The sequence below is a fragment of the Cannabis sativa genome, chromosome 3 (genome assembly GCF_029168945.1).
Source record: "Cannabis sativa cultivar Pink pepper isolate KNU-18-1 chromosome 3, ASM2916894v1, whole genome shotgun sequence".
NCBI classification, from domain to species: domain Eukaryota; kingdom Viridiplantae; phylum Streptophyta; class Magnoliopsida; order Rosales; family Cannabaceae; genus Cannabis; species Cannabis sativa.
The window spans coordinates 53,412,469-53,484,557 of NC_083603.1; the positions used below are offsets into that span (position 1 = coordinate 53,412,469).

Below are 72,089 nucleotides of genomic sequence, written 5' to 3' on the forward strand. Positions count from 1 at the left end.
AAAAAAAAATCTTAAAAATCAAAATCTCAAACTCTATTTAAAAAAAAAAATACATTACCTAATTAAAAAAAATTAAACATACATGTCTTGCACTTAACATCATCTAATTGAACCTAATTAAAAAAAAAAACTAATTATACGTGCATTTCACGTAACATCAATCTAGTATATATATATATACACATAAACATACAAAAAAGGTGTTATTTCAAGAAAATGCGAGCATAAGAAGACAATGGTACCAAATAGGAAGAAAGAGAGAGATTCTTATTACTTGACTTTTTTTTTTTTGAAAAAGAAGTGTTCATATATATATATATTTAAAAATCAAACAGTTAGGCCATAAGATCTCTACAGTGAATATGATCTGTGAGCTAGCTTCGCTCAACAAAATCTGAAACATCATGAACTAATGTCCATTGAGCCACATTATAGGCTGTGGTGTTAAAGGTACAAGCAATCTTATAACAGTTACAAGAAATAAAAGAGTAGTTACTCAAAATAGTACAATGATAGATAGTGTTAGCTCTTAACGCAGATTTTTGTTAACCAAAATTAAATAGTCTTTCAGTAATAAATATTTTACAGAAATTAATAAATAATAAATGATTAGATAACACCAGATATTTTTACGTAGTTTTGTAGTTAAAATCTACATACTCCACGAGTCCTTCTTACTAGGGATATTTATTGAGTATAGAATACAATATTAGAATTTGAATAATAGTATTTTCTCTCTCAATTTCGCCGTTGTTTTCCCATAAAATCTGCCCCTATTTATAGGAGTATAGGTTGGTAGTTATCTCTTTGGGATTGATTTAAATATGAGTGTTCTGAAACGTGGACAATTCCCACATTTCATTTACATTATATGTAGGATAATACTAAGAAACTATCCAACCGTTCTTTAGTTTTATCTTTTAGATAGTTATTGCTGACGTGGAAGGTTATTTCTTCTCTGATTTGAGTTATCTTCTTTGTCCATCTTAATAAAAAAAATATGCTAAGTGTTGGGAAGGTTCCCATCTCGCTTTGTCCTCTTTATGACATTTATAATGTGAGGCGATCTTCTCGATGTATGAAATGCGAGGCATCTTATGTTGATATACTCACTCTGCTTGGATGGATGATTTATCCTTTCTTGTCAGTTTATTCGAAGGCATATATATGTCTCGTTATTCTAAGATTAATAGTTACTATTCTTGTCTCGTAATTGACAATAAAGTCAATGTATTTTGAATATTATCTATTTAACCTTTATTTAATAAATAAGTTATTTAATATGCACTTAATGATATCGCTCTCTCATTCAAAATTGTTTTGTCTTCCCTCTGTTGGATACGTGTCAACCTCTGAAGTGCAGACAAATTTCGGGTATAACATTAGCTATCTCCCATCTAGAAGATTATCCTTTAAAGTTATAACAGTTATTTTAGAGTCACTCTCTACTATTATGAACAACTAATTCTTATATGCATTAGTGATACTCAAAACAATTGTTTAATATTAAAGCTAAGAAAATGTTGCAAGAAAATTATGATCAAATGTTTGAGCAAGGAGAATATACTCTCTAATTCTCTATAAAAAAATGTAAAAGAATGAGGTCATATTGGAAGATGAGGCCATAACGGCTACTGCAACAGAATGCACCAAGTGTCACTGTTGTCCTAATGTAATCAATACACAATTAAATTTATTAGGATATTTTTCTCATTCTGTTATTCTTTTTTTAATACGTGTCAAGGTCTTAGAGGCCATTCTTTAATTCTGTACACGCCTAAATGGCTATATAAAGAAATACAATGCATCAACTACATTTAAGTTGAATATTCCTAAAAACCTATTTCTCCTATTTTCCTCACTTGGTGTTAGAGCTACAAAAGGCCAACGCTTCCATGTCTACAGGAAACGATCAGACTCCACCAACTACCTCTACTACTCAGAGCGATGCACAATCAACAACAACCAAACAAAGTTCTTCCTCTGCTTCAAGCAGTCATCCAACACTTTTTCTCCCTTTAGAAGCACACTCAACCAGCCTTTCATTGTGAAGCTAGATGGAAACAACTTCACGCTCTGGCAAGCCATGGTGTCTACCATTATTCGTGGCCACCTCCTTGATAGATTCCTAAACAGAACCAAGCTATGTCCATCGGAGTTCATATTGTTATCCCAAATTTTTCACTCTGACGTGGCATCACGAGAATGGTGACACGTGGAGTCCACTTGGAGCATCTGCTCGGGAAGATAGATCGAGCAGGATGCCTCGCTGGCACATCCAGAATAAGATATTCAGCGATCCGTACAGAGCACTCAACACTTAGCGAATTCAGCCTTCGCATCATGAGTCATCAGCTCAATCCCTATAACTCAGGGATCAACTTACGTGGATACGACATCCACACGATCCCACTATCAGTGTATTCAGCCTTAATCCCACGATCCTTGCATTCAGCATTGATCACACGATCTTTCTGTTTATGCGCATTGTAACAAGAGAGGAAAATCTTCCTCCTCAAGTTTCCTAGCCCTATAAATAGTGAGACATGTTCACTGGGCAAAGGGACCGAGAGATTAAAAGTCGATACGCAGCTAAGCTAAGACTATATTATTATCTAAGAATTATATATTTATAGATACTGTTGTAAAAGCTATAAGAAAAGGAATCTTCTTCCTTGTTCTTGAGTCAATACAAATAACGAGGATTAGGCTATTACCGAACTGCTCGGGGCTGAACCTCTATAAAATTCATGTGTCTTACTATTGCTTTATTATATATTTGATACTACATATCGTTTATCGCTTATAAAATAGACTCATTTTCGTTGGCTAAAAGCGAAGTCAACACATACCAGTAGCCATTTCAACAAATGATGGTACACCCTCCTTTGAACTTTACCCTAATCCAAATTACGAAGTCTAGATAATCAACGACCAGCTTCTCATGGGTTGGCTTTACGGATAAAAGCCATTGCATTCGAAGTAATGGGATGTACCTCTGCCTGCAATCTCTGGTGTGCTCTTGAGACACTCTATGGAGCATACTCAAAAGCAAAAATTGAAGATACTCGAACTTGGTTACAGATAACTCACAAGGAGAATATGACCATGTCCGCCTATCATCGACAGATGCGCACTTGGGTAGATACCCTCGCCATAGTAGGTGGTCCTTATCCCGAGTCACACTTACTAACTAATGTTTTGAATGGTCTTGGTCAAAAACACCTCACTATTGTGGTTCAAATCGAGCCTAGTGGTGCCTCGGTTGGAGCTTCAAGATGACTTGCTTAGTTTCGATAGTCGGCTTGAGCGTCTAAGCACTCACAACTCCAACACCAAACTACTCAAAGATGTTGTTGCTCTTTCAGCAAACCTTGCAGACAAGGCCTCACCACAACCAAACCATCCAAAAAGGCAGTCAAATTCTGTTGGGAATTATTTTACCAGGATCTTAGATCTACTCACAAGTATGTTTATTAACATCCTAAATATGAACTTTCTAAAACGATAAAATAAACACATATAAAGTTAAGAAAACCTTACATTGATGCAGCGGAATAAATGTCTCCTTCCACTCAGATCTCTAACCCTTGATTCCTTTTACGTAGCGAGTATAATCAAGATCCGAGCCCGAATCTCCTTCTTCTTCAAGCTTTGATCCTTCACGGTCTTCCAATCTATGATTGAGTTGCGCTTCTTTGTGTGTGGGCACTTACTCTTTCACTAGGGTCACGAAAAAGATGAAGGAAAAGAGGGAGAGAGGTTTCGGCCAAGGTAGAGAGTGAGGAAGGCTCAGTTTTCTGAAGAGAGAAATTTCTGTCAGAAAGGCTTATTGAAAACTTGTGTTTTGACTGAGCCATCACTTTCTATTTATAGGCAACTTACTAGGTTTAAGTTTAGAATTATTTGGCATTAAAATAATAAAAATAATAATTTGAAAAAGCCTTATAAGTGGCCGGCCATAGGTGTTGTAATGGGCCCCACTTAATTTTGCAATTTTATCAAATTTTATCTCTATTTTCTCAAAAATGCCAATTTTCCAATTCTAACCTTTTAAATGCCAAAACTAATTATTTAATAATTAAAATACATTATTAAATAATATTTTCATTTAATTTAATTATTAATTAGACATATAAAGTCTATTAATAAATAAATAAACCTAGAAAACTCTTTTCCTTACAATTTCACCCCTGCTTAGTGAAAATTCATAAAATTAGACATAGTCTAACTTTAGAATTATAATTGATCAATCACGAATCAATTAATGAGTCTTACAAGCAGAATGTTCTCAACTAGAATGGGGACTATGGATCTATATGCTGAGCTTCCAATAAGTGAACCAAATTTACCAAGTAAATTCCTACTTATTAATTCTTCGTTGAATCCACTCTTAGAACTTAGAATTGCACTCTCAGACTTATATAGAGCATATTGTATGTTTCACGATACCAATATACTATCTCATTTAACCATTGTTATAATCTTATTGTGATTTAAAGATCCTCTATATAGATGATTTACATCGAGATGGGATTTCTTTACCGTTCTCACCCCTCAATGTATTTTGCCCCTTAAAACACTTAGCTACCTGTAAATGGTGTTTAGTGATCTAATAATTAGTCAGTTAAACAAGAGCTCATCCATTTACTTCTATTTGCTAAGCTCGAAGGGAATCATCACTTAACTTCTATACACCAGTAGAAGCTACAGATTCCATATTTATGTTCAGCACTCCCACTCAATCATACTATCATGTTCCCAAAATATACGTATCACCCTGACCCAAAAGTAGGCTTAACTAATAAATCAAAGAACATGAATAGCACTCCTGAGTTGAGCCCAAGCATATCAGGATTTAGATTCTTTTCAATCTTAAGATCAACTACTGATATTGACTTGGAAAGATATGTATAACGGTAAGTTTGTAATATCTTAACTTAGTTGCAATATCGGTCCAGTCCAATGTATACTCCATACATTCGAAACTAGTATACTTTACTAATGTCCTGGAAAGAACATAACACTTACTCCAAGTGTAAGTACACATCATCGCTGATTATCACATTAGTGTAAATCCAATAACAACCGATGAAACAGGGACCAAAACTTTTGATTCATATGATCACAATCACATTCCACCGTGTTGACGATACCGTAATTGTGAATAAACATATGATCCGGATTTAACCGATTTTGTGTGTATGAATGTAATAAACATATTAAACATATTAAACCATTAGCATGTAAAATTCATGCAAACATCAATCACTTCAAATTTCTTATATTGATAACTAATCAGATTGTAAAGAGTTTTATTTAGGGCATAAAACCTAACAAACTCCCACTTGCACTAATATAAAACAAACTTGCGCAAATAGGTCAATCTGATGTCTTGATCTTCGCATCAAGTGTTGTATATTTGAATCCACCTAAACTTCTGGAAACTAGTTCATAAATACTCTTATGAAACATCCTTTACTATATGCTTTACTCATCAAGGGATACCGAAATCTTTCTTGTTTTAAAAGTACATCCGAATTAACAGAGGACATATCTCTCATATTTTAAAATATGTAATTGAGATAATACAGTGTAGAATTTTCTTCAGTGATATAACTTTCTGGTATTTTCGAATAGACCAAGTTATAGTTCTTCTCTGGTAGAGCTTGAATTATTATACAATAATTCCTCCACCCCCAAAGTAAGCACCATCTTAAGAATTTCGAAATTAGATGGTGTGATACAAAGACAACTGATACACAGTTCCTTAATATCTGACATATAGATCACTTTCATAAATCCTTCTTGAATATCTTCTAATGTTCCCTATTTGATTACATCTCGTATAGCTCCCACTCAATAGCGGATGTCCTGGTTAAATAATACTTTTAACCTCTCGATTGTTTAGAGAGTTACCTAGTTGTGACTTTTGTATTAGTACGAAACTTTAAGTCAAGACTAAGTCATCAACTTAGCAGACTAGTATTTGAAGTGAAAAATACATGCCAGAGATTAAAGTAATCAAAATTAAGATACCATAAAATTTTATGAGGATTAAGAATTCTTGGTTCAAGTCATTCGAATGGACTGAACTAGAGTTCTTTATCTTATTCTCATAATTCTGATAAGCTATATCTATCCATGTGAATGGATAGATTTTCTTTTCAGTAGTGTTCTTAAGTACCTATCACAATTATCAACCTAATGAAGATGGGTATAGAACTTTAAAATTCTCCCACTCAATTAAGGTAGTGTGAAACTTTAACAAAGAACTTTCAAAGGTATCATGCTTTTACTTACAACAGTAAAAACGAAATGGAACATACAATCAAGATCAAGAATTTATATTGACAATAGCTGACTCATTATATTACTTCTATGTTTAAACAAGATATGTGTTTCATAGGGAATTGTGGAATAGACTCCACCCCTAAGAATATACATATAGGGTACTATGGAAAATCTCCACCCCTAAGTATATAGAGATTATGATCCACCCCTAAAGGTTGTAAAGATCATGATTCTCTGTGTGATAGAGTTTATGTGGAGTTGAATACTATCCAGAGTTCATTAGATATAAAAGATCGTTGAACTGCATAGTTTTCTTAACTTTTCTCCACCCCTATCAGATCATAAGATCCTTTTATTAAACAAATTCTTAATAATTGTATGAGAATTAACAATTATTGATAAACATAGAAATAATTTCTAGTGTTTATATAATATAACTCTATGAAGAGTTGTATATATTATAGAATTTGCATCAATAATAAAAACACTTACACATACAAACATACAAATATAATGTGGTAATAATTGATGAAGATAAATTAAATGAAGCTCAATCTCATAATTTGCAATAGGGAATTTCGAAAAAAACTTTATTAATAATAAAAAAAATGTATTGCAACAATATGAGAGAAACAGGGATAAATATCCCTAACTAAAATTTGAAATCCAAATTGTCTTTAAACTAAAACAATTAATTCAAATTGAAGAGCTTCATCTTCATCTGGACGATTTTACCCTTTGGTCCAGCTTTCTGATCGAACTCAATTGAGTTCAAGTAGCTTGGCCAATAAGAAGAAGAAAACAAATAAACAAAGTTAGTCCAGAATCATAAATCCAATTGGATAACAATTCACTAAACTTTTAAAGTTTATTAATGGAAATACCTTGTTTCTTTGCAAGAAGTTTAGGACATTGGGGTTTCCAATGACCTTTCTCATTGCAATAGAAACACTTTCCTTTTAGTGTAGCATCACCAGAAGGAACAGCCTTTTTATTGGCTTTTGTTCGCTTCTTGGTGTTCTTCCACTTCTTCTTCGATTTGGGCTTTGAAGCAGAGGCAACATTTGCTTCAGGTTTTATCGTCCCATTACCATGACCAGGATGAGGTTTACTCCCTTTCTTCTTGGGTCCTCCAATCAAATTTTCATAAGTTTGAAGGTTATTGACTAATTCATGAAAGTCAATTTCCTTCTTATTCATGACATAATTTGATGTGTATGGTAGAAATGCTGGAGTCAGGCTGTTCAAGATAAGACTTACTTGAGTAGCACTGTCCATTTCAGCACCATGATCCTGGGCTTCTTGGAAATAACTGGACATGAGGAGAACATGATCACGCACGTTTTGATGAGGTTCCATCCGTGCGTTAATGTACTTCTTAGTCGCGTCAAAGCGTGACTGAAGTGATGCCTTACCGAATAGCTCATTTAACTTCGTCATAACTTCAGCAGCCTTCTCAGTTTTAGAAAACCGAGTTTTGAGGGTGTCAACCATGCTAGAAAGCATAAAGTATAGAGCTTTGTCATTTGCCTTCTGCCAACGCTCATACTTTTCTTTCACAGCTTTGGATGCATTATCCCCAGGCACTTCAGGTGACGGCTCAGTTAAAACAAACAAGGCACTTTCTCCTATGAGAGCAATATTAATGTTCTCATTCCATTTATTAAAGTTAGATCCATTCAGCTTATTTTCAGTCAACAGTGATAACATGGGATTCATTTTGACAAACAGGATACTACAAAATAATAGAAATCAACAAATAGAAATTAATAATGGTTTAACATACAAAATCAATTCAGAAATTATAAGCACATAGCAAGTAGGAATGATATGAGAAAATACTTAAAAAATTCAATCCTAAATAATTTCCAAGGTTTTCAACAAACTGATATCAGTGTCCCGTTTAGGCGAGAGTCAAAGCTACCATCCATTGAATAGAGTTGTCAGCTCATCTAAAATGTTAAACATTCTAGCAACCTTTTATTCAATCAAGATCAGAATCCAGCGTTGTCCCGTTTAGGCGAGAGTCAAGGCTATTCTATCTCATGAGCTTCTACCATTGTTTCGCAATTTGCAAGTCAAATATGGTCGCCACCATTAGGGTGATCTATACCATATAAAACACTTACAAACCACTTATCATGCGAGATTAAACGGTGCGAAATTGCTAATGAACGTTCCTCCATTAGGGAGGATTACTCACTAAAACAAATGCGGTGTAAAACCCACAATGGAGATCGAATATCTTAATAATAATAAAGCTCATTGTTTAAAATGTATTTTCTTATTATTCTAATAAATAAATCTCATTAATTTCTATTTAAGAATTAAAATTCAAAAATAAGAATTTAATATAATATTTATAAAATTATACTAGATGGTGATTGAAATAAAATTAATTATTTCCATCTTAGTAATAATCTTAAATATAAATATTAAGGAAATTAATTTAAGATGAATTAAATAAATAGTTAGCAACTTAAAAATTTCCTTTGAGAATATATTTATTGGGTTCGAAAATTAAGTATTAAAAAAAAAACTATACAATTTTCGAAAAATAATAAAAATAGAAAAGAAATACTTCAAGCAAAAATATCACCTATCTAGATATTCTTTTGACTAGTTAATTCAATTTCTAATAATATATATATATTTTAAATTCACTTATTTTAAATTAATCTATTAAATGAAAAAATCATTGACTTGAGTTGGTCCAAGAATTAATTAAAATAATTAATTAATTTACAACTCAATCTATTTTTCAAAAAAAAATTCGAAAATATTGCATAATTAAAATGCAATTTTCGAAATTGATTAATAAAATAAAGAAAAATATATATTTTGAAAATTATTTAAATTTAAGTTGAAAAATTAAATTTCAACCTAAAATTAATTTTCTATTTAATTAAGTGTCATGAAAAATCAATAAATATTTAAGTATCATGATGAAAATCAACTTAGATATTTAGATTTTTCAACTTAATTAATTGTATTAAATTCAAGAAATAAATAATTAAGTGTAGAGAAGCCTTAATTATTAATATCTATTTAATACTAGGAAAAATATACTTAATAAAATTGTACCAAAATTAATTATTTAAATAATTAATTTCACAAAAGTATAATATTTTCCTATAAGTATTAGAAATAATAAGTAGTCTAGAAATTACTATCTAGAAAATATCTTATTTGACTAAGTATCTTTTCAAAATTTGAAAAATATCTAATTTAAGTTATATAGAAAAAATCTAAAACTTAAATAATTTCAAATCTAGATTTAATTAAATATCACAAATTAAGTTGTAACCACTTAATTTGAAGATATCTTTTAAAGTTAATATTTGAAAAGATATTAACCAAAAAATATCTAACATATTCCATTTCAAGTTAATATTTGAAAAGATATTAACTTAAAAAATATCTTAAGAATCTTTAATAACTAATGCCTAAGATTCCTCAACTTGATTTAAAATTTAAATCAAATATTCAAATTTAAGTTAGATAAGAAAAATCAGTTGATACAACTAATTTATAACTTAAATAGGAATATTTAATTAAATAAGCTCCAGAAAGAATCTTAGTTAGTTAAAATTCTATATTTAATTAAATACAAGAAAAATACAAATAGTTTGTCTAGAATTAATATCTAAAACTAAAAGTGTTTTTCTTAAAATTAACTTTAAAATATTAAAATGAAAATAAATTTTCATATATTTTAAAAGTTAATTATGTTGCTAATTCAATTTTATTAGGTCAAACTAATATAATTAACCTAGTACAGTTATTCAAATCAGGCAAATGGGCCTTCACAATTGGGGTAGTTCATGTGAGGGGGTGCTGGGTTCAGTATGTCGTACCCACTTCTATGGCACCCAACTCTCACACAAGGCCCAAAAGAGAGGAATTTAACCTTAAAATGAATAACTGTTATTAATTGAATAGGTCCAAAAACTAAATGGACCTAAATAAAATCTATCATGGTGTGACATTTTATTTAGCAACAACCTATATGTATCTATATTAAAACAAAATAAACATATAGGCTCACACAGGCACACTTTGGATGGATCCTATCATGTTGCTAGGTCATACACAGATGAAAGAAGATTGTAAAATTTACCTGTTACAAATTATTAACTTGACCAAGGGAGCCATCAGATCATCAGATCTGGCAAAAAGTAACCATGGCTATTTGCAATCAAGTAATAATAGGTTTTTAAAACTTACATACAAGCTAAAAACACATACTCCTGCAACAAGGTTAGTTGGATAGTTGGAAGTAGGATTTATTTAATTTTAAATAAATAATTTCGAAAAAAAATAAATAATTAAAAAAAATATTTTAATTAATTTCGAAAAATAAAAAAAAAATTAATTAACTTCGAAAACAAAATAAATTTAAAATTTTGAAATTATTTTTTTTTTAAAAAAAAAATAAATATTTAAAATTAAACCTACTATTTGAAAAATTAGGTTTCAACCAACCTAAATATCATTTCAAAATTTGCTAACTACTTTTAAAAATTAAATGTTATTTTAAAAATAAAAATTAAATAAAAATTAGAAAAGATAAATAAAATATCTTTTCAGATTTTAAATTTAATTTAAATAAATAAAATAACAAAATTTAAAAAATTAGCAAAATATCTTATATCTATTTAAAATTACATGATTATAAATATCTTATTTTAAATTTAAATAAGGTCAAAATATCTAAAAAGATTTAAAAAATCTTAATAGATAAGATATTTTTAAAATATCTTAAAAGATAGGATATTTTTAAATATCTTAAAAGATATTATAAATATCTTTAAAAGATATTATAAATATCTTAAAAGATAAGATATTTTTAAATATCTTAAAAGATATTATAAATATCTTAAAAGATATTTTAAATATCTAAAAAAAATCTGACCTTAAATTTAAAAAAAAATATAATCAAATTTAAAAATAAGATAGATTTTTAAGCAAAAAGATAAATACTAGTTCTATACAAATTCAAATTACACTAATATCTTGAATTAAATTAAAAAAAAATTAAATTAATTCAAAATGATAATTAGAATTGAATTAGGAATAGTAATAGTATATATATAAAACCATACAAAAATTGGAAGTTAATTCCATGAAAAAGTATGAAAAATTGAAGAAAATTGAAAAAATTCGAAACTGTACGGACCCCGATTTTGTCAAATCTTCAAAAAATCATAACTAATTCAAATAAAATCCAAATTGAGTTCTGTAAAAGGCTAACTTGCTTAATTTTTTCCATACTATCCAATAAAAATAATTCCAGAACCGAAATAACAATTATTTTTCACGAAAATTTTATAATCATCAATCAATCATCAAATAACACTCAATACAACATGATACCATCCAAAGAACATACAAACAATCGTTTTAAAGTCCAAATTACATGCAAGTAAATCAATTACCATGGCTCTGAGGCCAGTTGTTGGGAATTATTTTACCAGGATCTTAGATCTACTCACTAAGTATGTTTATTAACATCCTAAATATGAACTTTCTAAAACGATAAAATAAACACATATAAAGTTAAGAAAACCTTACATTGATGCAGCGGAATAAATGTCTCCTTCCACTCAGATCTCTAACCCTTGATTCCTTTCTGTAGCAGAGTATAATCAAGATCTGAGCCCGAATCTCCTTCTTCTTCAAGCTTTGATCCTTCACAGTCTTCCAATCTATGATTGAGTTGCGCTTCTTGTGTGTGGGCACTTACTCTTTCACTAGGGTCACGAAAAAGATGAAGGAAAAGAGGGAGAGAGGTTTCGGCCAAGGTAGAGAGTGAGGAAGGCTCAGTTTTTTGAAGAGAGAAATTTCTGTCAGAAAGGCTTATTGAAAACTTGTGTTTTGACTGAGCCATCACTTTCTATTTATAGGCAACTTACTAGGTTTAAGTTTAGAATTATTTGGCATTAAAATAATAAAAATAATAATTTGAAAAAGCCTTATAAGTAGCCGGCCATAGGTGTTGTAATGGGCCCCACTTAATTTTGCAATTTTATCAAATTTTATCTCTATTTTCTCAAAAATGCCAATTTTCCAATTCTAACCTTTTAAATGCCAAAACTAATTATTTAATAATTAAAATACATTATTAAATAATATTGTCATTTAATTTAATTATTAATTAGACATATAAAGTCTATTAATAAATAAATAAACCTAGAAAACTCTTTTCCTTACAATTTCACCCCTGCTTAGTGAAAATTCATAAAATTAGACATAGTCTAACTTTAGAATTATAATTGATCAATCACGAATCAATTAATGAGTCTTACAAGCAGAATGTTCTCAACTAGAATGGGGACCATGGATCTATATGCTGAGCTTCCAATAAGTGAACCAAATTTACCAAGTAAATTCCTACTTATTAATTCTTCGTTGAATCCACTCTTAGAACTTAGAATTGCACTCTCAGACTTATATAGAGCATATTGTATGTTTCACGATACCAATATACTATCTCATTTAACCATTGTTATAATCTTATTGTGATTTAAAGATCCTCTATATAGATGATTTACATCGAGATGGGATTTCTTTACCGTTCTCACCCCTCAATGTATTTTGCCCCTTAAAACACTTAGCTACCTGTAAATGGTGTTTAGTGATCTAATAATTAGTCAGTTAAACAAGAGCTCATCCATTTACTTCTATTTGCTAAGCTCGAAGGGAATCATCACTTAACTTCTATACACCAGTAGAAGCTATAGATTCCATATATATGTTCAGCACTCCCACTCAATCATACTATCATGTTCCCAAAATATACGTATCACCCTGACCCAAAAGTAGGCTTAACTAATAAATCAAAGAACATGAATAGCACTCCTGAGTTGAGCCCAAGCATATCAGGATTTAGATTCTTTTCAATCTTAAGATCAACTACTGATATTGACTTGGAAAGATATGTATAACGGTAAGTTTGTAATATCTTAACTTAGTTGCAATATCGGTCCAGTCCAATGTATACTCCATACATTCGAAACTAGTATACTTTACTAATGTCCTGGAAAGAACATAACACTTACTCCAAGTGTAAGTACACATCATCGCTGATTATCACATTAGTGTAAATCCAATAACACTGATGAAACAGGGACCAAAACTTTTGATTCATATGATCACAATCACATTCCACTGTGTTGACGATACTATAATTGTGAATAAACATATGATCTGGATTTAACTGATTTTGTGTGTATGAATGTAATAAACATATTAAACATATTAAACCATTAGCATGTAAAATTCATGCAAACATCAATCACTTCAAATTTCTTATATTGATAACTAATCAGATTGTAAAGAGTTTTATTTAGGGCATAAAACCTAACAAATTCTTCTTCAAATGCTCACCGAGTAGGGCAAGGAGGCTATCGTGGAGGTGGTAACAGATCTTGTGGGAAAGGAGGAAGATCTTCTAACAAAAATGGTCGCCTCACATGCTAGGTTTATGGGAAATATGGTCATTTAGTTGTTGTCTGCTATAATCATTACGATGAAACATTCATGGAAAGTGACCCTCGTAACAAACCACCTTCACAACCTCAATACGGATGTGGCCACCCAAGTGCCTTTCTCACAACATTAGAAGTCATTGATCATGAGATCTGGTTAACAGATAGTGGAGCCAACAACCACCTCACTACAGATTCTAACCAGCTGACTAAACACACTCCATATGGTGGTAAGGAAAGATTGATAATAGGATATGGTAACTCACTATTTATTGCTCATAATGGCTCTTTGTCTTAGCCCCCCCCCCCCTCTCTCTCTCTCTCAAACCTCTGATTCTAAAGGAGTTGTTACATGTACCTGATATAGCAAAAAACTTAATTAGTGTGTCTAAACTCACGGCTAATAATAATGTGCTAATGGAGTTTCATTCTAATTTTTTCTATGTGAAGGAAAAGACCACAGGGAAAGTGCCACTCCATGTTCCATTTGGTTTTAGTACGAATACTGGATTTGATATCCACGAGGGATAAAAAGCTTCTCGTATGAAGTTGGTTTATAACTAATCAACCTCTTCTTTGATATTTTCCAAGATGATTAGGATCAATATTGAGGTGATGGCAAATCACATTCAGGTTTATCCCGACCATATCTAAATGGCTCCAAGCAAACTGATCTTGGTTTGCCTTCAAAAAGGTAATTAGTTGATATTTTAGTTCTCCCCCCAAACTTTTCTCGATATTAACACACTTAATGGGATTATTAGGGTCTAAATTCACCTCTTCCAACTCCTCAATTGGCTTGAGTTGGTTATTATCATCATGGATCTTAGGATCCAGATCTTTAATTTCCTTTTCATTCTCTTCTGTCAAAATCACCATCAGCTGATGATTAGCCCTTCTATTTTTGAGTTCCACCATATATCATTCTCGAGCTAATAGTTGGTCGCCTCTAAGAGTTCCTATTCCAGGGTGAGTGGGGAATTTAGGGACAAATACTTAATCGAGCTTATTGCCCCCAATCCTATTAACGATGGACGATCCATCAACACATTGTAAACAGAGGGAATGTCGACGACTAAGAATTCTTGCATTTGAGTCGCGGACAATGGTGGTTCCCACATGGTTAAAGGAAGTTAAATTATGCCTAAACTTGTGACGCTGTCGCCTGTGAACCCACACAAGTTTATCATACAAGGTCTTAATTTTGCTTTCTCTAGTCCCATCTTCTTTAATGTCTCCTTATAAAGAATGTTGAGAGATCTTTCATTATTTACGAGAACCCTCTTTATCCTCTTATTCGCGAGCTGCACTGTTATCACCAGAGGGTCTGCATGTGGGTATCATACATGTAAAGCGTCTTCATCAAAAAAAAAAAAATAACGGGTGGTTCTTTTGATTTTTCCCTTTTCAGAGGTTCTAGAGAAAATGTTGATGCCTCATTCTTAACATCGTTAATATATCTCTTTTGTGCACTATTACTATTTCCTGCGAGGTGTGGCCCTCCAGAAATAACTAAGATATCATCACCCTCTACAGGGGGAGGTTGTGTCCTTGGGTTATTAGGGTTATTGGGCTGGTTATGTTCATTTCCTTGTGTCCTCACATACTGCCTGAAATATCGTCACGAGATTAGGCTTTTGATTTCATCTTTTAACTGATGGCACTCTTCAGTTGTATGCCCAATGTCTTTGTAGAAACCACAATACTTATTGGGATCTTGCTTATTCCTCGCGTGTCTCATTGGGTCTGATTTGCGAAATGCGGCCCAATTTTCATTAGCGAGGTAAATATTCTAGCGAGTCTCATTTAATATAGTATATACTGAATAAATAAGAACATACTTTTTATGTTTCTTTTGCTTTTTCTTATCCTTGGATGAGTCTCTTGACTCGTCCTTCCTCTTGGTATTCTAACCTTTTGGGGTTTCCATTTTAGTGGTCACAGTGCTCACTGTTGTTGTACTAGTGCTGGGTTTATCTCCCGAGCCTGACTTTAACAGCTTGATTTCATTTTGTGCCTCTTCTTTTTGCACAAAACTCTGCACTCTTTCATTCAATTTGTTTATATTTCTTATAGGACGTACTTGCAAATCATCCCATAACTCTCCCCCTGCGATTGCCAAGTTAGTTGTAATTCCAGCCTGAAGGGATGTTAATTAAATATTGTCATTCAAATTTTTGACTTTGGCTACAACTGTAGTAAAACGAATTAAGTACGCCTTAAGGGATTCTCCTTGTTGTTACTTAACATTAGTCAATGAAGATTATTTTGGACGATCTCTCGTAGCTTGAAACTATTTTTTGAAATCTTTTGATAATTGCTTCCAAGAAGTTATGGAATGGTTGGTAAACTTGTCAAACCAACTACTTGCTGCCCTTGTTAATGAAGTCGGAAACAATATGCATCACAAGTTGTTTGAAACGTTACTTGCTCGTATTATGGTGTTAAAAATTTTCAAATGGGCGACAAGATCAGTGGTACCATGACCATCATATTGCAAGACGTGTGAATTTGTAAATCCTTAAGAAAATTGTGAGTTCAGGATACTAGGGTGGAATGGTTTCATTTTTTCATCTGAGTTATACCCTAGTAGTTTTCCATACTCTCCATCCTGGTATTTTTTGAACTAGTCTTCCAATTGTATTACTCGCAACTGAATGGGATCCATAGGCTATTGATTTGCATTTTGATTAAGTTGGTTACGCAAATCGAGTGCATTACGATTTAAATGTTCACGTAGGTCTGGCTACCTTCGATTTAATCGTTCACAGAGGTCAGGTTCATGACGTCTCTGGTCGTAATTACTCACGGATCTAGTCCCTGAGTAACTTTCAAATTTGTAACCACGCGAGTTACTCATACTTTCTTGATCTATAAAATAATATTGTGACCTATTCCTGTCTCACATTTGTCTATGAGTCCCAGTTGACCTACTGTGCCCGTGAGATCTTGACTCCCCTGTACTTGAACTAGCTTCACGTGACTCGTGTCGCATTGGCATTCTTCTCTGGAAGAGATTCGATACACAACCACTACTTAGGTATGTATGTGTATTTTCTATGTCTGTGCGAGAAGGCCTTTGTGGATGCCTCGGGGGTTGACCTGACCCAGGTTGATTTATAGGATTTTTCACATCATGCCGAGGGATTTCCTAGTTCCCTATTCGTGACTGCCTTGCATTTACATTCATGCGAGATGATTATGATATATCAGGTTGTTCATTTCTCTAGTTTGTAAATCCATGGAAAGTTCCTAAACTATCATGTCAATGCTCTTAATTTCTTGTGTTGCTTGCATTTGGTTGGTTCTCTCTACCCATTGGGATATCCCTTGTATTCACATGTTGTTCTTCCTGTGTATTTGTGGGATTCCCTTGAACATTTTTTTGCCTCCTAGTCCTGGAACCTCAGGGTCTTCCCCGTGGTCGCCTTACAGATGGATCAGGTTGAGTTTGAGGAGTATTTTCCTGTGCAACCCTGGCTGCCGCAACCTCTCGTTCCAACTCAGCATTTCTTCGATATGATTCAGCCAGGCATTGTCGAAATTGCTTATTTTCTAATCCCACTAGTGGGACATATCTGGTGGGATCATAGGCATCTTCACTTCGCCTCTATGGGATCTGTTCACCAGTTGGATTGAAGTTTCCATCGTTTCTCTCAGTACAATGGGTTTCAATTGTGTTGGTTCTTTGTGATCCCCGAGGTTCTTTTCCAGGGGGATAGGTAGTCTCCTCTGGATAATTTTCTTCGTTTCAAGGGGTATTATTCGCCATAGATATAAGTTTGTAATTGTGTTTAGAAGGAGGGTATTTTTTGAGTTTTTTATTACAAAGACTCTCAATGAAAGCACCAAACTGTTAATGCAGATTTTTGTTAACCAAATATATGAACCTTTTACGTAATAAATAACTATATAGTTAATGATAACAATAAATGAACGCCAGATATTTTTACATAGTTTTGTAGTTAAAATTTACATACTCCACGAGCCCATCTTATTATGAATGGTAATCTGGATATAGAGTACAAATTCTCTCTATCAATCTAATAGATAGTTTTTTCCCTCAAATTTGTCGTTCCTTTTACTCTAGATTCTGCCATTATTTATAGGTGTATAGGGTGACAACTATTTTCTTTGGGATTTATTCATTCATAACTGCTCATGAAATGTGGACATTCCTCACGTTTTATTTTTATGCACATGGGATAATATTTATAACTACCCAACTGCTCTTTTGTCTTTATCCTGAAACGGTTATATTGATTATGCAGGTTGTTTCTTGCTAAGTATGAGTTGTCCTTCTTTATTGTCTTTGTAGGAAAAAATGCTAAGTATAGCTATGTTATATTATTTGATATAATATAATATAGATTAAAATATTTAAATGTGAGAAATTATATATTAATAAGAGATTAATATATATTATGTGTTGGAGGTTATATTATATCATATATAGTATAATAATACACATAAAATTGTAACATATGATGAGTTACAAATCTGAAAATAGATTGTAACTTAAGGATCACAATTGATAAATATGTAATTATGTGAGTTGTTACATATAGGAGTTATGGAATTAATGAGATAAGTTTCTAGCTGTTAGAAATTGTTACAATACTCAATTATATCATTTAAATGGGTATTGGGACATTGGGAAAAGATTTAACTCGGAGAGGAGTTACATTTTGAGTTCTCTGGGAACAGTTGTTTAATAGTTATTTTTATGTTGTTTTATGGTTGTTTTCGAACATCTAGAACCAGATTTTTGAAAATGTTCATAAACGTATATAAATTAATTGAGCATGTTTCCAGCTCTCTTGTCCAACGTTTTTATCCCATTAAACACAAATTAAAGTGTTGGTAACAACCATGTGATGAAAGGATTTGATTTTCAAATGTGATCCTCAAAACACTATAAATAGAGGTCTTGAGTTTACTTTGGAGAGAAGAAGTTTCTATCAAGAGAGCACATTGCTAGAAACACTATAGGCTTGATAAATCCAGAAAGCTATTTCCATTCTTTTCTTTTCCCTAAGTGCTTGTGGTAGGGGAGAAATAAGCTTTTGGACAAAGGTGTAAGACATTGTTCAAGTTTTGTGATTCCCCTATTATACACTTGTGGTGTATATGGTGTTGAGATTTCTCTCACATCTCTTTTATATATATAATATATATATATATTGTGTTTATGTGTAGCTTATTGCTTTGAGTTGTAATTCTTCTCCTCATCTCTATATTCTCTATTTTATGTGTATATTTTGTTTAGAGTTGTAACATTATTTAATCCGTGATTTTGTCCTTTGTATTATTTGTCATTGAGTTGTAATCATGTTGGTTTGATATTTCTATTGGAGCACAACAATTTTCCAACAGTCAAAAGCTTATCCTTTCTTACCTTGCTTCAGTGAAAGGTGAGAAATCAACATGTGATAATACAAGGGTAAGAATTGTGATATTTTGTGATTTACTATTTTTTATATAGTATAATATATATTAACATATTTTTCTATATTGAGATATAGATTGAGATATATGTATATACATATATGAGTTATATATGTATGGGTGTATATGTCATATTATCATAGTGATATATAATATGATATTTAAATATATTACATGTTAATATGTATATATATATGTGAGATATACATAATATATAACATGTATATGAATTATATATATTATATATGTTGAGCATATGATAATATATATTTATAATGAGAATATTTATGTATGTGATACATATATAATATATATTATCTGGAGATGATATATATTATGATGAGTATATGTTATGTATGAGATGATAGTAACATACATAATATATTACTTAGCATAAAACTTGGGAGATAATTTTATGCATGAGAGTTATATATATTATTGGTATATATAATAATATAAAGAGTTTTGGAATTAATTTTCCATTAGTGATTTTATCTCATTTTATGAGATGAGAAAGTGATGAACTATGAGAGTTACTCTTTTTTGGGTTTATCTTGCCAAAGAGTAAATAGATCAAAGTGGATCGAAACTTGTAAAATGAGTCATAATTGGAAGAACAATTTTAGACTCAAATCAAAGTGAATCATGGTGGATTCAAAAATTGTGAAAAGATAACAAAATTGGAGAAGCAATTTTTAATCTTAAATAATCAAAGTAGTGAACAAAATTGATGAGAATTTTATCAACTTTGGTATAATTTTGGGCTAATCTCAATAAGGAGATAACCTTAAAATTATGAGTAAAAATAATCACATTATTTTTAAATGGTGATGTGAGTTTGATATTTTAGTTTTGTTGAGAAAACTAATGTCAAATGATATTTTTCAAAGTGACCTTAAAGAGTCATTTTAAGAGGAAAATACACAAAAAGTGATATTTTATATACACTTTATGGTGGAAATGTGAGGTGAGCCACAAACTTAATCAAATGTGATGAGACATTGTTGATTAGTTATTTGATTTGGAATTCAAATTCTAAATCAATTTTGGCTATGTGCATATCCGAAAGTTTTGACATATTTTGGTGTCAAAATTTTATTGAAAATAATTTCAAGAAGGAAATTAAAGAGAAATTATAGAGACGAAGAAGTCTTCTATATTTTAAAATCAAGATATTATCTTGATAGTGAATGTGAGAAAATGTGGGGGTGATATATCCAATATTTATCAAGTAATTTGGTAAAAGAATGGATGATATGTGAAATTTAGGCATGCTGGGTGCCTAAGACTTGAATATAACTTAGACATGTTTGGTGTCTAAAGTTAGTGTATATATTTTGATATGCTTGGTATCAAAATTATTGAGAATTTGAGTTGTGTGAAAATTAATCTTTTATGATCGAGTTTTCAAAGCTTAAGGAGAAAAATGGCCATGTAACAATGGACACTAATTTTGGCTAGCAAGATTCGCTTGGAATCGAAAATGTGTGGTTATAACAAAACGCTTAATCTCTGTACTGTTGGAAATTTATTTTACCAGGATCTTAGATCTACTCACAAGTATGTTTATTAACACCCTAAATATGAACTTTCTAAAACGATGAAATAAACACATATAAAGTTTAGGAAACCTTACATTGGGTGCAGCACAATAATATGACTCCTTCCGTTCAGATATCTAGCCCTTGATTCCTTTCTGTAGCAGAGCATTATCAATATCTGAACCTGGATCTCTTTCTCTGAATCTTAGATCCTGAAACTCCTTCTTGCTGAAAGTCTTTCTTCACGATCTTCCTCACTTTGATTGAGGTATCACTTGTTGTGTGTGGGCACTACTCTTACACTAAGAATTTCGAAATTCAAGAGGGAAGAAAGAGAGAGGGAGTGGTCGGCCAGATAGGGAGAGAGAAGGCTCAAGTTTTTCTCTGAAGGAAAAATAAAAAAATTAAGTGTAAATTTCCTGAAGCCTTCACTATCTATTTATAGCATTCCACTAGGGTTAGGTTTGAATTATTTGGCATTAAAATAATGAAAATATCAGCTTAAAAATTCAAACCAAGTGGCCGGCCATGTAGAGTAATGGGCCTTACTTGAATTTTACAGTTTTCTCAATTCTGCATCTAATTTTCTCAAAAACGCCAATTTTCTAATTCAACCATTTAAATGCCAATTCTAACTATTTAATAACTATAAATAATTATTAAATAATATTGTCATTTATCATATTTATTAATTGAACCATACAAAATATCATAATTAACAAATATGCCCCTATAAACTCTTTCTTTACAATTTTGCCCTTACTTAGTGAAAAATTCACAAATAGACATAGTCTAAATTGAGAATTATAATTGATTAATCAAAACTAATTATATGAGTCTTACAAGCAATATTATCTCAACTAGTGCGGGGACCATGGGTCTATATAACCGAGCTTCCAATAAGTAGATCAAGAATTTATTACTAAAATTCACTAACTTATTAATTCTTCGTTGAATCCACGCATAGAACTTAGAATTGCACTCTCAGTATATAGAATGCTCTATATGTTCCACCATATAGACACATCATTAGTTATCCATTGTTATAATCCTAATATGATCAATGATCCTCTATATGAATGATCTACACTGTAAAGGGATTAGATTACCGTAACACCCTACTATGTATTTTATCCTTAAAACACTTGACCCCGTATAAATGATATTTCAGCTTATGTGAAATGAGTACTCCCCCATTTATGTTCGTTTGGTCAAGCTCAAAGGAGATCATCCTTTGCTTACTATTCGCCAGATAGAAGCTATGGATTCCATGTTTATGCTAGCGCTCCCACTCTATTGCACTACCGTGTTCCCAAATTGTACGTATCACCCTGACCTAAAAGTAGGCTTAACTAACAAATCAAAGAACACGAATAGCCTTTCAAGATTGAGCCTAATCATAACAGGATTAAGAACATTTGATCTAGGATCAACTAGGCGATGTTGACTTGAATAGATATTACGGTAAGTTTAATAAATCTAAGTCAAAGTTCAATATCGGTCCCTTCCGATGCATACTCCATGCATCCAACCTGAGCTTTACTTTAACCAATGCTCTGGAAAGAACATAGCATTTCTCCAAATGCAAGTAAACTCTTGTTGTAGATTATCATATCAGTAAAACCATGTGTCTGATAAATCTAGGAAACTTTATTCACATAGTCATGTTTACTTTCCAATGTGTTGACAGCACAATGAACAGGATCAAGTATGTGAAAAGGGTTTCAGACGAATTCATACATTATGTACATATAATCATGAAATAAATCATGTGAACCATGCAACATTAAATGTTATTTCTGATCTATATTAATAAGTAAATCTGATTATATTGAAATGAGTTTTATTTAGGGCATAAAATCCAACATGTACAAGATTAAAGCATGAAATTTCGAGGGATGGGACCTAAACTCCCTTGGAGTTTTACTCATTGATGGTAACCTATCTTAACACTAGTGAAAATCTAGTCTTAAGTTCAATAGGTAATAACAAGTCAATATAGTGAAAATAGTAGTACTCAACTTGTCCCATCTATGAAAGAGTACTAGTGGTAAAATTTGGAGGGTTATCGAAAAGTTTTTTAATGGAATGATGTGTCTAAAGAGAAGTTGTGAGACACTAATGTCCACCTATATGGACAAGAGGTGGTGCCGCCTCTTATGAGAATTGGGAGTTATTCTCTAGAGAGTCCATGAAATGGATGTTGCACATGGCCATTAACGGTGCACAAGCGAGATCTAATGAGGTCTCAAGTGAACTCTAGCAAAGATGTGTGTGTTATCACCGGTTTGTGTTAAAGGAATAGTGGTTCAATGCTACGGCAACCAAAATTTCAACAAACTTTGTGGTAACTACACTAAGGTAAAATTCAAGTCGAAAAACATTTTACTTTATGCATCTAAGCAAGATCTCCATAAAAGTGTTTGATTTATTCAATGAAAGTGGGGGATATATGTAATATTTGATTGATTAAATAATGTTACAATGGTGTGTCACAAATTTTAATCTAGTGGGAGAATGTTATATTATTTGATATAATATAATATAGATTAAAATATTTAAATGTGAGAAATTATATATTAATAGGAGATTAATATATATTATGTGTTGGAGGTTATATTATATCATATATAGTATAATAATACACATAAATTTGTAACATATGATGAGTTACAAATCTAAAAATAGATTGTAACTTAAGGATCACAATTGATAAATATGTAATTATGTGAGTTGTTACATATAGGAGTTATGGAATTAATGAAATAAGTTTCTAGTTGTTAGAAACTGTTACAATACTCAATTATATCATTTAAATGGGTATTGGGACATTGAGAAAAGATTTAATTCGGAGAGGAGTTACATTTTGAATTCTCTGGGAACAGTTGTTTAATAGTTGTTTTTATGTTGTTTTATGGTTGTTTTCGAACATCTGGAACCAGATTTTTGAAAATATTCATAAACGTATATAAATTAATTGAGCATGTTTCCAGCTCTCTTGTCCAAAGTTTTTATCCCATTAAACACAAATTAAAGTGTTGGTAACAACCATGTGATGAAAGGATTTGATTTTCAAATGTGATCCTCAAAACACTATAAATAAAGGTATTGAGTTTACTTTGGAGAGAAGAAGTTTCTATCAAGAGAGCACATTGCTAGAAACACTATAGGCTTGATAAATCCAGAAAGCTATTTCCATTCTTTTCTTTTCCCTAAGTGCTTGTAGTAGGGGGGAAATAAGCTTTTGGACAAAGGTGTAAGACATTGTTCAAGTTTTGTGATTCCCCTATTATACACTTGTTGTGTATGTGGTGTTGAGATTGCTCTCACATCTCTTTTATATATATATAATATATATATTGTGTTTATGTGTAGTGCTTTGAGTTGTAATTCTTCTCCTCATCTCTATATTCTCTATTTTATGTGTATATTTTGTTTAGAGTTGTAATATTATTTAATCCGTGATTTTGTCCTTTGTATTATTTGTCATTGAGTTGTAATCATGTTGGTTTGATATTTCTATTGGAGCACAATAATTTTCCAACAAGCTATACTTCTCCTCGCAATATTCTTTTACTACGATGGTATTAGCAAGGTGGTTACTTCTCTCCATGTATACATATGTGGATCAATTAGTTGCAAGCTCTTATTCCTAAGTATGTGGGTCAATGAGCTGCAAGCTCTTATTCCTAAGTATGTGGGTCAATGAGCTGCAAGCTCTTTGCTATCTCGTCTTGAACACTTCCATTATATATTCTATTTATCCCAAGATGGACTCACTATCTCGCCAATCTTAATGGATAATAGTTATTATTCTTATCTCGCATCTACTTATATGGCAACGAGTTTGAATATCTCTATCAATCGTACTTATTGAAACGAGTTATTTAAGTTGTATTTAATAACGTAATTTAATAATACAATCATTGAGCTAATTCATATTCCTTTTGAAGTACACGTGTCAAGTTTCTGGTTGATAGACAAATTTTGGATATAACACTTCTCTGCATGTAGAGCAAAGATTTTGCTCAGAACCATTTGAAAATATATTTTATCCATGATTATTATTTATTTTTTTTATATATAAAAAATGCTCTTTGTAAAAGAGCTATTGTGACTGCTCTATACATTTTTATAAATTAATTGTTTAAGATCATTCATAATAGCTAATTGTAAAATAGTTAATGTAAGATATAGCTAAGAGTTAAAAAAAAGTGATTAAAATATTCATAGATGAGCTATTATTACTAAAAAATATACTTAATGAATAGTGGTTAACTAAACGTAGCTATAACGTTCCTAAATTTTAGTGCATAGTGATAATTATATATTATTTTTATAATGTGTTTTGTTGATTTTTAAGTAGAAAATTATATATATATATATATAATATAATGGAAGATGTTTTAATAGTTATATTTGTAATGTAACCACGGTTGTTACATTTTGTCATGACTTGTTATAATGGGTTGCAACAAATTATTATTTAAACAAATTTTTGTATATTAGATTATTGTTACGTGCATTGCACGTGTATTTAATTATATATACAGTAGAACCTCTATCCAAGAATACACTTGGGACCAAGAAAATAATATTCTAATTGAGAGGTTATAACTAAATAGAGTTACACTTGAAAAAAAAAATCAAAATATCAAAAAATATCAATGTAACAAAAATACCAATAAACAATTCTTAATACTATATTATATTAAAATTATTTTCGAGTACATATAATATTTATACATGTACTATAATTTGAAATAAAATTATTAATTTTACATAAGTAAATTTATAAAATATATGTATATATTTATTTAAGATGTAATTATTCTTATATAGAGGTATATTTTATTAATACGGGACTTAAAAAATGTATAACTAATTACAATATAGAGGTTATTTTTATTTATAACTGGCCCAAATTGGGACTTCATTTTTTTATAACAAATTAGAGGTTATTCTTGAATAGAGGTTCTACTGTATATATATATATATTTTTGAATTAATCAAGAGATTTATTAACTAAAAAACTCGCTCAAAACAATAGAACGCACTTCAAAGGAACAATCCTCCAACTGAAGTACAAAACTTGTAGAGAAACAAGAGTCTCTTGCCAAGCAATGAGCCAACTTATTTGCAGATCGTTTAACAAAACATAACTCAACAAAAGATAAAGCCAAAAGTAAATTCCTAATATCTTGAACAATAAGACCAAACTGGGAGGCCATAAAAACTTTACTTTGGACTGCCTGGACACACACCAGACTATCCGTTTTTCTAACACCACAATGTCCCAAGGATGAGTCGCAATCCAACTCAACGCTTCTTTGATGCCTATGATCACAGCAATTTCAGGTTGGACATACCCAACCTTACCCTTCTTGAAAGCTTCTACCAAAATTCTATGATGATCTCGAGCTACACAGTCCACTCCAAACCGGCCCTCTTGTTCAAATATAGCCCCATCAACATTAACTTTAATATTGTTTAACACAGGTGCAATTCAACGCTAACAGTTCCGCCCTCCATCATTCAAAGGAGACAACGAAAGGCGCTTCCTTTCCTGAGCAAATTTGTATTGATCAAGCATGTTTCTAGCTAATGTAACAATATTTGAAGCAAGCAACTCTTCTTTTGCCAAACAAAGTCATTCCGCGCACGCCAAATTGCCCAACTCACCATCGCCGCTTCCACCATTTCAACTTCGTGTCCCCTGGTGAAAATCCCCAACAACCAGCTACTGAACATTGCAGCCCCAGTCCCGACGTCCACTATGCTACGATGCCAAGTAGCCTTTGCAAACGAGCAATCCACCAACGCATGTTGAATAGTTTCAGTACTAGAGTTACACAAAGGGCAGTTGGCATTGACAAGAACATGACGCTTTTGGAGTTGAAAACAAGTTGGAAGCACACCCGAAGCAGCTCGCCATAAGAAATTACTGACCTTAGGGGAAATCTTTAATGACCAAAGCCGCTTCCAAAAATCAGTATTAGGATCAAGACCCCAAACACCCTTAGATTCTTGCAAGAATTTATATGCACTTCTGGCCGAATAATTCCCACAAGTCTCAAGTCGCCAACTCCAACCATCAGTAGCGGTCGAATTACTAAGCTAAATAGATAAAATAAGGTCCTGATCACGGGCAACAAACAGATCCCTCACAACATCCTCATCCCACGCGCGAGTACCGACTTTGAAGAGGCAGCCGACCGACTTATTCACAAGAGCAAGGTGTTGTGAGACAACATAGTTGTTCAAATTATGTGGAAGCCAAGGATCATTAAGAATGGATACATTTTCTCCAGTAGCAATTGTTCTTTGAGCACAGGCGTGGATAAGATCTTTTGCTTCAAGAATACTGCGCCAAATGAAACTAGGATTGTCTCCCAATACAGCAGAATACAGGTTACCAGTAGCATAATATTTAGCCTTATAAAGCCTACTGACCAAAGAATCAGCATTAACCAACAAACGCCAATACTGCTTCCCTAAAAGAGCCAAATTAAAATCTCTCAAACTTCGAAATCCCAATTCCCCTGTATTTAGTTATATTTTTAAAATTTTATAAATTAAAAAGAACTAATTATTAATTTATTAAAATAAATATATTAATATTATATATTGAACATACTTTCAAAATTAAATATATTGATATATATACTTATTTAAATTAATATAAAATTAGTATGACAAAATTCTGAAAAATATTTATAATTTTTTGGCATTATACTATTTATCCACAAATTTATTCACATGTCAAAAATTTAATTAGATGTCAAAAAATTGAATGCATATATTTATTTGTTTGAAAATAATTCTAAAAAAATATTGAAAATAATAAATTACAAAATTAATTTAAAAATATTTTTCCACATTAATTTTTTTTTCTTTATCAAAATCAAAATAATAAATAAAAATGTCATCGTAAATCTCACTTCTCACCTCACTGAAGGAAATAAAAAAACAAAAAACCAAAATGTCATCTTCGTCACTTCTACCTTTCTATCTAACTCTTTATTTTCATATTTTCATTGTCGACCTCCTCCTCACCATCATCATCGATCTCCATTTTAGATTTTTACTGTCAACATCCTCAGGTTGGCCTCGCTGTCGACCTCTTCCTCTAAAGGAACATGGGTAAAATCGAGATCTTCGCAATGGTTAGATTGAGTCGATCGTCGAATATGTGTTGGTTATGCCAGAGATGGCTTCACGGCATGGAGTAGTGTTTGAGTTCGTAGTCTCTTTTCTTTCACGAGTCTTAGAGATGGTGCTTGGGTTCTCAATGGTAGCAAACTAATTTTTGGGTTTGTGTTTAGGGGAAAAAGTTTGTATTTTATATTGTTTATCTTAAATTAATTTAAAATAAATAATATTTATGTTTACATATATTTATAAAATTAAACCTATTAACACCGTTAAATTTGACATAATATTCTTATATTCTTAAAATATTCTATTAAACTAACAAAAATGGTAAGATAGCCACATTTTAAATATAAAAATATTCTAAAAGATAAATTTCTATATTTAGAATTGAAGTAGTTATAATAAACTATGCAATTAAAATAAATTATTTTTTTAATTAAATTATTAAATAGAATTTTTTTTAGAAATTGATATGCATATATATTTTTGGGGTTTTTTCAATAATATACCTAAAATTAATTTTATTTGTAAAAATACATTCAACAAAATTATTTCCACAAATACCGATATGCCACATCAGCATAAATACCTTAATTCAAAATTATTACCCAAAAATGGAAAAAACTTAAAAATTCTCGCTTCCAGAAATTTCACTGTTTTGCTAGTTTTTATTTATTTATTTTTTTTTTTAAAAAAAAAAGTAATGTTTTGGTTGCTTTTGATGTAAATAATATATCAATTAGTTACTTTTTATTAAAAAAAATATTTCAAGATAAATTTTCTCATACACATTTAGTTGCTTATTTTGATCAAATAACTTTAAAACTATGATTTTTTTTAAAAAAAAATTTAGGCTATATTATATGTTATTTTATTATTTAAGATACTTTGAGGTTATTTTTTTTTAGCAATTTTAAACTATATTTTGAGTTGTTAGAAACACATATTTTTTCGATATAAAAAAAGATGAACAAGATAAAAGTAACCTTTCCCTTTCTTCTATTAATTATTAACAAAGACGTAATTAAATATTATAGTTAAATAAAAAAAGTATACCATCTAATTTTATGGGTTACTACAATAAATATTATAATAATTTATATTTAAAAGTTTGCTAGTATCTAAATAAATTCACTTTAAATAAGTAATAGCAACACATCCTATCCTGTAGTGAAGAGATCATATTTAAAAATTTAATTTCTTATAAGTTATTTTAGAAATTAGTTGATATTTAAAAATTCGATTTTCTAGTAAAGAAATTAAAAGGTTACTTCTGATTTTAATTATTTTTTCCGACAACAGTAATAAAATATATGCTTCCCATATGCTAAAACGATCTCCTTGAAAAGTAGATCCTGGTGATATAACTTTTGAGCTCAAATAATTACTGGTGTAACCAAAAGATCTGTTTAATTTTTTTTTTAAAAAAAAAAACAAAAAAACGAGTTATTTTTTAATATTAAAGAAAATTATGAATATAGTGTAAAAAAATTATTAATATATTATACAAATGTGATGTATATATATTTTTTTTAGCTTACTTCTTCGTCTCACGTGGCTACTGCTTTGGTGAAATGAAAGTGGCCAGGATAGAGAAAACAATTTAGAAAAAGAAAAAAAAGTTAAGAAAAATAAAATGATATAAAATAAAACTTATCCTAATTTGAATGTATACCGCTTAGCAATTTAAGAGAAATAATATTGAGTATATACTTAAATTAAATAAGTCATCATATATCTATAAATAAAATATAGTTAACGTCTCCTAGTGTAATTAATTCTGGATTTTTTTATAGGGCCTTTTTTATTTTTACACTTCAAAACAGTTTTTTTTTTTTTCATTTTTATGAAATTCTACATAGAACTCTTATTGCAACTAGCGCTGCAACTTAAATTGCTACAAAAAATCGTATAGAAACTCCTATTGCAACTAGCGTTGCAACCATTTTGGAAACTCAAACCGTAAATTTGAAAAAAAAAAAGTTAAAAAAAATAGTATATGGGATAATTCTCCTTTTTTATATTTATAAATTTAAGTCCCTAATTTAATATTTTACCACACAATTTTTTAACTATAATATTTAAATTTGTGACAATTTTTTTTTTACAAAAATTAGACTTATAGCAGCCATACTTTTTTTTATTTAATATTAGTTAATTTTAAAATTAAATTTCCAATATAATTTTAAATATTACAATAATATAACAAGTTTTTTTTAGAAAAATAATAAAAGACTAAATTCTTAATTTTTTTAATCAAATCACCACAAAATATCATTTACTCATTTAATTTAAAACAAAAAAAAAATTAAATAGAAACCTAAAATGAAGAGAGAAAAAAATCATCAATCAACATGAGCATTAGACAAATTCCTTCAAAAAAAAAAAAAAAACATTAGACAAATTAAAATATTATTAGTCAAAAGTAATTTACATAGTTACACTATGTATGGCAAAAATACTAAATAAATACCAAAACACATCAATCAACACGGACATTTAAAAAATTCTAATCTTAAAATAAATAATAGTATAGAAGAAGATGAATGTTTTAAATCCACAATTTCAAAAGCACAATTACATCAATAAATTTATGCTAAAATAAGATAACTTTGAACATTAGAGAATAAAATAGAAAATTAACTTATCTCGTGGAGTGGTGGGCACACATTCTTCCGTCGACTATGCATGTCAACTATAATCCAATTTGCCCATATGTTTGTCGTGCTAAAGTTTACTGAAGCAATAACTATACCAAACTGTCCAACAGGGCCGGCTCAAGCATTGAACAGTTTGGGCCATTACACAAGGCCCCAAAATTGAAAGGCCCCATTTTTTTTTAAATCCCTTTATATATAATATATATATTTTTTATAATATAAATATAATAAAGTTAGCACTAACAAAAAAAAAAAAAAAAACTAAGTCAATACAAAGTACACACGCATGTTTGATGCTTCCTAAATTAAAAACTAAACTAAGTCAATTATTTATGGTTAGTTTTAGCCTAATTTTATGGGTTTTTTTTTTTTTGAAAATTTTAATTGGTTGGACTTTTAAATTTTCAACAGTTACTTACACTACACATCATTTATTTATTTATTTTTTTTTTTCTGAATTGGGTTTATGAAACTATTATATATAGTTGTAGAGATTGTTTTAATTTTACACACTTTTTATATATTTTAATATATTTTATTATTTTTGCTCATGATATATTTGCTCTCATATTTTATTACTCTTTCTCCTTCAAATCATCAATTGATTTGTAATTTGCATAGAAGAGGCCAAGAAGATATATATATATATATATATATATATATATATAACATGTACACATATATATTTTTTTTTAATTATTATTTTGATTAATTGTTGTTAATTTCTATATATATGCAATAATTTAGGTTTTTATTTTGTTTTTTCCATTGCAATTATTGAGGATTTTTTTTAGTTTATTTTTCCTACCTAAAATAAGTATGTCTAGTAGAAAATATCCATCTGATAATGAAATACTTAAAAAAAAAAAAGAAGAATAGAAAGTTTAATTAACTCTCAGAGAGGAGCTTTAGAAAAATTTGTTGTCACTAATAGAAAAGATGAAAGTAATTCAAATAAAAAAATTAATGAACAATTAAATAGAGAAAATTTGGAGGTTAATAATGAAAGGGAAATTTGACATTATATACTTTAAAAAAGCATAAATTGTTTTTATATGCTTCTTAAAAAAATGTAAAAATAATACCCTCCAAACATCTTTAATCCCAACAATACCCTCCTCATTTCAAACCCCCACTCTCCCTCTAACTCTCTCGTTTCTCTCTCTTTTTCTCTAACTCTCCAAACCCATTCCCAACAAAACCCCACCGGACCACCCACGAGAAGCACCCGACAACCCACGACCACCGCACCACTTCCGGCGAAACCCATTTGCTTGTTTTCTGCATTTTTTTTTCTGGTTTTTGACGATGTCGCGAAACATCGCTAAATGTCGCGAAACATCGCGAAATCATGAAATATCTCTAAATGTCTTTAATTCACAACAGCGCTTTTTTTTTTCTACATTTTTTTTCTTCTGATTTTTGACGATGTCGCGAAACATCGCTAGATGTCGCGAAACATCGCGAAATCGTGAAAACATCTCTAAATGTCTCCAATTCACTATATCGCGAAACACATCGCGAATATCATCGCTAAACATCGCGAAATATCGCAAATCATCACTAAACTTCATCCCTGACCTCAGATTTGTTCTATCATTGCAAATACATCGCTAAATATCGCAAAATATCGCAAAAAACTGGTAAACTAGAAGAAAAAAATGCAGAAAACAAGAGAAGTCGTGAGAGAAGATGACGGCGAGGCCTTGCGACTGAAGTTCTGGGTCTGTGTGTTCGACGGTAGGGGTTCTAGGTTGTGGTTAACGCCGGAGAAAGAGAGAGAGACATAGATGTTTGGTTTTTATTTGTTTAAGGGTAAAATTGGATAGAAAAATAGTGTGAGTATATTTTGCATCATGCAAAATATGCTAGCATATTTTTAGTGGATAAATTAATTTTAAGCATATAATATCAAATTTCCCTAATGAAATGTGTGATGATGTGATGGATGATGAAGAATGTCAAGAAAATATTGAAGAGAGCATGAAAGCTAGAAATCTTAAAAATGATTTAGATTATATTTATGATCCAGGAAATTGAGAAAATCTTGATAATAAATTAATAGAATTATTAGTAGAAAATGGTCCAATAAAAGTAAGTGACATCGAATTCCCAAACGATGAAAATGATAGACATTTTTCTACTTCTCATTATATACGAAAGTTGTCAAATAGAGAAAAATATGATAGAAAATGGTTAGTGTATTCAAAAAAAAATTAATAAGGTATATTGTTTTGGTTGTAAAATTTTTGGTACAAAATCTAGTGCGAATCATACGTTTCAATTAGTCAACAGTGGAACTAAGGATTGGAGGCATCTAAGTGCTATGTTGAAGAGTCATGAAATAAATAATGAGCATATAGTTAACATGAGTGTTTGGTTTGATTTAGAATTGAGATTATCAAAAAATAGAACAATTGATAAAGATGCTCAAGAGAGACTTAACAAGGAGAAAGAACATTGGAGGAATGTTTTAGTAAGAATAATTCCCATTGTCAAAAATCTAGCAAAAAATAATTTGGCTTTTCGGGGAAGTAATGAAAAGATTTACCAAGAGAACAATGGAAATTGTTTGAGTTTAATTGAAATGATTGCTGATTTTGATCTAATAATGCAAGAACATGTTCGACGTGTCAAAATAGTGATATTTGTAATCATTATTTGGGACATAGAATTCAAAATGAGTTGATACAATTGTTAACAAGTGAAGTGAAAAATACAATTTTGAAAAAAATTAAAGAAGCAACATATTTTTCAATTATACTTGATTGTACTCCTGATTTAAGTCTTCAAGAACAAATGTCTCTTATACTAAGATTTGTAGATACTTCAGTTAGTCCCATAAGAGTGGAAGAATATTTTTTGGAATTTTTGAAAGTAGATGATACTTCAGGAAAATGTATCTTTACCGAGCTTATAAGAGAAATTGAAAGTTTAAAACTTGACATTAATGACATAAGAGGGCAAGGATATGATAATGGATTTAACATGAAAGGAAAACACCAAGGTGTACAAAAAAGATTATTAGAGATAAATCCTAGAGCATTATATACACCTTGTGGTTGTCATAGTCTTAATTTAGTGATTTGCGATGTTGCTAATTCTTGTGTTAAAGCTGTAACATTTTTTGGTGTTTTAGTTTTACAACATATACATTCATTATTCTCTTCTTCACCTAAGAGATGGACAATACTGAAAAATAATATATATACGTTAACTGTGAAATCATTGTCTCAAACCCGTTGGGAAAGTCGTATTGAAAGTGTTAAGGCAATTAGATTTCAAGCTCCAAAAATAAGAGATGCTTTGCTTGAACTAGGAGAATCAAGTGACGATCCTAAAATAAAGAGTGAAGCTAAGTGTCTAGCAACTTTTGAATTAAAAAATTTTGAATTTTTATTGGGCATGACTATTTGGTTTGATATTTTATTTGCTGTCAATTCAATTAGTAAACATTTACAAAGTCAAACTATAGACATTGATAATGCTATAAATTAGCTAAAAGGTCTAGTTTCTTATTTTGAAAATTATAGGAAAGAATGATTTGTTTCAGCTATGATTACAACTAAAGAAATTTCAAATGAGATAGGAATTGGGGCTTAAATTTTGTGAAAAACGTGTGGTTCGTAGAAAAAAAACAATGTGATGAAAATATTGGTGATGGTGAGATAGTAAAGTCTGCCGAAGAATCATTTCAGATTGATTATTTTATTTTCATGGTTGACCAAATTATTTGTTCACTTAAAAATAGATTTGAACAGTTTCAAGAGTATGCAAAATATTTTTGGATTTTTATTCAATTCGAAAAACCTAAAATCACTTGATGAAAATGATTTAAAATATCAATCTTTAAATCTTGAAAATGTTTTAAAATACAATGGAATTTCTGATATTGATGGTTGTGATTTATTTTCAGAATTTAAAGTGTTGAGAGAATTTTTTACAAAAAAAAAATGGTAGTTCAATCGAGATAGTTGATTACATAAAAAATTTTGATTCATTTTCAAATGCATTCATTGCCTATAGAATATTACTAACGATTCTAGTTACAATTGTATCGGCAGAGAGAAGTTTTTCAAAATTAAAATTAATCAAGTCTTATTTAAGAACGACTATGTTGCAAGAGAGATTGAGTGGATTAGCTATGTTGTCAATTGAAAATAATTTGCTAGATAAACTTGAATACAATGATTTGATTAACAAATTTGCATCCCAAAAAGCAAGAAAGATAAATTTTTAGATGAATCAATCTGTGTTATTTTTTCTAATAATTTTGAATAAACTAATGTTATTATTAAGTTTTATAAATTGGAGATTGTTCGATATGACAAATTTGAAGAAGGAAAATATACTTTTGGGAAAGATCAATCAACAAATTTGAATAATATTTTGATTGTACTTTTATTTAGAATATTTAAATTTACTAAATAAATGTAAAAGAATTTATGCGATATTATTTTTTTTAAGTTAAATTTATGAAGTATTGATTAATGATTTTATTTTTAATAAAATGTCTAATTTTAATTTTTCGCCCAAGGCCCCCAAATTGGTTGGGCTGGCCCTGCTGTCCAAGGTCGTGAACGATGGGAGTCATATTGAGGATTGAGTCTGAGAATTGATGAGAAAGATCTTGGAGGTTGGATATGGGTATTTGAGAGGAAAGAAAAAACTCTTTAGTAAGGTTGCTTCTCTATATTAAAAGAAAAAGAAGAATATGATTCAATGGGAAAAGAGAAAAAAAAGTTATATGTCTTTTTTCTTTTTTTGAATTACTAGGAAGTTTTGTTGTAAATATATAATAGTAGGAATGTTAAAAAAAATTAATTGCTAATTTTACTAATTGTAAAAATTAATTAGTAATTATAATTAAATTTAATTTATAAATAAATTAATTTTAATTAGTATTTTATAAGTAAACATGATAATAAATGAAATCTAGTTTCATGTTACAAGTAATATAATTTAATAAATCATAAATATTCAATAATGATTCAATAGTCAACATTAGTGTAACTATAGTGATTATATATTTTTATTTTTTATATATTACAATATCTTTATCTTTAGAGTAAATGGCGGCAAAACCTCCAATACTTTCGTTTTAGTTTCATTAAACCCCCACAACCCAAATTTCTGCGGGTAAACCCCCAAAATCACTATTCTGTTAGCAATTTACCCTTCCCGTCCAAATTTAACTGTTAAATGCCAAGTTGGCTTGTCCACGTGGACACAATATACACGTGGCACAATTTTATTGGTCCACGTAAATAATTATATTAAAAAAATCAAAAAAATAAAATAAAATTAATTTAAAATTAAAAAAATTTAAATAATTTTTTTTTTCTTTCTTTTTTTTATTTTTCTTTTCTTTCTTTTTCTGTCTCTCTCTCTCTAACTCTTTCATCTCTTTCTCTATCTCACCACCACCATTACTCCTCTTCAAAAATATCATCACCACCACCACCATCATCGACCACTGATGCCCACCACCACCACTACCATTCACAGCCACCGAAACCACCACCCACCATCTCTAATATCACCACAACCTACTAGTGCCAAAACCACCACCACCACCGCCTATTTTCAAATCCAAATCACAAAAAAAAAAAAAAAAATCAAAACAAAACACCACCCCGATATACACATATATACACAAAACAAACCAATTTAAATAAATCCAAATCCAACAAATAAACAAACACACATATATACACAAAATTTTAGTCCAAAAACACAAACCTTAAAACCCTAAATTTATTTCTCCACAACCATTATTTTTCTACAGATCTGAAAAATAAAAATCACAATAATACCCAAAAAATTTATACACAGATCTATTGCAAAGAAAAATTATGAAAAACCCTAAATGAGAGAGAGAGGTATCGGTGATCGATACCTAGGTTGGGGTCCTCGTGGCCGGCTCGGTGGTCCTCGTCAACGGACGGCTCGGTGGTCCTCGTCGACGGCAACAGGACTATTCTGCATCATCGAGAGAGAGAGAGAAGAAGAGGGATGAGAGAGAGAGAGAGAGAGAGAGACAGAGAAGAGGGCTGAGAGAGAAAGAAAGAGAAGAGGGCTCGGGGTTACCTGGGTCGGGGAAGCTTCAGCACGCCGTGCGCCTGGCAGGTGGTCATCAGCACTGGCGCCGGGCGCGGGTCTGTACCTACATCGAGAGAGAGAGAGAGAGAGAGAGAGAGAGAGAGAGAGAGAGAGAGAGAGAGAGAGAGAGAGAGAGAGAGAGAGAGAGAGAGAGAGAGAGAGAGAGAGAGAGAGAGAGAGAGAGAGAGAGAGAGAGACTATGTCTCTGAACAGAAAAGAAAACGAAAAAGAAAGAAGAAAAAAAGGAAAGAAAAAGAAAGAAAAAAAAAAGAATGAAAAGAAAAAGAAAAAAAAAGAAAAAAAAATTATTTAAAATCTTTTAATTTTAAATTAATTTTATTTTATTTTTTTAATTTTTTTAATATAATTATTTACGTGGACCAATAAAATTGTGCCATGTGTATATTGTGTCCACGTGGACAAGTTAACCTGGCATTTAACAGCTAAATTTGGACGGGAAGGGTAAATTGCTAACAGAATAGTGATTTTGGGGGTTTACCCGCAGAAATTTGGGTTGTGGGGGTTTAATGAAACCAAAACGAAAGTATTGGGGGTTTTGCCGCCATTTACCCTTATCTTTATACATTAAATGTGACTATTTAACGATTTTTGTTGGTTTAACGGAATATTTTAAGAATATAAAAACATTCCGTTAAATTTAACGGTATTAGTAGAGTTAGTTTTATAAATGTTGCCCCTGATTTTGCCCAATATACGTGGACCAACCAGATAAGGACACGTGGATCAAGCAATTTACAATATTTGCTAAGTCTTTATGCCATAAGGTAGCGTCCAGGACGTAGCTCCCGGAGAAGGCATATGGAACTCCATATGCTCCCAGAAGCTCGAGTAACGCTAAGGCATCTCCGCGAGGTGTCAGGTTTCTCCTGAGCAATCAAGTCGCATTAAATGCCGCATGAGAGGAAGCGTGTTGGGACTGCTACACGCAATAAAGTCTGACGGCACAACCTCCAACCAACAGCTGCACAGTAATGATCATTTAAGTCTAGCGACGGCTACACTGTGAAGAGTCACATCAGTCAAAAGGCAATAAGGACATTCCACATAAAAACCCTACAACACCTAGGGATTTGACCATGCATTACCCATGGTATATTCATTGGGAATGCCCAACTTTATGGATACTTACAGATACACTTGTAAGGATAATTCTGGGGATCACCCCACCAAAAACACTATAAATACCCCCCTCAAAGCTCATTAAAGGGGATCGAGAATCTGGGGCTGCATATGAGCAAGTAGAGAAAATACTCACCAAGAACATTCTCTGTATTTATAAGAGTGAAACACTCCCCAAATACATTCTCTGTATTAAAGACATTCATAAATAACAAAGACTCGTGGACTAAGGCTCATTAACGCCCCAACCACGTAAAAATCCTTCTCTCAATTTCTTACAGCTCACAAACTTTATAATATTTTATTAGTTGCCGAAAACCTCGGTCAACAATAAATATATATAAATATTAATATTATTTATTTTAGATTAATTTATATATATAAATATTAATATTATTTGTAAGGTTTATTAAACTTATACCAATTTTAAATTAATTTAAAATTATAAATATTAATATATTATTTGTAACATTATTAATTTATTATTACTATTTTTAATATTAGGAGTATGTTTTTTAATATTTTTTAATTTTATATTTATTTTCTTAAAAAATTTAAAACTTTAAATATTTAAAAAAACATTTCCGTTAATTTATAAGATTTTAAAAATACACATAACAAAACTAAAAACTAAAAATATAACTAAGTATTGTAACATTATTATTATTATTTTTAATATTGGGAGTATGTTATTTAATATTTTTTAATTTTATATTTATTTTCTTTAAATTTTTAAATTTTTAAATATTTTTTTAAAAAAACAAAATTAAATAATAAATAAGTAGTTTCCTTTAATTTATAAGATTTTAAAAAGGCTAATTAGGATTTTTGCCCCTTGAACTTTGACATGTAACAAATTATGCTCCTTGAACTTTTAAGGTCGTTAAAAATGTCCTCTGAACTATTGAGATTGTTGGATTTAAGGATTTTTGTCTAATTTCATTCAATTTTACTATTCAATGATTATTTATGTACTAAATCATGCTCCCCAGACTTTGATATTTACCAAATCACGCCCCTTGAACTTTGACATGTACTAAATTATGACCTCTGAACTTTTATCCATGTTAGACTTTTTTACTAAAATTGGAAAAAAGTCCTTAAATTTAATAATCTGGGGCATTTTTAACGATCTTAAAAATTCAGTGGGCATGATTTGGTACATGTCAAAGTTTAGGGGCAAAAATCCTAATTAGCCTTTTAAAAATACACATAACAAAAATAAAAAGTAAAAACACAATAATCTAGTATTATTTAAATGATATAGAGAAAAATATAAAATATGCTATGTATAATGTAATGTAAATTGAGGTAAAATAAAAAAAGGTGAAATTTTGGTAAAGTATTTAAAAAAGTGCAGAAAATCTGTTAAGAAAATTCTAATATCGTGTAAAAAAATCTATTAACTTATTAAAAAGGAGTATTAATTTTTTATTTTTTTGATAGAAAAAGGGGGTTAATTATTATTATTATTATTATTTTTTTTTTATAAAGGAAAAAGAGGGTTAATTTTTTTTAATTTTTTAATTTTATGGAAAAAGAGGGTTAATTTAGAGTGATGGATGTAGCTTTTCCGTTTTGATCTTAGATTTTGGTATTAGGAAATTTCATATCAAAGCTCTCTCTCTCTCTCTCTGGGTAGGTGGTGTCTGTGTGTGCGCTCTCACACAGAGCAACCCGAACCCAACTCCGAAACCCATACCAAGTTACTCTCTCTCCTCTTCGATTTCACCGCCGATTTCTCTACGGCATCTCCGGCTATATATTCCAATTCATTCGCCTCCTCGCATTTTCATTCACTGTTACAAGTAAGTTATACTACACACACACTGTCTCGCTCTATATCTATATATCTATATGCGGGTATGAGTATATGTATATAGAAGAAATGTACGAACGATATATGCGTGCGTTGTGATTGTATTTTGTTTATTCGTTTTTGTATTTAGGCGTATGCATGTGAATCAATCGGATTGATATATACATAGATTAAAAGAATGGGGAACAAGAAGAGAAATCTTGCGGCGCGTCCTAAACAATCGCCGGCGGCTTCACCGGCGGCGGTGACTAAGCAGGTTGTCGACGGAGCCGCCGGAACCGCTGATGGTTTAAGTCCAGACGAACTGGAGCCTACCCTGAGTCCCGATACCCCTAATCCTGTTTCTGAGAGTAAGATCGTATCGCCGAAGTCCGTTGAATCGGACGCTTCATCTGAAGCTAATGTCAGACTCGAGTGCGACCGAGCCCTCATGGCGCTTAGGCGCGGGAACCATACCAAAGCTCTAAGGTTGACGAAGGAACTATGTCAGCGGTACGAAAAGTCGGCTCATTTGGCGATTGTTTACAGAGTTCAAAGTACTGTATGTAGCAAGATGGCCTCCGTTATTGAAGACCAAAACGTCAAGTATCGGCATCTGAGGCGTGCAATTGAATCTGCTCGTAGAGCAGTTGAGTTGTCTCCAAACTCGATTGAGTTCGGGCATTTTTACGCCAACTTGATGTTTGAATCGGCCAATGAAGCAAAGGAGTATGAGGAGGTTGTGCGGGAATGTGAGCGTTTGCTGGCAATTGAAAACCCTGTCGATCCTGCTAAGGAGAGCTCGCAGGAGGACAGCCAAGAAAAGCTATCAACGCCAGAAGCTCGAATTGGTAATGTGCAGAATGAGATAAGACAGCTGATACAAAAGTCTAATATTGCCTCTATATCGTCCTGGATGAAGAATTTGGGAAATGGGGATGATAAATTTCGGCTTATTCCAATAAGGAGAATGACGGAGGACCCAATGGAGGGGAGATTGCCTCCAGCTAGGAGGCCCAATGAGATTAAGAAGGCCACCAAGACACAAGAAGAGCGGAGGAAGGAGATTGAAGTTAGAGTTGCTGCGGCTAGGTTGTTGCAGCAGAAGTCAGAGGTGCCTCAGTTGGAAATTGATGGAGACAAGACTGATAAGGGATTGGATTCACTTCCAGCATCTGGTCAGAGAACTGGCGATCGGCGGAAGTCAAGCAATACAAGGAAAAGTCAATCTTGTGCGGAAAACAGAGATTTTGTCAGGTCATTTTGGAATACCACCAGTATTGATAAGAAGAGAGACTTACTTAAGGTTGGGATCCTTGATATTAAATCCCATTTTGCTTGGTTGAAGGATGGCTTGGCAAATGATGTTTTATTAGAAGCCTTGTCTTTTACTGAGACTAATAGTGGTAGGAAGTGGAGTGTCCGGGTTTGTTGCAGGTGTAATGAGAGATTTGCTGATTCTGATTCGCACTTACATCACATTACGAAGGAGCACGTGGCAAGTCTTTTGCCTAAATTGAGGTCAATGTTGCCTGAAGAGGTTAATAATGAATGGATTGAGATGCTTCATAAGTGTTCTTGGAAACCTGTGGATGTGTCAGCTGCAGTTGAAATGGTTCAAAATCAAACAAAATGTAAAGATTCTGAATTTGTCAAGGATTGCACTTTGGGGAAAAATATGGGGGATTCTTCATCTGAGAAGGGAAATCAAAAGGATAGTCATTGTATTTCTGCTGCTGAGAGTGGTATCCATGAAAAAGTTACCAACATAGAGTCTGGACAATGTCCTGAGGCCAATGGGTCTATGGCGCACTCTTCTATTGCTGATAGCTGGCCTGTATCTGATGACTCTGAGCGTGCAAAACTTCTTGAAAGAATATCTGCTTTGTTTGAGGTGCTTGTCAGGAATAAATGTCTTGCAACAAGCCATCTTAAATGGGTGACACAATTTGCGTTTGATGAGTTGCAGAAAATGAACATAGGATTCCAGCTTCTTAACAATGGGGTGATGCAAACACCTATGTGCATTTGCTTTTTGGGAGTCTCCGAGCTTCAGAAAATGCTCAATGTCTTACAGGATTTATCTCATTCTTGTGGTTTAGGTAGAAATTCTGAGAAAAGTAGTATCATGGATGAGGCAAATATTGGTAGTAAATGTCTAGAGATTAAGGAGCTGCTTGTTCTCAGTGCAGATGCATCATTTGTAGTTCTTGATGAATGTTTGTTATCAGATGAATCCACTCATGTTAGCAGTCATCATGATGCCACAGGCAAGGCTTCGGCCGGAGCTTCTGCAGTGGTCAGCAATGTGAATGATAGTGATCTAAATGATACCAGTGCTTTTCTGTCCTGGATTTATGCAGGTCCAACTAGTGGAGAAGAATTAGCATCATGGATGCGTGTAAAAGAAGAAAAAGCAAGTGAAGGAATGGAAATACTCCAGATGATTGAGAAGGAATTTTATCAACTACAGAGCCTCTGTGAGCAAAAATGTGAGCATTTAAGCTATGAAGAAGCATTACAAGCAGTAGAAAATCTATGTGCTGAAGAAAATAGGAAGAGGAATGATTCCAGAGACTATGTCCATCAAAGTTTCGATTCTATTTTGAAGCAGCGGAGAGAGGAGCTGGAGAGTGACAATGATGGATTGACGCTCAGAAGCCGATTTGAATTAGATGCTATATTAAACATTATAAAAGAAGTAGAAGCTCCGAATGTCAATGAATTTGGCTATGAGGAAACATATTCTGGTTTGACATCTCAGTTATGTGATTTGGAATCTGGTGAAGACTATTTGCTCCGAGTGGAGAGTTGTATAGAAGCTTCAATCCGAAGACACAAAGAACATATACAAGTAGAGGTTAGTGTTTTTTAATTTTGATGTGCTTTCATTAGTTGAGAACAGGCACTTATATAAGTTTTGTTTTCTTTGTCATGCAGCTTAGCAAAACTGATGCAAAGTTAATGCGAAACGTTAATATCATGGAGCAGTTGAAACTTAAGCTTGGCTCTATTGCTGTCCATGATTATCACTCAATATTATTGCCTCTTGTGAAGTCGTACCTGAGGGTTTGTATTCATTGAGTTGAAATTTTGCATTATTCTTCACCAGTTATTTCTTGACTGTATCTTGGCTTCTATTCTATTCTTACAGGCACATTTGGAGAAATTAGCTCAGAAGGATGCCACAGAAAAATCTGATGCTGCAAGAGAAGCATTTTTAGCAGAACTTGCTCTTGATGACTCTAAGAAGGTTGTCAGGGGGGGAAATGATAATTCGAGACACACTCAGGAGAAAACAAAGGATAAGAAAAAGAACAAGGAATCTAGGAAAGCCAAGCATTCAAAGGTTTTTATTGTCTGATGTGATATTTTTAGGTGGTGGCTGTAAATGTGTAGAAATAAGCATCACAATAAGTGTGAAGCTCACCCATTGGTTTTTTTTTCTTTCTTCCACAGGTTACTGGTGTTTCAGAGCCACGGATACATGATGATGAGATTGATAACCCAGTGTATGTGTCTTTTTCTCACTGTTCAAATCAGTTCAACTCTTTAGTTAATTGCTCTCTAGTTGGTATGAAGTATTTTATTGGTCTTCCTCTTATGAAACGAGGAACATTCATTTTAATGTATGTAAATTGTCTCTTGCTGCATGCAGTCCCTTACCGGTTGCATGTGAGGTTGCATATGATGCTGATCATCCAACTTCTGAGGTCATTGTTTCTGTGGATGGTGATAGCTTAAAGCAGCAGGAAGAGGAACTCAGACGAAGAATTGAACTTGAAGCAGAGGAAAGAAAGCTTGAAGAAACTTTGGAGTTCCAAAGACGAATGGAGAATGAAGCTAAACAGAGGCACCTTGCCGAGCAACATAAAAAAGAAACATATCATGAGAAAGTGGAAGAGGCAATGCATGATGCAAGCTTGAAATTTGATTCTGTTGATTTAGATGCAAGTGAGCAATCTAAACCTTCAATGCAGGTAAGCATTTTTTGGTTGCGAATGCTGTGTTTTATTCACTCTCTTACTCTTTCTTATAATATTTAATGAAGAGCAAGATATTGAATTTGATATTGGAGATTATTTAAAAAGCATTTGGGTTCCCTTAAATTTGGAAAAAATGTACTTTTAAGGAGGATCGTGTAGCTTTACGAAAAACCTAATGAATTTTTCCTCTTTTAGGAGCACTTGGCAAGCAAGTCAGAGGATGTCCTCACGCCTCACCATTCTACATCACCTACCGCTCTTTGTACTCAAATGAGCAGAGATAATCAGGCCAAAGTTGGACAAGGTAGATTTTGTTTTTTTAAGATGAGAGTTGGGATGCACTTTAGAACTGTTATAATTGTCTCTTTTATTACAGGAGGCCTTGCTAATGAGGGAATTACTGGGGATGGTTTTTTGCCTTCTGAACGACGAAGAAGAGCAAGAAAACAAAAGAGTTCTGTCAAAGTTTCTGATGGAAAGCATCAATTTTCGTCATCCCCAAGGGAAAGTGCTGAAGTTGGGAGTTCACTTACTGAGGGTGGTTTAAAAGAAGTCCATAGTAGCAGCAGTAAGTTTCAGAATTAATTGACTTTACATCTTGTTAGTATGCTTATTAGTATTATTTTATTAGTATGATAGTAAATTAATAAGTATTGTGGCAGACATTTTTACTTATGTTTGGTATTTCGTTTGCTATTTTGTCAAACTACATTTTACGCTACTGTAGTTGCCCTGCATTTACTTTTTGGGGACAATCACTATTCTATTTTGTTATTATTTTTCAATAAAAGAGAAAAGCACAGTCGCTCGTGAAGGCTTTATATTCAAATCCCTACTTGTTGGTTATGTAAATATTGTTATAACAGCTTTTGAAAGATTGAGTTATTTTCGTATTTTTTAAACTGACAGTTCTTGGCACTCTTTTTTCTCTCTCCTCTTTTTAATTAATTATTTATTTATTTACAAATATAATAATGTATATAACAAAACATCTTTATAAATTTAAACGGTAAAATGTTATTTCTTAACCTACAACATAACATCAAGTCTTTATTTTTAGAACTCAAAATTATTAAAAATGTAAGCAACTTAAAAATATGCAAATGTAAGCATTGGCGAACAAAATATGGATGTAGAAAAATGTAATTTAATGATTAAATGATAAAACTAATGAATAATAAAGTATAAGGTGGAGAAATTATTTTTTCTATTTTTCCTTGTTAGTGTGTCATTTTGTATTTAACAAAGAGTGCCAATAAAATCAATTCTATTTGTAGTGCTGTGGAGGACTTGTAAAATTCTGAGGATGATCTCAAAAAGAATGGTCCGGTCCTATTATTACTACATTAACACAGTGATGCTTTTTATTATTATTATTTTTTTTGAAAGGGAAGCACAGTGGTGCTTTTTATTGCTGTTCTAAACTTTTTTATCATCCCAGGTCTTGTGATAAGTTAGCTTATTGCTGACTGTTTTGTGGGATTGTAATTTCCCAAATTGGCTTGAGGATAGTCCTTTTGTTTGTTTGGAATAAACGTTTCTTTTTAGTATTTATTTAAACATCGTTTTAGATTTGTAGAATAATATTTGAATACTAAATAGTGCCACTTAGATAGATCTTTCTGTTTTTTCTTGTTTAAATTTGAATTAGGATTTATTTCGTATTAAATAAATATACATTTAGTATTTTTTATTTAAACATCGTTTTAGATTTGTAGAATAATATTTGAATACTAAACTGTTCCACCTAGAATGATCTTTCTGTTTTTTTTTTGGTTTAAAGTTGAATTTGAATTAGGATTTATTTTGTATTAAATAAATATACATTTGTTTTTTTATTTAAAAGTTATGTGAATTTTATTTAAATTACTGTTATTTTTTATTTGTTGTTTTGAAGCAGCTGGATATTTTTAGTTAGGCTTATAAATATCACCATGAATTAAGGAAGAAGTGTTAATTGTACAAGCTTTTCTAGGCATTCTTTTCTCTTGGACTTGCCTCTTTCAGTTGACACAAGTAAACTTCTGTTATTTGTATCAGTTATGTCTGCACCTGGAGACGATGAAGCCAAGTCATTAGGACACCTACAAGCAGAAGACGATTTTGAAGAAAGGTTCCATGCTGATATTGAAAAGGCTATGCGCCAAAGCCTTGGTAAAATTTCTGTAACATAATTAAGTTTATCTATTAATTATAATCTGTATGTTATGTGATTGAAGCTGTCATTTAAAATGGACTTTACTTCTTTTTAAGTATTTGAATTATAGTCCTAATCCTAATCCTATTGGTTGAGATCTAGGATGACTTCTATACTATATCTATATAGGGTTTATGAGAATAGAAATTTGATGTACACAACACTTTTCCACTCTCTCTCTAACTCCCAACCTCTCAATGCTTCTAGTTTTCTCCAAGAAATTTCATTAAGAATTTGAATTATAGCTTAGGACTAGATATGTGATATTTATACCATGAAGTTTGTTTACCTTATAAGATCATTGGTCTAAACTTTTTTATCATCCCAGGTCTTGTGATAAGTTAGCTTATTGCTGACTGTTTTGTGGGATTGTAATTTCCCGAATTGGCTTGAGTATAGTCCTTTTGTTTGTTTGGAATAAACGTTTCTTTTTAGTATTTATTTAAACATCGTTTTAGATTTGTAGAATAATATTTGAATACTAAACAGTTCCACTTAGATAGATCTTTCTGTTTTTTCTTGTTTAAATTTGAATTTGAATTAGGATTTATTTCGTATTAAATAAATATACATTTAGTATTTTTTATTTAAACATCGTTTTAGATTTGTAGAATAATATTTGAATACTAAACTGTTCCACTTAGATAGATCTTTCTGTTTTTTTTTTGGTTTAAATTTGAATTTGAATTAGGATTTATTTTGTATTAAATAAATATACATTTGTTTTTTATTTAAAAGTTATGTGAATTTTATTTAAATTACTGTTATTTTTTATTTGTTGTTTTGAAGCAGCTGGATATTTTTAGTTAGGCTTATAAATATCACCATGAATTAAGGAAGAAGTGTTAATTGTACAAGCTTTTCTAGGCATTCTTTTCTCTTGGACTTGCCTCTTTCAGTTGACACAAGTAAACTTCTGTTATGTTATTTGTATCAGGTAAGTCTGCACCTGGAGACGATGAAGCCAAGTCATTAGGACACCTACAAGCAGAAGACGATTTTGAAGAAAGGTTCCATGCTGATATGAAAAAGGCTAAGCGCCAAAGCCTTGGTAAAATTTCTGTAACATAATTAAGTTTATCTATTAATTATAATCTGTATGTTATGTGATTGAAGCTGTCATTTAAAATGGACTTTACTTCTTTTTAAGTATTTGAATTATAGTCCTAATCCTAATCCTATTGGTTGAGATCTAGGATGACTTCTATACTATATGTATATAGGGTTTATGAGAATAGAAATTTGATGTACGCAACACTTTTCCACTCTCTCTCTAACTCCCAACCTCTCAATACTTCTAGTTTTCTCCAAGAAATTTCATTAAGAATTTGAATTATAGCTTAGGACTAGATATGTGATATTTATACCATGAAGTTTGTTTACCTTATAAGATCATTGGTTAGAGAACTTTCTTAAAAGTGTTGTAAAATTCTGTCACTTTCCTAAGCAAACCAGGAAACAAAATACTTGCAACTATATACCACAGATAATCAAAATCTTTAATGAAAAAAATATTATAATTAACACTTTGTTCTCGCCTTGTTCTGGAAGTTTCAATATATATGTTCAATAGTTAAGTGGTTAAAAAGATCTAAGAGTAAAATGATTGGCTCAATCAATAAATTTGCAGTAAACAAAAAATGACACACAAGCACTTTGTTGTGGAAGTTTCACTATATACGTTCAAATAGTTAACTCAATTTACATCTCTTTTCACCAGTGAGCAGATTTTCCAGTGGCTTTTTGTTTGCTTGTTTATTGGTTTATGTTACTGATGTACTGCTTAACTATATAACTTGTGCTGTTTTACAGACATATTTGAAGCACGGAAAAAGCTTCCCTCCGTTTCTACTAGTTCAAAGATGCTGCAAATGACTTCTGGAGAAGTAGATAGTGGGGGTGGTGTACCCAATGATGACCAAGTGGATAATGTGATCGAAGATAATAAAGTTGGTGCAGGATTGAAAAATGAAGTTGGTGAATATAATTGCTTTCTGAATGTAATTATACAGGTGAGCTTCTTATGAATAGTTGTGGAATGTATAATCTTTGTGCAATTTCTTCCGTCTAATTTTTGAGCACAAACTGTTTTGACTTTTATTTTGTGTACAGTCATTGTGGCACATTAGACGGTTTCGAGATGAATTCCTGCAGAAGACATCAGAGCATGTTCATATAGGTGATCCTTGTGTTGTTTGTGCTCTATATGAAATTTTTTCTGCCTTGAATGTTGCCTCCATTGATTCATGGAAAGAAGCAGTCGCTCCTACTTCTTTGAGAATAGCTTTGAGCAACCTATTTCCAGATAGTAATTTCTTCCAAGAGGTAACTAGTAACCTGTCTTTTGCATAACTACTAGGATGGTTATTTTCATTATCTGCTCATCAGTCCAGCAAAATTTGCATTTTATAAGGTTTGATTGACATAAGTGAAATTTCAGGCTCAGATGAATGATGCTTCTGAAGTATTGGGAGTGATATTTGATTGCCTTCACCGGTCATTTACTCCTGCTTCAAGCATTTCTGATACTAAATCAGTGGTAAATAGCTGGGAGGGGTCTTGGGATTGTGTGCGCAATACTTGTATTGTGCATTCCATTTTTGGAATGAACATTTCCGAAAGTATGGATTGCTACAATTGTGGAGTGGGGTCGAAGTTTCTCAAGTACACCACTTTCTTTCACAATATAAATGCCAGTGCGCTCCGGACAATGAAGGTATGTGCATTTTACTCATGGTTGATAAATTACTGAAGCTGTTTTGTGGGTGGGTTGGTTCCTCTAATCTTGATGTATTTTTTTATTTTTTTGGCTGTTTAGGTCATGTGTGCTGAAAGCTCTTTCCAAGAGCTTTTAAAGTTTGTTGAGTTGAATCATCAGTCGCCATGTGATGCTGAGGCTGGAGGCTGTGGGAAGCTTAACTACATCAACCACATTCTCTCATCTCCACCACATGTTTTCACTGCGGGTGAGTTAACTCACCAGTTTTTGAGTGAATCCACTTTTATTATGGGAGCTAGGAAGAACACATATGTTAACTAGAGCTATAATTGTCTTGCAGTTCTTGGATGGCAAAACACTTCTGAGAGTGTTGATGATATTAGAGCAACATTATCGGCTCTTAACACTGACATAGATATCAGTGCCATTTATCGCGGTATAGGACTGAACAACAAATATAGCTTGGTTTCTGTGGTATGTAATAGTTTGAATCTTAGTATTGGCATTATTTTTGTCCTTTCCTTTTCACTTGGATTCAAAAGAATAGTTTTTCGTTCTAGTTTTAATCTAATGTGCAATATGTTTTACTTTCATTAGGTTTGTTATTATGGGCAACACTATCGTTGCTATGCATACAGTCACGAACATAAACAGTGGATTATGTATGATGATAAAACTGTCAAGGTAAATTCATTTTCAGTCTAGTACGTAGTATCTTACTAGCCATCATTCCCTGTCTTACAATTTCTGCTTCATGTCCAGGTAATTGGTAGCTGGGTTAATGTTCTTGATTCGTGTGAAAGAGGGCATTGGCAACCTCAACTCCTTCTATTTGAAGCTGGTACTAGAAATTTTGCAGAACCCGTCGCATGTGTAAGTGCATCTGTTTGAAGTCCTTCAAGTCCCGACACTGATTTCTTAGGTGCTAATACTTGCAACTCGTTTCCAGTTTTAGGTTGAGATGTTTCAGTAGAAAATCTAGAGTGGTGTAAAGTTTCTGATAATGGGATAAGGCCAAACAAATTTGTTGGAGCAACTGATCCCCAGGGAATAATCATGTCTCAAAGAAGAGCCTTTTAAGCATTTGACACAGTTCTAGCAGCACGGCAAGCAGCAGCTAAGCATGCATAATATGGGGGTGAGGGTTGCTTGAATTTGAATTATCTTTTATTTCTTGGACATTTACAATAAGATGTTTCTTTTTACCCTTCTTTTTATAGAGGGCTTAGTAGTAGAAGGTTGTGTGGCTTTGAAGAAACATATGTTAGCCACTTGCTTAATGGCAGCATTTTTTGCCGGTTACTGGTTGGTCTAAGCATATACATCATTTAGCTTGTAACAGCAGTAGGGGAATATAGTTTTTAGATTGACAAATATTTGTTTAGCTGTTTTGAATTCCCCGCAAAATTTTGGAAGAGGTTTTGTACAGATCACAGTATCATCCATGGATTGTTGAGTCTTCAACTGTAGGATATACAGTGACTTTTTTCTTCAATGTTTATTTTTTTTTTCTCCTTTTGATGATGCCAATCCCCTTAAGCTAACCAATTGTCATGCTACTGAAAATTTGTTTCTAATGTCGTAAATTCTCTTCTCAAATTGATCTCATTCTCATGCATTGCTAATTTATATGACAGGTAAATGTATGCAGGTAACTTACAATTTTCTTTTGTGCTCTATACATTTTATTTCATCCATTGTTTTTTTTCTTATTTAATTAATAGAAACTAATGGAATAAGTAACTGAAGGATCACAGTTGCGCATAGCCTTTGTTTTACTGCTTCATTCTATCAATGAAATTTATCTCGAAGAAAAAAAAGAGAAAGAAAAAGAAAGACAGCTGATGAACAAGGTGTTTAATATTAGCTGCCATTAGTGCTAGTGTTTTTTTTTTGGGTACTACCTATGCCACATAAATGCCATTTGAGCAGTTATTTCTATTTATTCACACTCTAGTTTTCTTTAACAATACATGTCTTGAAATTTTAACAATTAGGGTGCATTTGTTGAGTGTAATTAAGGGTAACATAAAGTGTTTTTTTTTTTTTTTTGGGTTAACATTGCAATTTAAATTTAAATCTACTGCACAAATATAGGAATTTTCTTTCTATTATCATTTTTTTAACTAATTCAAATATCTTAAAAAATATTTTCCTCTTATTGTTTTCTTTTAAAACAATAAAATAGAAAAAAAAAATGTATATGTTACTTGAAGAATCACTATTGTAACAAGTATATGATATTTGTAAAAATGAAAAGTATCAAAAAATTAAAGATATTGTAGTTAAATTAAAATTATAGTTAATAATAAATTTTGAATATTATTATATATTTTTTTTAATAAATAGTATATAAATTAAATATTTTTTTAAATAAATAATGATATTATTGAATAAAATTTAAAAAAATAATAATTATACAACTAAAAATATACATAATCAAAATAAAAAATAAGAATATAACTTAAAATATGCTTGTAATATTAACTTAGTAACCATATGTATGTAATCATTTGGTAAGAAGAAATAAAGTATTTTTAGATGTTAAATAATTGATTATACATATTTATACTAGTGATGAGGGAAGGCACTACTCTATGAGTGAGACTCTTTAAACCATTTACTTTTATTTTTGTTAGGAACAATGATAGTAGTGGACAAATTTCTTGTATTTGAGTATTAGACACTCTAGACCACAGTACCACACATAAAGAGAGTGACGCAGTACATGAAATAAACTTAAATAGATAATTGGACATAATAATTAGAATACAAAAAAACTGAACGAGCCCAAGAGATTTTGTTGCAAAAGCCAAAATTGCTACTGTTTATTGAGATTTTCAGAAACTAAATATTTGAGAACTAAAGAAATAATAAATGCAAAAATTAAGGAGATGAATATTTTTACGTGATTCAAGTGTTGATTAGTCTTAGTCCACGAGTAAGTCTATTAGCCTCTAAGGGTGTATTTGATGTGCTTCCAATATTTTGCAGGAAACCCTAACTGTATGTTCTCTCTCTCTCTCTCTCTCTCTCTCTCTCTCTCTCTCTCTCTCTCTCTCTCTCTCTCTCTCTCTCTCTCTCTCTCTCTCTCTCAGACTAGAGCAATATTGGCAGAGCTTCAACTATTTTTGGTTGTCCTCCTCCCTTTGTATGGAAATAGAAGGGTATTTATAGGCAAGGGGCGGGTATGGACATGCTATAGGGTTTTTGCTCAAATCCCACTAATGGGGTAAATTACATGCAAAAGAGAGCTGACTATTGGGTCCCTTAAAAACAATTGTGCTACAACTGGAAATTGGGGACCATTGTACGTTGTGGACACGTATCGCTCAAAGGTTTAACCTTCAAAAGTAGGGGGCACATGTCGCCCAAAGGTTTCACCTTTAAAATAAGAGGTTTAGAATAACCGTCTGGCAAAAAGGTGGATGAGGTGCACGCACTACTATGCCTGGACATAGGGGACAAGATATGATCTTGTGTTAGAAAAAGCGTAACTATCATTGGGCGATTCGGGTTGCACCAAAGGTAGATGTCTGCGACACTCTTGGGCGATCGATATCTGCGATAGACCCTTCAAGTATTCATCTGGGTACCAGCTAGGCTAACTTCCACATTTGGACTACTCCAGGTCCACGAGAGACAATATGCCTTCTGCGTCCGGGAAGCTAGGATAAGGCGAAGTGGACTTCCGTGTATCTTCTCAGTCTTGACTTGTTCCCGCATCCGTGAGGCTTCTCTGCATCAGGATTAAAATGAGGGATTTTATTAGTGGGATTAAGAGGTTAATCCCTTCCTTTATATGCCACATGTCACATGCTCAGAAACACAAATAACAACTACCATCGAGTCAATTGAATCTTCACTTTCATAATTTTCCTTGAACTTCTCTGTAACATACATCACTCTCTAATTATAAATTAGGAATGCAATTATCAACTTAAAATTCTAGCAAAAGTTATTGAAACTTTAAATTAGCATGGATAAATCTATAAATGCACAGTGTAAACTTTAAAAAAAAATAGCAAAAGAAAGTGATCAAAATACATGGAAAACATATAGGAGGAGAAAAATATATTAGGAGGAGAAAAATATACACTTTTACAACGAGAAATAACATACAAAATTATAAGATCTTCACTTTTTCCTCGTTGGAGCTTATTGTAACTTCTATGATTTTCAAGCCTAATCCTTCTATGTTTCTTAAAAATGTTGGTTAGTCCAAGTACATGAAGATATACAAGTAGTTTTTCCAGCTTTTAGTAAATATGTAATAGCTCAAAAATAAATAGTTCATGACCCAACATTAGTGTTTAGTGCATGTTTTGACTAAAAACGGACATTGATTTTTCTGATCAAATTTACACAAAACTTTTTCTCCCTCAGGTTCTTCCTCTCAAAGTTCAAAATGCATCCTTTCTCTTAGTTTCATTTTTTTTGATCCCTCTACATAAACCCACCCTTTAGTCTTTATAGTAAATTCTTTGCATGCATGATGGTGCTGTCATTTTTTAATGCTCTGGAAGACACGAGTACCTATATACTGTTAATCTTCCATAATTAGTTTTTGTGGGATTATCTTCTTTAGTCTACTTTTGTTTTATATGATTTGGCCTTATTTCTTACTAAATGGTGGTAGGTCTTATCTCAGCTCTTACATTCATCTTATCTCGACTATATCCAATTTGTAGTCTCCCTTCGTGGATCTGAGATACGAGTTATCTCAGATCTTTGGTGTATTTTGCCTTCTCCTGATCCAAGGTACGATATACAACATGTTTCGTCTTGACTCAATTAGAGGTATCATTTATCTCGACTTGAACCGAGATCTGACTGGCTTCGGTCAAGTTTGAGGTTACGGTGTCTTAGTTGGTGCTAGGTTAGGTTTTATCTCGGTCTAAGTTGTATGACATCTTTTCTTGGTCTAAATCGAGTTTAATCTATCTTAACCGGGTCCAAATTAAAAATTATCTCGGTTTAATCTGAGTCATGGCCTTCCTCGTTCTGATTCGAGTTAAATCTTATCTTGACCTTGTCCAAGTTAAGATTTCTGATATGAGTTATTCATGTTTATCTTTATTGTCTTCTTCCAACCGACTTTTAAAAGTTTTGAAAATGGGCTTGCATTTTATCACTCCATTGAGTTTTTTTCTCCCTTAATGGGCTTTGTAAAAAATTGTTTTTTCTCCCTCAAACACTACTCCCTCAGTTCCTTTTATGCAATACAGATTAGGAACTGATTAGGGTTTTAGACATTTTTGTATCTTCTCTTTGTAGTAGGGGAAACTCGCCATTGTTCCCATCTTTGTTTATTTAAATTTTTTGAAGTGACGATATTAATAATAAATACTTTGGGCCTTGGGAATCATTTTTCTACAAATGATACTTCAATTTCCACACCCTATTTTTGTTGGAATTTTATGCCCTAAATAAAACCTAATTTTATTGTAATATTATTTACTTTCAATAAAGATCAGAAATCATATCTTGACCTTGTCAATGCTCTGTTCACATGTTTTATAAATGATTATAGATTTAATATATAAGTTTTATTAAATCCTGAGAATATAGTTATTCACAATTATAGTGATGTCATCATAGTGAAAAGTAATTGTGATTATATGCCTCAAACTATTTAGTCTCATGATTTATTAGTGCATTGGTTTTACACTGACGTGATAATCAACGATAAAATTTAATTACACACTAATATGTGGAATGTTCTTTCTAGGACATTAGCAAAGTATACTAGATGTATTAGATATACATCAGACTGAACCGATATTGACAATAGAAAAAATATCATAAACTTACTGGTATGTCTTTTCTAAGTCAATGTCACTTAGTTGATCTTAGGTCAGTTGATCTCAATCCTAAGATGGTTAAGTTCTATCTTAATTGTACTATATGGGTTCTTTAACTTATTCATTAAAGTTGACCAATAAGATCGGCCCAATAGTTACATCTTGAGAACTCGGTAGTTCAATTGAGTGAGAGCGTTAATCATAGATATAGAATTTATAGCTTCTATAACTAATAGAAGTGAAACGATAGTTTCCTTAGAGCTTGACTAAACGTGCTTAAATGATGGAGGCCTCATTTTTGTATTTATATTAGTTTTTCAAAATATCATTAACAAGTAGCTAAATGTTTTAAGGATAAAGTACATTAAAGGGTAAAATAGTAATTTAGTCCATATTCAATGTAGACCATCTATAAAGGATCATTAATTATTTAGATTGTAACAATAGATAATTCATAGCGTATCTATATTTTGTATATAGAACATTCTATGTAATTGGGAGTGTAATTCCGAATCTATAGTGGAGTCAAGAGGAATTAATAAGCTAAGAAATTTACTTGGTAAATTTCAAATCTACTTATTAGGAGCTTGTTTATATATGCCCATGATCCCCGCACTAATTGGAATAATATTAATTTGTAGTCTCAATTAATTGATTTATTTAATTAATTAGGATTTTAAATAATGACTATGTCTTATTTATGAATTTTACCAAGGAAGGATATAATTGAGAAGAAAAAAAGAAATAGGGGTTTATTTGTTAATTAGTACACTTTGCGGGTCTAATTAATAAAATATTTTAGCTATATTTTATTTGATAATTATTTAAAATTATTAAAATAAATTAGTATTTAAATAATTAGATAAGAAAAGTGCTAAAAATAAGAAAAGATACATTGTTTCATTTAAATGAAATAAAGTGGCATAAATCTAACTCTAAAGCCCATATACAATTTGGCCCTAAGAATTGATTCAGCCCAAGTCTTTATTTTAAGCCCAATCTCATCTAAACTTAACCTTAAGTGAAGCCTATCAATAGAAAGAGAAGAGACCTTTATCAGATGATGATTTTCTAAGCTAGACAACCCTAAAAGCTCACTTCTTCTTCTCTTTAATTTTCAAAAATTTAGAGGCTATTTTATTTTGGATTTCTTTATGAAATTTCGTGCTCCTTAGTGTTGAGAACTTGCTCACACATTTTAAAGCAATACTCAGCATAGGAAGATTATGTAGTTCAATCATCATCAGAAGAAGAATCTAGATTTAGACCTTTGTTATCCCGATTTCTGTCCTCCTGACGTGGTAATGCTTACGTAGATAAAATCAGTGCTACGTGGTAGTACAACTCACCAATAAGAAGACCAAGTCAGTATCTAAGGAAATGGGGAGCCCGACACACAAACAAGCATTAAATGACAGACCAGCTTCCTCACAAAAGCTGGTCGGCCAGCCTCTGGTCTGTCATTTTACCAGGATCTAGATTTACTACCAAGTATGTTGATTAACATCCTAATATGAATTCTAAAACAATGAAATAAACACATAAGAGTTTAAGAAACCTTACAGTGGGTGCGGCGGAATATTATGACTCCTTCCATTCAGATTTCTAGCCCTGGATTCCTTTCTGTAGCAGAGCATAATCAAGATCTGAATCTGGATCTCTTTCTCTCCTTTTTGTTGGTGCTGAATTTCCACAGTCTTACATACTATGATTGAGGTACCACTTGATGTGTATGGGCACTACTCATTCACTAAAGGGAATTTTGAAATTTTGAAGAGAAGAAAAGAGAGAGGAAAGTGGTGGCTCAGGAATTCACTCTAAAAAGAATGAGATGCAATTGTGTGTTGTTTCATGAAGCCATTACTTTCTATTTATAGAATGCCCTCTAGGTTTAGGGTAGAATTGTGTGACATTAAAATAATGGAAAAATAAAATGGTAAAAGCCTATGCATAGTGGGCGACCTATATAAGGAAATTGGGCCTCACTTTGCAACTTTCCCATTTTGTTATTTTTTATTCCCATTTTCTCAAAAATGCCAATTTTTTAATTTAACCATTTAAATGCTCATTCTAATTATTTAATAACTTAAAAATAATTATTAAATAATATTGCCATTTAATATATTTATTAATTTAGACATGTAAAGTCTCTTAATTAATAAATAAACCTAGAATCTCTTTTCTTTACAATTTTGCCCTTGCTTAGTGAAAATTCATAAAGTAGACATAGTCTAACTTTAGAATTTTAATTGATTAATTAAAATCAATTAACTGAGTCTTACAAGCAGTATGGTCTCAACTAGTATGGGGACCATGGGTCTATATAACCGAGCTTCCAATAAGTCGAACCGAATTTACCAAGTAAATTCCCTAACTTATTAATTCCTTATTGAATCCACACTTAGAACATGGAATTGCACTCTCAGTCATATAGAACGCTCTATATGTTCCATGATATAGATACGTCATTAGTTATCCATTGCTATAACCCTAATGTGATCAATGACCCTCTAATAGATTATCTACATTGAATAGGCACTAAGTTACCGTTACACCTTCAATGTATTTTATCCTTAAAACACTTAGCTCCGTATAAATGATATTTCAGCAAAGTGAAATGAGATCTCCACCATTTATCTCTGTTTAGCCAAGCTCGAAGGATATCATCGTTTCACTTCTAAATTCCTATAGAAGTTATAGATTCCATATTTATGGTAGGGTTCCCACTCAATTATACTATCATGTTCCCAAAATGTACGTATCACCCTGACCCAAAAGTAGGCTTAACTAACAAATCAAAGAACATGTATAGTACTCTTGAGATCGAACCTAACCATATCAGGATTAAGATCATTTGATCTAGGATCAACAGGTGATATTGAATTGAATATATATTACGGTAAATTCTAATATATCTAATCAAAGTTCAATATCGGTCCCTTCCGATGTATACTCCATACATCCGATACTGGTAAACTTTGCCAATGTCTTGGAAAGGACATAACACTATTCCAAGGTGTAAGGATACCTATCGCTGATTATACCATGTCAGTCTAAATCCAGTGTTCTAACAAATCAGGGAATAATCTTTAACAAATTCATATGTTCTGGACTTAAATAGAATTCATACACTATATATATAATCATGAAATAAATCATGTGAACCATGCAACATAAAATGTTATTTCTGATCTTTATTAATAAGTAAATCTGATTATATTGAAATGAGTTTTATTTAGGGCATAAAACCCAACAAACTCCCACTTGCACTAATATAAAATAAAATGTGCATTTCAAATAATCATTAACACCTTGATATACAAATCAAGTGTAGTAGTAGTAAACTTCTCGTAATAGGATCTGACAGGTTGAAAAACCTTTTCTCCACCATTACTATTCCTTAATCACAAAATTCTTGATATTGTGAAATTACTCTCTATATGTCTACTCTTTTGGGATACTGGATTCTATACCTTTGGCAACTACTTTTGGTTAATCAGGAAATAACGCTAGTAGTTAAGACAAGTTGGAACGGTGCCACAATTGTATAGAACTTTCCTTAGACTGAATAAGTACCTTTCCTGCAACTTTAATATTCAGTCTCTCTCTGGTAGACTAAGAGATTTCAGATAGGTTTTTACACTTCTCCAAAATCACTACTCCACCCCAGAGTAATCACCATTTTATCAGCAGACTTTCTAGCACAAAGGCAAGTCTTGAAATCTGATGTGGTGTAGTCTAAGAGTTTTAAACACACCCTTATGGACTAATATATAGTTCCTCTTCTTAATCTTAAGATTTACTTGATTGTCTTCCAATGTTCTTCTCCTGGATTAATCTGATACCTACTCATTACTCCCACTCAACAGTAGGTGTCTGGTCTAAGGCATACTAAAGCATATCTGAGACCTCTCACTGTTGATTTAAGAAATTCTTTCATGGCTTTATCTTTTCTGGAATAGTTGAGACTTTTCCTTAGATAAATAAAATATATGTCTAGAAGTTGTGAAGCTTCTATAGATTTCCATTGGAAAGAAAATGCTTCAGCATCTTACTAAAGTAAGTTGCTTGCATTAGAGTAAATAATTACCAGGTATACCACAAGACATAGGTTTAGATAAACTCAAACCTATAATACTAGGAACAGGAAGTTTTGTTAAGTCCATTGAATAGACTTATTAACGAAAATTTCCTTTTATGTCCTTGTAATAGAAAACTTTAGGTTACTCCATGTGAATGGATTAAACCATAGTTCTCTTGGCTTTCTTCTTAGTTTCTTATCTTGACAATCCATTACTTGTTTAAACTCACAATGGGTTTTAATCACTAGTGTCTTCCAAGTCATAAGAAGGTGAAGTTCCTTGAAACTCTCCCACTACGACAAGGTACCGTGAATTATGTCTAAGAAAACTAAATGGTATTGACTTCTTCGGTTGTGTTAAGACAACAGAGGCAGTGGGATCATCTTGTAACGAATAAGATGATAGAACACTTATGGAATCAAGAAAAAAATATCTCCTTTATTTGCTACTTTATTTTCAGACTTAGTCATTTTCTTAGAAAAGTAGTATTTGTTTAAACAAACACTTTCTTATCTAATGACTATGTGATGGTCCACCCCTAATCACTTAGAATAACTAACAAACATGCAAACCAGGGTTAGCAGTTCTAGCTTTTTTTAAGATTTCGATTAGGTCATCCATGAATCTAGTAATGATTTACATTAAGTATACAACCATTGCATCATTCTGAAATTATATTACCATAGAAGGATTTAGGCAACGACTAGTAACTAATTATCAATATGCAAATTGAATTTTTGGGGAGGTAAGTTTGGATATAATTCAAAAATCAAATTAATGATCTTTGAACTGCATATCTACTAACTTTTAATCCACCCCTATCAGTTCGCAAGATCTTTAACCACTTACCATTGCTAGAAATTCATGAAATTTTTCAAATATTTTAAATTTCTTTTTGCATAAGGTAAAATCTAGTGTGATCGTTTTAAGAATACAACAAAAACTCATATCCACCCCTGAATGTACATCCATCTGCAAATGAGATGAACTTAATTTCAGTGGATATAGGCATATTAACTCTTTGCAGAGAATGATCTTTTCAAAACACTATGAACAAGATAAAAATGCCATAGATTTATAAAATATGTGGTTGTATCTTTTTATGACTTAAGTTTAGTTACATCAAAGAGTTCTTAGAATAGTGCAAGTGGATTCTAGTCACAGAATATTAAACTCATACAGTTTAAATCCATTGAAAGAAAATGGTTATGAAACACTTGTGAAAGTGTAACTGTATAATTAGTAATTCTTTCTTGGACCACCACTACTAATCTAACTCTATGATTTGTCTATACAAGTAGGAGATTTCTAAGATTGAGGATGTATATCATTTTGGGATAGAATTTCGGGAATATAATCATATGCGTCATTTAATTTCTTAAGAGAAAATATAAAATGACTTTATATGATTTATAGACCATTCATCCAATGATATGTCATTGAGCTAATTCAAAATGAATAAGCTAAGAGGAATTAGGATAATTTCGTTTTAAATAAGAATCCAACGATGCTCCGATTTGCGAGAGTCAAAGTAATCTTATTTATACAATCTTCTTGTTTCATATTGTACAATACTAGTCTAAGGTGTCATCAATTGATGAACAGCTAGATGTTGCATATACAATATTTATCTTTCGAGATCTAACACTATTATGTTAGTCTAATGGTGAAAATCCATTAGGGATTTATCTCATTAGAAAAACAAACCAAGTTAGACCAACAATGAAGATTCGAAATTAAACTACAATTTAATAACAGAAAATAACATGGTTCAATATAAATTCATACACAATTCAGAAATTATTAAACATATAGCAAGTAGGAATGACAAGTGAAAATACTAAAACATACAATCCTAAATAATTTCCAAGGTCTTCAACAAACTGATATCAGTGTCCCGTTTAGGCGAGAGTCAAAGCTACCATCCATTGAATAGAGTTGTCAGCTCATCTAAAATGATAAACATTCTAGCAACCTTTTATTCGATCAAGATTGGAATCCGCGTTGTCCCGTTTAGACGAGAGTCAAGGCTATTCTATCTTATGAGCTTCCACCATTGTTTCATATTCTTGCAAGTCTTATACAGTCGCCACCATTAGGGTGATCAATACTGTATAAAAAACTTACAAGATTACTTATCTTTCGAGATTAAACGGTGCTAACTTGCTAATGAACGTTCCTCCATTAGGGAGGATTACTCACTAAAACAATAGCTATGTAAAACCAACAATGGAGATCGAATGTCTAATAATAATAAAGCTCATTTTTTTTTATGAAAGTTGTGTTTTCTTCTAATATTTATTTTAATCAATTTATTTTAAATATATATTTATTTAATTAAAATTTCCAATTTAGAATGAAAAATTCTAAATATAAATTTTAATGTAATATTTATAAATTATACTTAGATGGATATGATAATAATATGAATTATTTCCATCTTAGTAATAATTTCCATAAATATTTAGAAAATTATTCAATTTAAGTTGTTTCAAAATTAATTTAAATTAATTTACAACTCAAATTTAATTTTTTATAAATATATATTGCATTTCGAAAAAAGAAGTGTAACAGAATACTACTTTCGAAAATGCTTTAAAATAAAATAAAATAAATCCTGGAAAATTACTCTAATTTTATGTTGGCCCAAAATTAATTTATAACAAAAATATAATTTTCCTATTTAATTAAATATTTAAGAAAAATTTCAAATTTTTGAGTATCATGATTAAGAATCAACTTAAATATTAATTTTCTATTTAATTAAATATACTAGAAAAATACTTCAAGCAAAACAGATAATAACTATCTAGATTTTCATTAACTAATTAATTCAATTTCTAATTATAATATATTTTAGTTCATTTATTTTAATTAATCATTAAATAAAAAAATCATTGATTTAAGTTGGTCCAAAATAAATATTTTTCAGCTTTAATCTATTTTTCAAATAAAATTCGAAATTTCTGCATTAAAGAAATACATTTTCGAAATTGTGGGAAAAAGATTAATAAAATTATTTAAATTTAAGTTATTCTGAAATAAGATTCCAAACTTAAAATAATTTTCCACTTTAATTAAATTACATGAAAATAATAATATTTAAGTATCATGATGAAAATCAACTTAGATATTGAAATTTTCAATTTAATTAAATGTATTAAATTCAAGAAATAAATAATTAAGTATAGAGGAAACTTAATTATTAATTCTAGTTTAATACTAGGAAAATATACTAAACTTAGATTGTACCAAAATTAATTATTAAACAATTAATTTCACAATCAATGATATTTTCCTATTTTAATATTAGAAATAATAACTAGTATAGAAATGACTATCTAGAATATATATCATTAACTAAGTGTTTTTCTAAAATTAACTTTAAAATATTAAAATGTAAAATAAATTTCATATATTTTAAAAGTTAATTATGTTGCTAATTCAATTTTAATTAGGTTAGACTAATATAATTAACCTAATACAATTATTTAAATAAGACAAATGGGCCTTCACAATTGGGGTAGTTCATGTGAGGGGGAGTTGGATTCAGTATGTCGTACCCACTTCTATTGGCCCCCAACTCTCACACAAGGCCCAAAAGAGAGGAATTTAACCTTAAAATAAACAATTGTTATTCATTGAATAAGCCCAAATCTAATTGGGCCTAAATAAAATTACTTATGTCAAATTTTATTTTAGCAACCTAGTCCATTTACTTAGTAAAACTTAAATGAGCTTCCTATATGCATCTAAGCCCAATAGCAAACATATAGGCTCACACAGGTCAATGATTTGGATGGGCCCTATCATGTTACTAGGTTTACACAGATGAAAGAAGTACAAAATTTACCTGTTACAAATTATTTATAAGATCTATTGACAATTGGACTATGATTAAAATCAGATCATTGGATCTGTAAACAAGTTAATCATAGCAATTTAGATCAGATAAATAATAAGTTTGTTAATTTTTTTTTTTGAATAAACAATATAAAATTAAACAAACATTGTCCATGTAACAAATGTGAAATAACATATTAATATAATTAAATTATTATTTTTAAACTAACCAATTAAATTTTAAAAATTTATGGTTGTTAAAACAAACCCTAAAAATCTCAAAATAATGGAAACTAATTTTAAAATATCTAGGTTTATTTGAATCAAATTAAATTAAATATCAAATAAGATCAATGATTTGAAAGAAAGAATCTTCAATATCACTTTCAGATCTTATAATTTAATAAAATAAACCAGTTTTAAAATAGATTTGGTTAGATAATTATTATTTTAGGAATAAAATAATAAATAAATAATAATTATCATAATTATATGTCAAAATATCTCAAAAGAAGCAATATTCAAATTTCTACAAAATATCTAAGTTATTTGAATATTTAAGATATGATTTATATATTTCAAATAAGAAAAAAAATGATATATACAGAAAAATATCATTTTTAAACTTATAATTTATAAATAATTAAATATTTAACAAAATAACAAATTTTGAATTTGAAAATATTATGGTAAGTATATCTATAAAAATATCTATGTTAATTTTAAATTTATTAATTATTTAATTTGTCATATAAGATAATTTTAATATAATATTTTAAAGAAAAAGACAAAGTTATCTTTTAATTTAAAATATGTTAAATATCAAAATTTCTAATCTTATAATTAAATATATAAATATTAAAGAAGTTAACAAATTTTTAAATCTGACCATAATAGGAAATATTTAAAAATTGGAAATATTCCAAATTGGAAATATTTCAAAAAAAAAAAGTAAATATTTCAAATTTGTAATATTTAAAATTGGAAATATTTCAAATTGGAAAAATCTAAAATTGGAAATATCAGATTTTGGGAAACAATCCCATAAAAAATTAGATTTTTGGGGTAAAAAACACAAAATTCGCAATTGATACACCCACTCGACAGCCTTGAATCCCGATTTTCCAAAATTCATAAATTTTTCAATTTTTATCAGAATCGAGTTCCGTAAAAAACAAAATTGCTTAATTTTTTACAAGGAATCCAAATAAAATATTTTCAAAAATAGAAAAAATGTTTTTTATGGAAAAAATTCGTACAACATATACATTCACCACATAAGCACATAAACCAACATAAAACCATCCAAATCAACACAAAACATATAAAACATCGTTTTAATTCATATTACATGAAAGTAAATCATTACCATGGCTCTGATACCAGTTGTTGGAAATTATTTTACCAGGATCTAAATTTACTACCAAGTATGTTTGATTAACATCCTAATATGAATTCTAAAACAATGAAATAAACACATAAGAGTTTAAGAAACCTTACAGTGGGTGCAGCGGAATATTATGACTCCTTCCATTAAGATCTCTAGCCCTTGATTCCTTTCTATAGCAGAGCATAATCAAGATCTGAATCTGGATCTCTTTCTCTCCTTCTTGTTGGTGCTGAATTTCCACAGTCTTACATACTATGATTGAGGTACCACTTGATGTGTGTGGGCACTACTCATTCACTCAAGGGAATTTTGAAATTTTGAAGAGAAGAAAAGAGAGAGGAAAGTGGTGGCTCAGGAATTCACTCTAAAAAGAATGAGATGCAATTGTGTGTTGTTTCCTGAAGCCATTACTTTCTATTTATAGAATGCCCTCTAGGTTTAGGTTAGAATTGTGTGGCATTAAAATAATGGAAAAATAAAATGGTAAAAGCCTATGCATAGTGGGCGGCCTATATAAGAAAATTGGGCCTCACTTTGCAACTTTCCCATTTTGTTATTTTTTATTCCCATTTTCTCAAAAATGTCAATTTTCCAATTTAACCATTTAAATGCCCATTCTAATTATTTAATAACTTAAAAATAATTATTAAATAATATTGCCATTTAATATATTTATTAATTTAGACATGTAAAGTCTCTTAATTAATAAATAAACCTAGCATCTCTTTTCTTTACAATTTTGCCCTTGCTTAGTGAAAATTCATAAAGTAGACATAGTCTAACTTTAGAATTTTAATTGATTAATTAAAATCAATTAACTGAGTCTTACAAGCAGTATGGTCTCAACTAGTATGGGGACCATGGGTCTATATAACCGAGCTTCCAATAAGTCGAACCGAATTTACCAAGTAAATTCCCTAACTTATTAATTCCTTATTGAATCCACACTTAGAACTTGGAATTGCACTCTCAGTCATATTGAACGCTCTATATGTTCCATGATATAGATACGTCATTAGTTATCCATTGTTATAACCCTAATGTGATCAATGACCCTCTAATAGATGATCTACATTGAATAGGCACTAAGTTACCGTTACACCTTCAATGTATTTAATCCTTAAAACACTTAGCTTCGTATAAATGATATTTAAGCAAAGTGAAATGAGATCTCCACCATTTATCTTTGTTTAGCCAAGCTCGAAGGATATCATCGTTTCACTTCTAAATTCCTATAGAAGTTATAGATTCCATATTTATGGTAGGGCTCCTACTCAATTATACTATCATGTTCCCAAAATGTACGTATCACCCTGACCCAAAAGTAGGCTTAACTAACAAATCAAAGAACATGTATAGTACTCTTGAGATCGAACCTAACCATATCAGGATTAAGATCATTTGATCTAGGATCAACAGGTGATATTGAATTGAATATATATTACGGTAAATTCTAATATATCTAATTAAAGTTCAATATCGGTCCCTTCCGATGTATACTCCATACATCCGATACTGGTAAACTTTGCCAATGTCCTGGAAAGGACATAACACTTTTCCAAGGTGTAAGAATACCTATCACTGATTATACCATGTCAGTCTAAATCCAGTGTTCTAACAAATCAGGGAATAAACTTTCGAACATATAATTAAGATTATATTCCACTGTGCTGACAACACTATAATCTTTAACAAATTCATATGTTCTGGACTTAAATAGAATTCATACATTATATATATATATAATCATGAAATAAATCATGTGAACCATGGAACATAAAATGTTATTTCTGATCTTTATTAATAAGTAAATCCGATTATATTGAAATGGGTTTTATATAGGGCATAAAACCCAACAGATACTCCATCGCGAGCCCAAAAGCGACATCCTAACTTTTGAAGACAGGGGGCCTAAGCAACTAAAGCTTATAGAGCCCATAATCTCCTTCACAGAAGAAGACGTTGCTCAAGTCAGTTTCCCACACAATGACCCCCTGGTCATTACTTTGGGAACATGACCATAGCGAGATGTAGGATGGACGATGGAGCCTCCTCCAACATTCTTTCCAAGTCAACATATGAAAAGATGGGGCTCCAACTCACTGACCTGGCACCCTGCAATCAAGGGATGTATGAGTTCTTTGGCCAAGGCATCACACCTACTGGATATATCGAATTACCCCTCACATGGTCCCCTCACTAGTTGAGATAATACTGCTTGCAGACTCAGTTAGTTGATTTTAATTAATCAATTATAATTCTAAAATTAGACTATGTCTTATTTATGAATTTTCACTAAGTAAGGGTTTAATTGTGAAGAAAAGATATTTTGGGGTCAATATATTAATTAAGAGACTTTGTATGGTCTGATTAATAAATAATATAAATGATAATTTTATTTAGTAATTAATTATAATTATTAAATAAATAGTTTTGACATTTATAGGATTGAATTGGAAAATATAATATTATTGAAAGAAGAATAACTGGTTGAAATAAAGTGGCAAAATTGTAACTAGAGAATGGTCCTATTAATGGCCAGCCCTAGTGTTCATTTTTGCCCAATATTTTATTATTTTTTAATCCATATAATTCATTCTTAAGCCCTAGTTGAAATACTATAAAAGGAACATGATGCTCTCACTCATCCACTTTTGACAATTTAACTATTGCCTTCAACCTAGATGAGAGTAGGGGTACAAATTGGTCGGTTATGGTCGGTTTTTACAATTTTATAACCGACCGGTCGGTTGCGGTTTTTATTTTACGAAAACCGTAACCGACCGTTTAGAAATTATAACCGTATAAAACTGACCGTACGGTTTTTGGCGATTTTTCAGTTTGGCAGTTTTGGACGGTTTATTGCAGTTTTTTGCGATTTTTGGCAGTTTTGGCAGTTTTTTGGTTCAACCATTTTTTATTTTAAAAACCAAAACTGACCGCCATGTCAAAAAAACCAAAACTGACCGCCAAATTCGATGATGACATGGAACCGAAAATTTGGTTACGATCTGGTCGGTTTGATGGTCAGTTTCGGTTTATCGGTTTTTATGAACAACCCTAGATGAGAGAGTTCTTTCTATAGTGATTTCACCTCCTTCATTGTTCTTCACCATATTGGAACCCTTAGTGAAAGAGTGCCATACCCACACATAGCAAGTCAAGTAATCAATGATAGTGAGTAAGACGGTGGTAACTGAACCCGAAGGAGAGAAAGAGATCCAGGCTCAGATCTTGATCATACTTTGCGATCGAAAGGAACAAGGGTTAAAGATCTAAGCAGAAGGAGTCATTATATTCTACTGCAAGCAATGTAAGGATTTCTAAACTCTTATGTGTTTAATTTTATTATTTTAGAGGTATTCATATTTAGGATGTTAATTCAACATACTTGTTAGTAAATCTAGATCCTGGTAAAATATTCCCAACACCAAGGACCACAGATTTTGAGAAGAAAAACTCATAGAGTTTTGAAAATAATAGATATAAAGTATTAGGATAACAATAATAGTTTATTGAAATATCATTTACAAGAAGAAAAATATTTTAAGGCTAAAATTCATGGAAGGGTAAAACGATAAATTTTTCCTTGCTCAATTGATACTTTCTATAGAGCATCATTAGTTATTTAGATTGAAACAATAGATAATTATAGCATATCTATATTTGGTATATAGAGCGTTCTACGTAATCAAGAGTGCAATTCTAAATCTATAGTTGAGTCTGGAGAAATTAATAACTCAAGAAATTTACTTAGTAAATTATGAATCTACTTATTGGGAGCTTGATTTCATAGGCTCATGGTCTCCACATTATCTGGGATAATACTTCCTTGTAGACTCAATTAGTTTCTTTAATAAGTCGATTAGAATTCTAAAATAGACTATGTCTTATTTAAGAATTTTTAGTAAAGTTAAGCTAATTTGAGAAGAAAAGAGTAGTAAGGGTTTAATTGTTAATTAAGACACTTTGTAAGTCTAATTAATAAATATTTTTGAGTTATAGTTTGTTTAATAATTATGTATAATTATTGAATAGATAAAATTGATATTTAAATAAAAATATTAGGTAAATGGAAAATTTGTAAAAAGATACAATTGTTTCATTAAATGAAAATAATGAAAAAAATCAAAGTCCATGGGCCAATAGTACAATTTTTTTATGGTTCATGCCCTCAAAAAAGCCTATAAAGATATTTCTAGCTATAAATAAGAGTTGAATATTTTTATATATACTTGTTTGTTAAATTATTAATATTTAGTGTTGAATAATTTATATATAAATATAAAAAAATTTCTTATTCATATACGAGGCTGTGATTTATATTGTACGGAGAATTAAGATCATTTAGCCACGAATAAAATAATCAGTAACATATTAAAGCTATGGAATCTTTAATCGACGGTTGCTAGTGCAGTTCACTAATACCTGTTATTTGGTACAAGTAATCTCGATTCGAATTAATAATATTTATGACATCTAAATGAAGGTATTGTATATAATAGAGATTATGTATGACATGGACTGATATGTAATTATATTGTCTTTATCAAACAAGTCGTTTACTATAAAGATCTGATTCATATCATAATGATGATCAATGGTAGATCGACCTAAATTCTTAGCAATCATGAACTCCTATTCGTGTTAATATTTAATTCACTTGTCAAAGTTTCTCAGAGAAGATGATTCTTACAACATCTATTTTGCGAATCTAATAATATGGATGCTGGGAACATGATCTACATTTATAGAATCCTGACTTTCCTAATAGATCGAATGTTGGTCCCTTTAAGTGTAAATTTTGGAACTGAACAGTTGTGCACAAATTTAGGGTGGATCTAGATTATACTTTCACTAATGAATTAACGATACTAGAGGATAAAGAAGCAATGAGAAGGGTAAAATAATAATTTGACTAAAACTAATTACGAACCGACACAAGGAGGGCTAATCACTAAAATTGATTATATTAATGCTTGCTGCAGTAAAACTCAGTAAAAATAATTCTATAACTACTAAGAGTTCAATTTTATATTTATAGTGGAGTAATCATAGAATTAATAAACAAGATTATTTGGTTGATGAGATTCAATAATAATTCAATTTATTAGAGCTTACAATTATAGGTCCATATGGTCCCCAGATCGCCACCTTGAAACACTGTCAATGGGTGGGACAAAAGTTATATATGGAAGTTCAAAAAAATCTATTTTGAATTGTCAAAATAGTAATTATTTATTTTGTAATAAATAATTTATTTTTTCAAATTAATTAAATAGGAAAAAAAAGTTACTAGGACAAAAGACACATTTCTTGTCTTAATTTAGACAAAAGGAGGCGCCACATGCATTGTGTTTAGAGACAGTGCATGCGCCATCTATATAGGTGTCCCTATTAGTTTTGCGGGTTAGTTAATTAATTAATTCAATATATAATTATTTAAATTTGAAAAGTAGTTGAGAAATTCATTCAATCAGTTATAAAATATAAATATTTATAATCGAATTCGGTTATATTATTTATTCAAATAATTAAATAAGGTTTAATAAAGAGTTTGAATTTAAATAAAATTTTTATTGTATTTATGTAATATACCGTACAATAAAATTGTATATAGTTTTTGAAACAGAAAAATTTGTATGTAATTTTTCTGGAAGCCTAAGAAGGAGTAACTAGTAAACTTTTTTTCTCTCCATCATTAAAGAAATAATTATTTCTCATATGTTGAGATTTAATCAAGAACTTCATATACACTATCATTCTACTAGCCCACACTAGTCCTTGTGTGTAGTGGAAGACCTGAAAGATCAAGATATGAGTTTTGTTATTACTGTTTCGAGGATACATCATACGAAAAAGAATCGAGGATACTCTGATAGGTTTCAAGAGGTAAACTTTTCATCTATTTAATTTCAGTTTAATATATATACATATGATATGGTGATCTTGGGCTTATTGAACAGTGATAATCAGAAATAACTCTTTTGCTGCATACCTGATTTAGTACTATAAAACCAACAAATTCGGCTAGAGCTTTTATTTTGGGTCCATTATCTTTTTCCTAGCCCATCTACTCTAAACTTTACTCTATTGAGAGTCTATATAAGGAATAAGATGATGCTTTGATCAACAACATCATTAACCCTAATTTTTAAACATTCAAAAAAAAAAAAATTATTTTCCTTATAAAATTTTGAGCTCTCTCTCTCTCTCTCTCTCTCTCTCTCTCTCTCTCTCTCTCTCTCTCTCTATAATTCGGCCCTATAGTGTATTGAGTACCAGCCCACTGTAATCAAGGTGGTACTCAGATCTCTATGGAAAACTGCGTGGTTTGTCGTTGTTCGTGTTAGGGAAAGTTGTTTAGGTTCATGATTTGGCAATACCTTGCTAAAGAAATAGAATCAAGGGTTAGAGTGATTAAGCAGAAGGAGTCACTTATTTCTATTGTCATAAATGTGAGGAATCCTAAACTTTATATGTGTTATGTCGTTTTAAAATTTTCATATTTTAGGATATTATTTTTGTGATAATCAAACATGTTAGTAAATTAAATTAATCTTAGTAAAACAAGTTCTAACAGTGGAAGCTCAATCCTTATTGGAGAGTAACTGTGGTAGTGGAGCAGCTCCTTAGATGAAGTGCAACAACCTCTTTCCTCGTATGGAAGCTGGCCATAACCTGCTATTTCTATAGGAGATAGTTATGATCATTAAGTCTGATTAAGAGATTGTGGTTGAAGTACACAGTCGAGGAATCCACAATTTATTTGTTCTTCGATCAGTTCAATTGTGGTGCACCAGAATTGATCCCTGAATTGAGAGATCCCCCATGGTCAGAGATAGTAGCAACGCCATTATAATAGTGAAAAATTCCGCTTTGAGACCATATTAATGTATCTCGACATATCAGAATGTGAAAGAAAGAGAAACAAGGAAAGAAATGAAAGATAAAGAGAAAGATTGGGAGATATTCAACTATGTTTCAATCAATCAAAGAATTTATACAGACAGTTTCTAATCGAACAAAATCTTAGCTGGATGAAGTCACAAACACGAGTTAATAAACTTTTGAAAAATTATAAAAAATTTATTACGCTAAAAACGTGTTTCATTTTTTTTTTAAATGTAATAAATCATTTTGGATAATGCTTAGGTGGAGTCACAAAAAACGTCTGTACATATAGATATTTTTTTTATTATGTGTCACTCCCGTATTTAATACCAATATTTAATTAATTTCTTTTATATTATTATTTTTTTTAATAATTTTGTGATATCAGTAAAAGAAAAGTTACTTATTTTTTTTTTTAAATTAAAAGAAAAGGAAAGTTAGTAATTACATATGTAATACACCAGCCCTTAATTCGAAACTCTAAAAAAGATTAAAAAAAAATACTAATAATTGCCAAAAAAAATTAAAAAAAAAAGTTAGCTTAATAAGGATTAATAAGGAGAAGTATTATAAATATCCTTTTGAAAGATTTTAGTGTCAAAATTTTCATAAAAAAAAAATATAAAGACTTGATGATAAACTTTGTTTGTTTGGTGACTTCCATTGATGAAGTTAAAAGGTGTTCTTTTTCATTAGATAATTAACGATTGGAGTTTGGAAGGAACACAGTTTTATGATAAATTCTCCTTGTCAGATACAAGTTTCAGCGAGAAGATAAATTATTTCGGTGCAAGCGGTAAGGTATATCTATTAATGTAATTGTGAATTGTAATTTATCTATATTTTTTTTATTTATTATTAAAATATTTATTTAGAGTTTTTTTTTTTATTTGGATTTTGCGACATGACTCCTTTTTTTTCCGTCAATTGTCAAATTTGCAAGGTTATGTGGTATGAATCATAATCTATGATACATATTTTGCTGAGAATGAAATGTGAAAGATTTGAGCATAATTTTTGTAGACATTGCTTTATGAGAATTGAATATTAAAAGCCCAAAAATATTAAAAATAAAGGTTTTGCCTTGTTTTAGTTTCTGTGAAGGATTTTGATAACTAGGAATTAAAAAATATGCATAATATAACAAATTTAGGGATATGATTTTGTCCCGTTATTGTACTTTCACGGATTGTAATATGTGATGTACGACAACCGTCAGATGAGGAAGTTATTTGATCTGACAGCTGAGATTGATCTAGGGGTAATTAGGGTTAAAAAGTAGAAACGTACCCTAACACTCATTTCATGTACCCTGAGACTCATCTAATGTACCACGGAATACATTCCGTGAAAGTAAATCACGGGACAAAATTATATCTCAACAAATTTATTTTATTTTTAATTTTCTTTTTAATAAAAAATAAAACTTAAAATAACAAAACAAAATAATTTGTATATTAACTATTAAGCAGTAGGAACAAATTTTTTGTGTATTGATATCACACAAAAAAAAAAAAAAAAAAAAAACAAGTAACTTTCCTTATAT

At 31.0% G+C, this 72,089-nt stretch overlaps 1 protein-coding gene across 2 annotated transcripts; it reads left to right on the forward strand.

Moving 5' to 3' along the window:
* The first annotated feature begins 39,380 nt into the window (after positions 1-39,380).
* Positions 39,381-50,025, forward strand: LOC115709867 (uncharacterized). Of its 2 annotated transcripts, XM_061112121.1 has the most exons (18): positions 39,381-39,638; positions 39,780-42,488; positions 42,569-42,697; positions 42,783-42,977; positions 43,088-43,140; positions 43,287-43,608; positions 43,810-43,918; positions 43,991-44,182; positions 45,655-45,768; positions 46,749-46,862; positions 47,624-47,823; positions 47,924-48,136; positions 48,252-48,527; positions 48,630-48,777; positions 48,871-49,004; positions 49,128-49,214; positions 49,293-49,403; positions 49,480-50,025. In XM_061112121.1, the coding sequence occupies exons 2-18, from the start codon at positions 39,828-39,830 to the stop codon at positions 49,483-49,485; spliced, it is 5,064 nt and encodes a 1,687-aa protein (XP_060968104.1). In that variant the 5' UTR covers positions 39,381-39,638; positions 39,780-39,827; the 3' UTR covers positions 49,486-50,025. The 2 variants fall into 2 exon arrangements, with proteins under 2 accessions (XP_060968104.1, XP_030493960.2); XM_030638100.2 differs by having other exon boundaries at positions 49,293-50,025.
* The last annotated feature ends 22,064 nt before the right edge of the window (positions 50,026-72,089 follow it).

What these genes read in the sequence shown, in the direction of transcription:
- LOC115709867 (XM_030638100.2), top strand. Translation starts at nt 39,828, where the DNA reads ATGGGGAACAAGAAGAGAAATCTTGCGGCGCGTCCTAAACAATCGCCG. An exon ending in GGCTAAGCGCCAAAGCCTTG is followed by an intron (nt 46,863 to 47,623) that starts GTAAAATTTCTG and finishes GCTGTTTTACAG; the next exon opens with ACATATTTGAAGCACGGAAA. An exon ending in AATATAGCTTGGTTTCTGTG is followed by an intron (nt 49,005 to 49,127) that starts GTATGTAATAGT and finishes TACTTTCATTAG; the next exon opens with GTTTGTTATTATGGGCAACA.